Source organism: Stegostoma tigrinum, chromosome 10 (assembly GCF_030684315.1).
Source record: "Stegostoma tigrinum isolate sSteTig4 chromosome 10, sSteTig4.hap1, whole genome shotgun sequence".
NCBI classification, from domain to species: Eukaryota; Metazoa; Chordata; class Chondrichthyes; order Orectolobiformes; family Stegostomatidae; genus Stegostoma; species Stegostoma tigrinum.
Genome location: NC_081363.1, coordinates 82,745,763 through 82,808,510, shown reverse-complemented (window position 1 = coordinate 82,808,510; position 62,748 = coordinate 82,745,763). Strand labels below are relative to the sequence as shown.

The 62,748-nt window shown below is 44.8% G+C and overlaps 3 protein-coding genes across 3 annotated transcripts; 1 reads left to right on the top strand and 2 right to left on the bottom strand.

Moving 5' to 3' along the window:
• Window positions 1-2,122: 2,122 nt before the first annotated feature.
• Window positions 2,123-18,290, bottom strand: LOC132210070 (uncharacterized). Its single transcript, XM_059649313.1, has 5 exons — window positions 16,816-18,290; window positions 15,481-15,581; window positions 8,548-8,626; window positions 5,864-5,921; window positions 2,123-5,017 (listed from the first exon to the last, which is right to left on the bottom strand). Exons 2-5 carry the CDS (start codon window positions 15,560-15,562, stop codon window positions 2,123-2,125), a joined length of 3,114 nt encoding a protein of 1,037 aa, XP_059505296.1. The 5' UTR covers window positions 15,563-15,581; window positions 16,816-18,290.
• A 1,286-nt stretch (window positions 18,291-19,576) lies between these two features.
• Window positions 19,577-31,134, top strand: LOC125455866 (intelectin-1-like). The gene is given in 11 exon segments (XM_059649466.1): window positions 19,577-19,604; window positions 22,858-22,899; window positions 24,675-24,736; window positions 25,556-25,661; window positions 25,931-26,083; window positions 27,753-27,761; window positions 27,764-27,999; window positions 28,506-28,664; window positions 29,819-29,939; window positions 30,563-30,666; window positions 30,982-31,134. Coding segments are annotated over 11 exon segments (1,173 nt in total).
• A 7,161-nt stretch (window positions 31,135-38,295) lies between these two features.
• On the bottom strand, window positions 38,296-51,757 carry LOC132210069 (uncharacterized). Its single transcript, XM_059649312.1, has 4 exons — window positions 51,654-51,757; window positions 44,721-44,799; window positions 42,037-42,094; window positions 38,296-41,190 (listed from the first exon to the last, which is right to left on the bottom strand). Exons 1-4 carry the CDS (start codon window positions 51,733-51,735, stop codon window positions 38,296-38,298), a joined length of 3,114 nt encoding a protein of 1,037 aa, XP_059505295.1. The 5' UTR covers window positions 51,736-51,757.
• Between the last annotated feature and the right edge of the window lie 10,991 nt (window positions 51,758-62,748).

Below are 62,748 nucleotides of genomic sequence, written 5' to 3'. Positions count from 1 at the left end.
CGCTGAAAGTGAACCAGATCCCGTCGCTGCTTCGTGCCACCAGGTGCTGGTGCGCCTCCCCGAACAAGTACCGGGACAGGGTACAGGAGAGATCCGGGCTGTCCAGGTGCATATCTGTCCCCCTGTTCCATGCACGGATTCGGGCAAATGTCGCCGGCATCAGAATCTGATCCATGAGCAAATCCTCTGCGTAATTGTCGATGATGTAGTTGCCCTTGGTCAAGATGTAGGTGTCGCTGCCGTTGCCCCCCTCCGCATGGCAGAATCCTGAACCACAGTCAATATAATTGTTTCTCTGGTTGCCGTAGATCCAGTTCTGTTGGGAGGAGCCGATCAGTTTGACGGCTTGAGCCAGCGCTTGGCTCCGTGCATCTATAAACACTCTGTCAAGCTTGGAGTTGGACTTGTCCACTGCATAGACCTGAGGGATGAGCTGGATGACCTCAAAAGGATGGTGTAAGATCCAAGGGAGGAATTGAATTGTGTGAGGATCTGGGATTGTGAAGACCACACCGTCCTTACTCCGCAACATCAAGTGGCGATGTGCCCGACCCGTGAACCAATCTTTCAGGATGGTATAACAGCCAGGCTGTTCCTGGTACCGAAGGTGGACATCAGTTGAACTTGAGACCATTTCCAAATCCTCAAAGTCTTCAGGCAGCAAGAGGAAATCCATTGCCTCCTTTGTGTCCTCATTGTCAATGATGATGGGGCTGAGCTGAGTCCCACGGCAGTCAATCATGTAGGTATCACTGCCACCTCTCCCCTTTAGAAAGTCAGCTCCCCCCATCCCACTCAGCACGTTGCTTCTCTCATTCCCATATAACCGATCGTCATGGGGAGATCCCACCACTGCCATGATCTGCTGGTTCCCAGGAAATGTGGCCAGGTCGAATTCCACGTGGGACTCTCGGCTGCTGAAGTCTATAAGCACCGGCTGGATCTCTGGCAGGGAGGTAGTGTTTGACACTTGGAACATGACAAAGTCGCCGCTGATGAAGACAATGTGCTGCCAGGCCCACCCACCTCGCCAGTTCTGGAGAATCACACAGGCCTCTTGTTGGGAAACAGTGTCACGGATCTCCAGGTCGCCGTTGTCCCTGAGAGTCACAGCAAGGTTTTGGTGGTGGGAAGGCAGATGGACTGTGTCCGATTCAGCGTCGCTCGACCAGTTATTGATGGTGTCACAGGCCTTGTCAGCCTCGATCACATAGGTGTCCCTCCCATCACGGCCCTCCAGGTAGTTGGCACCCTGACCTCCCCGCAATACGTTGCCCAAATGATTGCCGCGGATGGTATCCCCATGCTTAGTGCCAACCACTGAGATGACAGACCTCCATCTCACTTCACTCAGGTCAACAGTTTCTGGCTTGTCTTCAATAGGAGAGAAATCGAGTGACACTGCTTGGAGTTGAATCCAGCCATTCAAGGTGGCATCGCCAATGGTGAAGGTGATGTAATCATTGCTCCTGAACTTCATGTGACGGTATTCATTGCCCAGGAACCAGTTCATGACCCGCACTTGATGCTGATTGCTGAAGAATAGTCTCAGGTCTTGCTGGGATTTCCTGGCAGAGATCTGAGCGAAAGAGACATTGAAGAAGAGCCAGTCCGTCACTCCGTCCGCTGCGTGATTATCGATATCGGTCACTCCTCCCCACTCAGGGATGAAGTACAGGTCCTGACCATTGCCCCCCTGCACGCTGCTCCTCTGGGGCCCGAGATAGAAGGCATCCTGCCCGCCTCTTCCCCGGAGATTGTAGTAATAGTCAGAGAGGGAGTAGGTGAGCTTGGCTTCTTTGGGGAGTTCCTGGACAGTGTAGAAGCGGTTCGGCTGGGAATTGCCGGTGTAGGAGCCGTGAAGTGTGCTGCGATCCTCGGTCAGGGATCCAATGACCTCGCGGGTGTGCACATGGATGAAGAACAGCAGCGTGACCGATTTCTCAATCAAGTGAATCCAGTGGGTCTCTCCAATGCCAGCGACCACGTCGTTCACGGAGCAGTGAGCGGAGAAGCAATGCACTTTTTCCACGGTTCCAGAGCCGATGGGATTGGGTATTTGGACCGTCATACAATTGGCATCGTCCAGCTCAACATCCAGTGCCCCCCCGAAGGCAGAATCCTACCCGGATAAGAAATCAACCACCCCATGGCACCCATCGGCTTGGGTGTCCCCAGTGATGGTGAAATAACTCTCGGCGCTCTTCAGCTCCTCGATGAATTTCATATCTTTGCGATGTCGCTCGTCCAGCTGTGGGATTCTGTAAGCCAGGGACCACGGGGAAAACTCAGCCGCCACATCCAAAATGCTCTGGCCAATGTCTCGTAAAGCGAGGGCGATGCCCTTGAGGACCGCAAGGCAGCGCTGACCAGTCGATGCCCTTGCGGGTAAGGATTCCAGGCTGCTCTTGATCTCTGAGTATAGCGGGTCCAGGCCGAGTCTGATGATGGTCAGGGCCAGGGTGACAGGGGCCATCTCTGGCCCGGCCAGCCCCGTCAGTAAGATGGCACCATCCAGCGCAGCGTCGGCGTAACCGAGCGGGCTCTTCCTCTCCACGTCCTCGTAAATGTTGAAGGCGGCGAAGGCGGTAGAGAGCACTGGTGCCTCTGTGATCTTCCCCAGCTTGGACATTTTCCCCAGGAGGCTCTGGGCCGCTTTCCCCTCCATCTGTGTGGCGATGCTGGTCAGGGCACGGTGGGCAGAGCGCTCGAGAAGACTCGAGACTTCCCCATTGATACCGGCCAGCTCGCCCAGCCCATGGATTCCTTGTGCCAGCATGATGCCACCCTCCACATCGCGGCCCTGTTCCAGGAACTCTCGGGCCCCCTGGAAACCCATGAGGGTGCCATAGACACCCAGGGCATAGTTAACTCTCTCCATGGCATGGCTTCCACCCTCCGAGACCTGGCCCAGACCCCGGAAATGTTCATCCAGCAACTCCTCTGATGTGAGCTTCTCCACTTTGGTTGGGACTTGAAGCTCCTTACTGATAGAAGGGCCACTTTTGCTCTGTATTTTGACAGTTAAACTTCCCTTTTCTAAGCGTGCTGAGCCATGCACAACCTCATACTCCACCCTGTCCACCTCCTCTTGGGATTTCACGCTCTGTGTCACCTCCCGCTCTAAGTACTGTATGTCGTTGGCCATTTTTAAAGCCACTCTTGGTCGGAGACTCTTCCCTAGCACCGAGTCTTCCAATCGCCGCATATGGTCAACTATATCTCGGCTCAGACTTTGGTAGGAGTAGGTCTGCATTGTTGGAATCTCTGGAAGGTTATTGAAAACCTCGCTGTTGATGTAGCGATCAAAATCATTCTGATCAGCCTTTGGTGGCAGGTTTTCGCTGTTCTGTGTCAGTGAGAAACCGAACAAAGTACTCCTCATCCATTCTTTTAAGACTGCCCGAGATAGATCCCGCACCTTGTCAGTCTCTACTGTCTGCAAGCCGATGTTGGCATGGTTGGTCCCCCACGTGCCACCCCGAGCCATGGGGTGGGACTCAATGAATTGACGGGCATTTCGGGACTGGCCACAGAGCAGAGAGTTCATCAGCACCATCCTGGGGTTCCTCGCCACCTCCGCTAAGTGGGTCGCTGCCACGATAACGGCGTCATGTTCATTGACATTATTACTGATCATATTTGCCTCCCCAGTCACCCAGGCTATAGCATTCTGCTTGAAATACGCAGCAGCATTCATGCTGCTTAAAAGCCCGTTGTAGGTCAAATCGATCTCTCTTGGTGGGGCTTCACCATTCGGGAGGATGTATGGCTCAACATAGAAGTTCTCCAGATTGATCTTCAAAGTGTACTCACCAAATTGTATGAATCGGTTTTCTTTCTTCATTCCATTCACAACACTTTCGTACACTTTATTTAGTGTTTCCTGGTCCTTTGTTCTTTTTTTCATCTTCTTGATGTTGACAATCCTGTCCCATATATCAATCAATTTCTTTTCGTCCCGTATTACAGGCATATCATTTTCATCCAGGATGTTGTCAGGTAAAGGGAGCTGCTGTTTTTGCCATGCCGTCTGTATGTTTTTTATGTTGTATTCTGATCTGAGAAGTCGGTATCTCGCTACTTGACTTTCCCGGATCAGATCGAGGACGTTCGCCAGATATTGCTGAAACGTCTCAAATACTCTCACTCGAACAGTTTCTTGTTTCTGATCGGAAATTTTTATCCTGTCAACTTCTTCCACCGTCACACCTTCGGCCATATCAAATATTTGTTTAGTTTTACTTTGAATGATATCATCCAGCTTCGTGTCCGGGACCAGGTATTCTTCTCCGTCAATGTGCCAAATTAAATGTCCTGGTTGGTCCACCAAAGGGTGGATGTCTTCATCTGGGTCATATGTGTGTGTCCAGTAGCTGTCCTCATCACTAAGGTCTTCCAGCTGGTTGTCTTCACCCAGCCTCACCTGACGCCGGTGGCTGGTTTCATGCCTGAGCCAGTCTTCACCAGGATCCGACGTGACTTTGGTGCCGTCCGGGAGGACGCTGACCTTAGCGGTCCGGGCCGACAGGGAGCCCACCTCCAGCTCATGGTCCCGTAGATCGATGAGAAGATCCCGGACAAACTGCTCGCCTTCAGGGCCTGCGCCGACATTGCAAGCCACCAGGCTGAGTGACTGCACCGATTTGCTGGGGAAGGCGAGAGGCGATTCAGCTCCACGGAGAGTGAGGATGGTCTTGGACAGCTGATGGGCGGTCATTCCTCCCAAAGTGTTCTCTTGGCTTGAGCCGTGGCCAACTACCACCAGCTTTGAGCGGCTGGTCACCTCGGGGGCATTCCCCTGGAATGTCGATTTCAAAAAGATGAATTCTTGGCCGTTCCATTTCAGCAAGGTCCTGTACTCCCCGGCATGGATTTTCTGCTTGTTGTAGATCGAGTCAGATGCATCTGTGACAATCTGATCAGGTTCCATCCTCAGGATCACCGTGTGATCCTTACCCTCTGGGAAGATGGCATCATTCTCCCCTCCAGCTTCCTGCAAATTGTTGTTGTTTACCTAAGGGGGAAACGAACAGAAAGGGAGACTCTATGAAAAAGTCCAGTGTCCAATTTCCAACAGTGTGTTGAATGGAATAGCTGACTTCCACTCTGAGTTCGACCTCATATGGGACTGGCATCATGTAATCCAAATACTTCTCCCACCCCTACACAGAAGTAACAGAATCAAGGTGTAGGGGATGAATGCTTGAGGGAAACAATACATGGGAGGTTCTCCTGATGTTTAACATATGCTTGGCTGTGGGAAGTGTTGTGGAAACCAAGGAAAGTCTGAATCTGCCTGTGCCTTGGTTATGCTGGAGTTCTAAGGCTTTCCGATGGTGAGAATTTTTAAAATCATTTTGTAGCATTTCTCATTTTCTGTCATAAAAATCAACTCACTGTATTGACAACTTTTGTTTTATTTCCACATCAGGAACATGTCTATAGTTCAGTAAAATGACCAATGTGTTGGCAAAGCTTTCGATTCTTCAGAAATGATTCATTGAATAACATGGTTTACAATGAGTTCCAAATCAAGTGACCTATGTTTAAACACTTCAAAAATGATAATATGTGTGTGTTTTATATTAAATTGTTGTTATGTCCCTCCTCTCTGTTCATGAGAGCAGATTAAATGATGTGTTGTACTAATAGACAAAGTGATATTTTCTATATTCACATGATGTCTATGTATCTCCCTTGAGCATCAATAACCTGATCACTTTAACAATTATCTAGAACAACAGTATGTGGTGACAGACTTCCTCCTCTTCCAAATCTAACATGCATCATAAGATTCATGGGGAAAAGTAATATTGGACCAATCAATGTATTAATGGCATTTGATTCAAGACCTTTGTACCTTTGATGTGCCAGTCACATCTGCATCTTTCCAGTGGTTCAATAATTGGCGTGCTTTTCTAGAAAACAAAAAGGTAAATGTAAACATTATCTGAAATGCAAATTGTATTTTGTACAAATATATGTATATATCTGAGTTCTGTGTGATTGGTTTTTTTGAGTGTTTGATATATTTCCATTGCTTTGTATGTATGTGGATGTGTGTGTGTGTCTGTGTGAACCTGTCTGTCGGTGCCTGTCTATGTGTCTGCATGTGTGTCTGTGTATGTCTACCTGTATGTGTGATTATGTGAATGTGTTGTGAGGGATTGGAGTATGCCCATGTGTATCTGAATATCTTTCCAGGAATGCCTGTGAGGCTGATTGTTCAAGTTTGTGTACTTGATTGTACCTGTTTGTCGGTGCCTGGCCTGCATGCTACATTTATTTATTTGCACTATTTCTCTCCATGTCTACTTATATGTGGATTTTTTGTGTGACTGGCAATTTTAATTGCACAGGATATTGTTCTGAAGGAATATTTTGATACGTTAGAAGTTGCCCATAGATTTCCTGTAGAGCTTTGCACTTGAATATACTGCAGTTAAAGAGACATTAGCACAGCACAGTGCCCTGTTGAGAGCAGCTGGGCCTCATTTGGGCAGAAGAAGAAATTATGCCCCTACTTAACAAATCATCTTTAAAAATTCTTAAAGAATAGGATGTCCGAAACAGAATTGATTGATTAAGTTACTGAATTGATCATCAAATCAGTTGTAGAAAGGGAAACGAAGTAGAGAAAGAAACATTGAGAGATTGAAGGTAGAATGAGAGCCAAATCAAAATAGTGTTTTTCACTTTTTCAGAAATAATTGTTGAAACAAATAAAAATCTGATAAAATGAGACTCCGAACTGTGTAAGTTAATTTTCAGTGCCAAAGGCATTGTTAAGCAGTAACTGTGGATTGACAGGGACTTAGACAGGAACAGACAAGCCCTATTCTTTAATGAGCAAGTTCAAGTTTTTTCCTTCACAGATGCTGCCAGGCTTGCTGAGCTTTTCCAGCAACTTTATTTCTTTTCCTGATTTACAGCATCCACAGTTCTGTCAGTTTTCCTTTGGCCCATCAGCTCTATGCTGAACAAAAACAATAGCCTAACTATTCTCCATTTTCCAGCACTCAGCCCATGGCCTTGTGTGCCTTTGTCTTGCAAGTGTACATTGAATACTTATAAAAGCCATCATTCCCACCACCCTCACATCCCCACTAAATCTCTTGCCCTTGCCTGAAATCTATGACCCCTGAACATTGATCACACCTCGGGGATAAGTTTCTTCCTGGGTATGCGATCTATGCCCCTCATAATTTTATTCGCCTCAGTCATGTATCTGTATGTTTCGTCACTTGAGGTACACGGACTTCCAAAATCCCCCTCGATCATGACCCTCTGCTTTTTGCTACTTAGCCGATCCTGGATCAATTTGTCACATTTCCTTGGATCCCACGGGCTCTTAAATTCGGTGTCTTGTCACGTATGCATGGCCTCGTCCAAAGATTTGTTTAAGCCCAAATCAATTACGTCAAATGTCCAAGTCATTTGCACACCTGCGTAGCTCTTCAAAAACTTCAAGCAAGTTGATCAGTACGATGACACCTTCACAAATTTACTGTCAGCTGGACTTAATCCAAGGGCAGATTAATTCTGTCCCTCAAAATTGCTTCCAACAGTTTCACCACCACTGAGGTTAGAATGACTGGCCTGACATTTCCTGGTTTATCCCACCTTCACTTCTGAATAACAGTACCACATTGGCTTTCCTCCAGTCCTTGGGTAATACTCCAGTAGCCAAAGAGTAATTGAAAATTATTTCCGATGGTCCATTTCCTCCCTCATCTCGCTCAACAGTCGGCGATATGTTTTATCTGGCCCTGTAGATGCATCTACTTTTATGCCGAAGATGTGCAGATTTGGTAAATTGGCCATGCTAAATTACCCACATTGTTCAGGGATGCTGAGGTTCAGTATGTCAGCCATGGGAAATGCAGGGTTACAGGGATAGGGTAGGGAGCAGGGTCTGGATCGGATGATTTTCAGAAGATTAGGGTGGAGTTGTTGGGCTGACTGGCCTGTTGCCAGACTGTGGGGATTCTTTGAATCTATAGATAAAAAAGCCTGCCAGATGACTCAAGACCTACTCTCTGTTTGCTAATTTCCTTCAGTGGATCACAGTCCTTCTCCCTGATTTCTATATCCACAGCATTCATTTCATTCATGAACACTGACACAAAATATTCATTTTGAACACTGCCTATGTCCTCTGGCTCCACACACGACTTATCCCTGTGGTCCTTAATGCTTCCTAGTTCTCTTTTTATCCTTAATGTATTTGTAAATGAATAGAGGATTTTCGTAAATTTCACCTGCTTTTATTCTTTTATGCTCCCTTATTTTGCTCTCCTGATTTCCCTTTTGTTCTGTTTCCGAGCTGTATGACTCTGTGACTGACATTGACTCGCAATGATAAGTTTTATTCCATTTTTTCACTGTCGCTTATCTCCATCCTGAGCAGGTAAGAACATATACACGTACGTACCCCAAGCTTTATTAGATATGTCAGCCAGCTTGTTGATATATCTTTCCATTAAGTGTGGAAATGGATTTGGAACCATATTGTGCAAGATATAATTATTGTTGTCTACTTACTTCTGTTCTTCCACCATCCATTTTGCATCTTGAATGTTGTTGCTATGCTCAGTTATGAATCGGAAATTGTCTGGAACTCCTGTTGAAGAAAATGATGTTTTAAGTGACAGGAGCATCCCACATAATAACCATTATCCTACATGCAGTGGGTATGTATTCAGTAACCTTGGTTCATCACAAGATGCTGGAATAAACGTCAAGTTTTCAGCCCAACCTGCAAGGTATACTTGTTAACAATGTCATATTAAACACATGTCACAACCCAATTGAATGGATTATGGTCATTTAGCCACATATTTTACAGACAATTTAGTCTAAAACCATTGATGTCATTCTTTGTGTATTACCCAGAGTTTGGCTGTTGGGTTGAGAATCATACAAGCAATGGTTGACAATGCGACTTGAATGTTGTAATGAGGGGCAGAGATTGGACAGTTTGGGCAGCAGGTTTGTTGGAAATGGATTCCTCCTGAAGCCTTGCACTCCAAAGTAAACTGCAACTTTGTTCTCTCAAGTAGTTGCAAAGTTGACAAGTGTGTTTGTTGGAAGGTGTGAACTGTGGGTGAACAGACTGTATTTAGAATCTGCAGCGGAGAAGCAGGCAATTCTACCTACAGGTCTATACCAATGCTTATTCACCACATATATCTTCTATCTTACTAATTACCTCTTTTCACCTTCTCCCTGTATCTCCTGTAAAGTATTCCATGTGCATCATGATCCCCCTTTAAAGGTGACTGACTTCACTCAGTTCTTAGGGCAACATGTAAGACATTCCTGAAACTCTCTGTCAAATAAACTGCTAAAATATTCTGTCAATCTTTAAGGGGCTCTTACAGGATTAGGTCTGCATTAATTTCATCAGTGTAAGTCCAGTGAATTTGGCTGAATGAGTGCCAAAGTTTGCAGAAACAAGAGAGTCGGTTAGATTGTAAATCAAATTTTCACATAAAGCTACCCACTTTCTCTTGAAGGGGTGTGTTGTACATCTGATGCCAAGAAGTACTCTCCATGGAAAGTAGAGGAAGAGGGATTATCTTTCAATTCCTCCCACTTCCTACAGACAAAGTGGGTGGCCATGGTTACCCTCATGGGCCCAATAAGTTACCTGGAACAATCTCTCTTCCATATCTACACTGGCACCTCAACCCCACCTCTTCCTCTGTTACATTGATGACTGTATCGGCGCCGCCTCGTGCTCCCACGAGGAACTCGAACGGTTCATCCACTTCACCAACACCTTCCACCCCAACCTAAAGTTCACCTGGACTATCTCTAACACCTCTCTCACCTTCGTGGACCTCTCTGTCTCTATCTCGGGCAATCACCTATCAACCGATATCCATTTCAAGTCCTCTGATTCCCACAGCTACCTAGAATACACCTCCTCCCACCCACCTTCCTGCAAAAATGCCATCCCCTCTTCTCAATTCCTTTGCCTCTGCTGCATCTGCTCCCAGAGTGTGGGATTCCACTCCTGTACATCTCAGATGTTCTTGTTTTTCAAGGACCGCAACTTCCCCCTGGCAATGGTCGAGAATGCCCTCGACCGTGTCTCCCGCATTTCCCACAACTCATTTCTCACACCCCGTCCCCACAATAACAGCCAAAAAAGAATTCCCCTCGTCCTCACATACCACCCCACAAACCTTTGGATCCAATGCATCATCCTCCAAAACTTCTGCCATCTACAATCCAACCCCACCACCAAAGACATTTTTCCCTCCCCACCCTTGTCTGCTCTCCAGAGGGACCTCTCTCTCCATAACTCCCTTGTCCACTCCACACTTGCCTCAAGCCCCACCACACCTGAACTTTTCCCTACAACCGCAGCAAGTGCTACACCTGCCCACACACCTCCTCGTTCACCCTCATCCCAGGCCCCAAGAAGACTTTCCGCATCAAGCAGATGTACATCTGCACATCTGCTAATGTGGTATACGGTATCCGCTGTGCCTGTTGTGGCTTCCTCTACATTGGGGAGACCAAGCAGAGGTATGGGCACCACTTTGCAGAACACCGATGCTCAATTCGCAATAAACAATTGTGCCTCCCAGTCGTGAACCATTTCATCTCCTCCTCCCATTCCACACACGACATGTCCATCCTGGGCCTCCTGCAGTGCCACAACGATGCTACCCGAACTCATATTCCCCTTGGGAACCCTGCAGCCCAATGGTATCAATGTGGATTTCACAAGCTTCAAAATCTGACCCCCCGCTTCCGTATCCCAAAACCAGCCCAGCTCATGTCCGCCTCCCTAACCTGTTCTTCCTCTTACCTATCCCCTCCTCCCACCTCAAGCCACACCCCCATTTCTGACCTACTAACCTCATCCCACCCCCTTGACCTGTCTGTCTTCCCTGGACTGACCTATCTCCTCCCTACGTCCCCACCTACACTCACCTTTACTGGTTCCATCCTCGCCTCTTTGACCTGTCTCTTTCCTCTCCACCAATCTTCTGCTCTATCTATCTTCGATCTACCTCCCCCTCTCTCCCTATTTATTTCAGATCCCCGTCCCCTGCCCCATTTCTGATGAACGGCCTAGGCCCGAAACGTCAGCTTTCCTGCTCCTCTGGTGCTTGTCCTGCTGTGTTCATCCAGCTCTACACCTTGTTATCTTGAATTCAGGACATGATTGGGAACATGGGACTGGGATGTCAATAGCTATTACAGAAACATGGCTCAGGGAAGGGCAGGACTGTAGCTACTGTTCCAGGCTATAGGAGATCGAGGAATGATAGAAATGGGGAGGAGGGAGGAGGGGGAGTGACATCTTTTGTTCAGGGATAACATTACAGCTGCATTTAGGGAGGATGCTCCTTCGAGTATGTCCAGTGAAGCTGTTTAGGTGGAACGTATTGGGATTATACGATAGTCTCCCCCAACAGTCTGCAGAAAATTGAGAAGCAAATTTGTGAGGCGATCTCAAAGATCTATTAGAAAGATAGGGTTGTAATAGTAAGGGATTTTAACTTTCCAAGTGTAGACTGGGACTGCCATAATGTTGAGGATTTGAATGCAGAGGAATTTGTTCAGCGTGTGCAAGAAAATTTTCTGAGTCAGTATGTGCACATACCTACTAGAGAAGGAGCAAAACCCAACATTTTCTTGGAATTACGTCAGAACAAGTGTCAGTGAGAGAGCACATTGAGGCTAGTGATCATAACTGTATTAGCTTTAAAATAGTGATGGCAAAGGATAGACCTGATCTAACAGTTAAAGTTGTAGAATAAAGTAAGGCCAATTTTGATGGTATTAGGCAAAAAACATTCAAAAGTTGATTGGGAGAGGTTAGTTACAAGTAATGTGATAGTTGGAAAGTGGGAGGCCTTCAAAAAACAGTTAACTTGGAGTCCAGAGGCAGTATATTCTTTTTAGTGTCAAGGACAAAGCTGGAAGGTGAAGAGAATGCTGGATGATGAGGGAAATTAAAGCTCTGATCAAGAAAATGAAGGAGGCCTGTGGCAAGTACAGACAGGTGGGATTGAATGAATCCCTTGCGGACTATACCAGCAGTAGGAGTGTACTCAAGAGGGAAATCAGGAGGACAAAAAGGAGACATCTGATAGCTCTGGCAAATAGGGTCAGCGAAAATCCAAAATAAATTCTACAAACACATTATGGGCAAAAAAGGAACGAGGGAGAGAATCGGGCCCTTTAAAGAACAGCAATGCCATCTATGTGTCGAACCATAGGAGATGGTTGAAATATTAAACTTGTATTGCATGTAAATATTTAATGTGGACGAGGATATGGAAGCTAGAGAACATGGAGGAATAGATTGTGGTACATTGAAAAGTGTCCATATTAAAGCAGGTGAGCTGCTGGATGTCTTAAAATGCATGAAGGTGGATAAATCCCCAGGACCTGAATAGACGTATCCCAGAATTTTGTGGGAAGCTAGAGAAGTGACTAGCAGGCCCCTTGCTGAGATATTTGTATCATCAACAGCCACGGATATGGCGTCAACAGACTGGAAGGTGCTAAAATGGTGCCATTATTTAAGAACGGTGGTAAGGAAAAGCCAGGGGACTACAGAGCAGTAAATCTGACATCAGTGACGGGTAAGATGTGAGAGAGCATTCTGTGGGACAGGATGCACATATACTTGGAAAGGCAAGGACTGATTGTGGACAGTTAACATGGATCTGTTTGTGGGAAATCGGGTCTCAAGAATTTGATTGAGATTTTTTGAAGAATTGACAAAGAATATTGATGAAGGCAGAGCAATGGACATTGACTTTATGGACTTCAGCAAGGAGTTCCATAGGGTTCCGCCTGGTGGACTGTTTAGCAAGGTTAAATCATGTGGAATCCAGGGAGAGCAATTTGGAGACAAAAATGGCCTCAAGGTAGTAGACAGAGGGTGGTGGTAGAGTGTTGTTTTTAGGACTGCAGGACTGTGAGCAGTGGTGTGCCACAAGGATCAGGGTTTGGGTACGCTGCTTTTTGTCATTTATATGAATGATTTAGATGAGAATATAAGGGGAATGGCAAGCTTGCAGATGACACCAAAATGAGTGGTGTAATAGGCAGTGAAGAAGTTTATCTTAGAGCACATCGGGACCTTAATCAGATGGCCAATGGACCAATGAGTGGGCAGATGGAGTTTATTTTGGATAAATATGAGGGGTTGCATTTTGGTCAAGCAAATCAGACCAGATCTTATACACTTATTGATAGGGCCCTGGGAAGTGTTGCTGAACAAAGGGACCTTTGGTGCAGGTTCATAGCTCCTTGAAGGTGGGGTTGCAGGTAAGCAGGGTAGTGAAGAATGTATTTGATACGCTTGCCATTGCTAGTCAGTTATTGAATATAATTGATGGGAGGTCATGTTGCAACTTTGTAGGACATTGGTTGGGCCACTTTTGGAATATAGAAATCAGTTCTGGTCTCCCTGCTGTGCGAAAGTCAGAAATAGACGAGTACAGCACGGGAACAAGCCCTTCGATCCACGATGTTGTGCCAAACATAACACCAGATTAAACTAATCCTTGCTGCCTGCCCAACGTCCATATCCTTCTATACTTTGCTTATTTATGTGCTTATTGCATCTGACTCCACCGCTACCCCAATAACGTATTTCAATCCCCTACCACTATGTGACAAAAAACATGTCCTTCACATCTCCTTTGAATTTTCTCCCCTTACAATAAATGCATGTCCTCCCGTATAAGGCATTCCAACTCTGGGAAAGAGGTTCTGACTGTCAACCTTAACTATGCCTCTCATAATTTTATAAACTTCTGTTGGGTCTTCCCTCAGCCTCTGCTGCTCCAGAGAAAACAATCTTAGTTTGTCCAGCCTCTCCTTAAAGCTCATACCCTCTAATCCAGACACCATCCTGGCAATCCTCTTCTGAACCCTGTCCAAAGCCTCCACATGCTTCCTGTAATGTGGTGACCAGAATTGAATGTCGTATTCTTAGGTGCAACCTAACGAACGTTTCATAATGCTGCAACTGAACTTCCTGTACTCAATGCCCTGACCAGTAAAGGTAAGCATGCCATATGCCTTCTTTACCACCCTACCTGTGTATGTGGCTAGTTTCATGGAACAATGAACTAAGATCCTTCTGGACATCAATGCTGTCAATGGTAGTGCCATTAACTATATATTTTCCCTTAATACATGATCTCAAAGATGTTGTTAAACTTGAAAGGGTGCCGAAAGGTTTTACAAGGGTCTTGATGCGGTTAGAGGGTTTGAGCTCTTGGGAGAGGCTATACAGGCTGAGGCTATTTTCCCTGGAGCTTTGGAGGCCAAGGGGTGTCATTGTAGAGATTTATTGTATCATGATGGGCATGGATACAGTAAATAGACAAGGTCTTTTTTTCCAGGTAGAGGTGTCCAAAATTAGAGGCAGAGGTTTAAGGTGAGAGGTGAAAGATTTGTAAGATTTGTGAACTTTTTCACACAGAGGGTGGTGTGTGTGTGGAATGAACTCTCCTGAGTAATTGGTGGAGACTGAATCAATTACAACATTTAAAAGGCATCATGATGTGCAGATAAAAAGGATTGTTGAGAAGGATAAGTACCAAATGAGGCAAATGGGACTCAATTAATTTAGGATATCTGGTCAGCATAGATGAGTTGTACCAAAGGGTCTGTTTTCATGCTGTATGACTTGATGACTCTGTATTCCTTGAGAGATTACATCTAGGAGTAATGATGCACTAATTTTCTGTCTTAGTCAAAGAGCAGGAGCTCGCAAAATTGGAATAGATGTGGGTATGTGAGCGACATTAACTGGTTGCTGATGCTCCACAAGGAGTGTACTTTACATTTTCCGTTTACGGGAAGTTATTTATTTCTATGTGAAAGCTGGTCTAGAAATTATTCCTAATACTTAGATTTAAATCGTAGGAAGTTAGAAATGTACAGTTTAGTAGGAGGCCATCAGGCCCCTCATATCCATGCTTGCTCTTTCAACAAGCAAATTCAATTACTTTTTTCTATTTCTCTGCTCTATCCTCATAGCCCTTGTTCTTTTCATGTCTATAGTCATGTCATTTTGACGATTGTCATTGAATCTGCTTCCTTCACTGTCCCAGGCAGTACATTCCAGATTATGGCCAATCGCTGCTAATAATGTTTGCAAAGCTATCTAAGTGGCTGAGGAGTTTTGATGGCATCAGCCAGATACAGTAATGCAAGAAAACAGTTGCAACAACTTTAAATACTGCTGATGTCTCTACATGCTGAAGATATGGATCAGATGTCCGACGAAGATACTTCATATCCAGGAACAACTTCATCAGCTCAAACAACAGCAGGCCAGAAAATTACTGTCAATTCTATCCATGAACCCTTCACGGTTATTCTAATGTCTAAGGTCCCATGAGTAAAACATTGACACACGTATGTGGGGGTGTTGGATCAGCCTGGATTTCAATAAAAGACAAACAAGGACGTTGTAATGATCACCTTCATTATTGTTCCCAGGAGCCTGGATCTCCCACACCAATAGAAAAGACACGAGCCAGAAGTAGCACAGCTTCCAATCCATGAGTCAGAGTCAGCGCATTCTGAGATGATGTTGAAAATATCAAGAAGGTTGAGATGGTAATCATAACATCAAGCAGAGAGCAACACTACAACTCATTAGGAGAGCTTTGTAAGTAGCTGGCACAGAATGAGTGCGCAGAATAGCCACCTGTACTCCAAGAAACAATGTTGTGAGTTTTTGTATTAAACATTGGTGACGCTGTATAATATGCACCAACCTTATAACACAGAATGTCACATCTGCACTGCATTTGTCCTGATTAATAGTGTTTTGTTTCAAAAGTTTGTTTACTTTTTGATCGACATGACCAATCGATTTGCATTTCTGTCTGTTGAACTATTTTTTGAAAGCTGGCCACATTTAGCAGCACTTTTGCCTTTCAGGCGGAAAATCATCCAGGGTCTCGTAGAAATGAGCATTTGTGGGCTTTTTCAGAGCACTGACTTAAACAGTCGGAGGCTGGCGTTCTTTGCCGTTTGAATAGTCTGTCTCTGAGCCTCCTGGAGGGTTCTTAAACCGTATCACAGCACTGGAATGCAGTGCGGGACATTGACAACTGGTGGCATACAATTAAAGTCAATGAATCATCCTGGGAGACACTTGGAAATAGAGCACCTTTCCTTCACTGAGAACATCCTGGAATTCCCTCTCTCATGGAAATATGAGTCATCTTACAGCACATGGACTACAGTGGTTCAAGAAGGGAGATCACCACCACCTTCTCCTGGGCAGCTGCAGACAGCTAATAAATACTGGCCCAGCCGTCGACATCCACATTCCACAAGTGAATTTTAAAAACGATGATTGTGGTTTGTCTCATGATGGGGAAAGTAAATGAAGCAGGTAAACTGAGTGCATGAGCATTGTGAAAAGGCACCAATTCAAACCAGCCGTCCTTACAGCTTTTAACTGCTACGTTTCCCATAGCCTGGGAACCAAGGTTGAGTTTGAAATAACTACTGAATTCTGAGGCATACAGCTCCAGCCTAACGCTTTTAAATCACCTTTAAATCACCAACCGGCCTCCCGTGAATAAATTGTTCGCCCGTCCCGACACTTTCCGTTTTAATTGGAATCAAACTATTTCAGGTTTTCGATACTTTTACGACCCACCTGGCTTAGACCCACTAGTTTGGGCAATAGAAGTGGTGCCACATAGATAATAGATTGTTTTGTCAGTAGTCATTAAGAATGAACTAAAAGCAAACCAAAATTTCGCTTCCTTCAAATGCATGTAATCACAGTGCTCTTACCTGTTTGGGCAGGAGATAGAAAATGTCCTTTTTAAGTCTGTTTTCTCCCAGTATAAAAGGTACGCTTGACTTGCGTGTCAGCAAATGTGCAATGCAAATATTTGAGAATCCCCGCGTTCATAACCTTTCCTGTAACAGCACTCGTAACTATAGAGTCCACATAACTGGTTCACCTCGATTTCGAGCAGCTCTCAGGGTAACGATAACATGTATTGCAGGAACAGTCATTCATTGAATGGGAAGGAGAGATTTTCGATTCTTCCTTTTTCGAGATTTATATTGCCTCGCACTTGTGTGGCACAAATGTTATTTGCCACTCGTCAGTCCAAACCCGGATGTTGTCAAAAACTTTTTGCATTTAAACAGGGACGACTTCAGTCACTGAGAAGTCACAAATGACGCTGAGTATTGTGCAATCATCAAAGTACAGCCCCACGTCCGATCTTATGAAGGAGGGAAAGTCATTAATGAAGTAACCGAAGATATCTTGGCCGATGACAGTATCCTAAGGAACTCCTGCAGAGATGTCCTGGGGCTAAGATGATTGACCTCCAACAACCACAACCATTTTCCGATATGCCAGGTATGAGCCAAATATCAGAAAGTTTGCCCCCTGATAGCCATTGATTGCAGTTTTGCCAGGGCTCCTTGATACCACGCACATCGAATGAATCCTTGATATCAAGGGCTGTCACTCTCACCTCCCGTATGGATTGCGGCTCTTTCGTCCATGTTAGAACCAAGGCTGTAGTGAGGTAAGGAGCTGAGTGGCGCTTCAGAACCCAAACTGGGCATCACCGAGCAGGCTCTTCCTGAACAGGTGTTGCTTGATAGCACTGTTGACACCTTCCATCACTTCACTGATGATCAAAAGTAGACTGATGGGGGCGGTAATTGGCCAGGTTAGATTTGTCCTGCTTTGTGTGTACTGGACATATTTGGGCAATTTTCCACGTTGTGAGGTTGATATCAGAGTCATAACTGTGCTGAAACAGCTTGGCCAGGGGAGTGGCAAGTTCTGGGGCACAAGTCTTTGATATTATTGCCAATATTCTGTCAGGGTCCATAGCCTTTCTAGTAACCATTGTCTCCAACAATTTCTCAATATCACATGGAGTGAATCAAGTTGGCTGAAGACTGTTATCTGTAATGCTGGGGACCACTGGAGGAGGCAGAGATGGACCATCCACTTGACACTTCTGGCTGAAGATTGCTGTGGAAGCTTTGGCCTTATGTTTTGCCCTGATGTGCTGGGCTCTTCCATCATTGAGGACAAGAATATTCGTGGAGCATCCTCCAGTAAGCTGTTTAATTGTCCACCATCATTCACGACTGGATGCGGCAGGACTGCAGAGTTTAGATCTGATTGGCTGGCTGTGGGATCGTTTAGCTCTGTCTGTCACTTGATGCTTATCTTGTTTGTTGTACAAGTAGTCCTGTTTTGTGGCTTGTACGTGGGACTGTACTTTGATGATTGCACAATACTCAGCGTCATTTGTGACTTCTCAGTGACTGAAGTCGTCCCTGTTTAAATGCAAAAAGTTTTTGACAACATCCGGGTTTGGACTGACGAGTGGCAAATAACATTTGTGCCACACAAGTGCGAGGCAATGAAAATCTCGAAAAAGGAAGAATCGAAAATCTCTCCTTCCCATTCAATGAATGACTGTTCCTGCAATACATGTTATCGTTACCCTGAGAGCTGCTCGAAATCGAGGTGAACCAGTTATGTGGACTCTATAGTTACGAGTGCTGTTACAGGAAAGGTTATGAACGCGGGGATTCTCAAATATTTGCATTGCACATTTGCTGACACGCAAGTCAAGCGTACCTTTTATACTGGGAGAAAACAGACTTAAAAAGGACATTTTCTATCTCCTGCCCAAACAGGTAAGAGCACTGTGATTACATGCATTTGAAGGAAGCGAAATTTTGGTTTGCTTTTAGTTCATTCTTAATGATTACTGACAAAACAATCTATTATCTATGTGGCACCACTTCTGTTTTGTGGCTTTACCAGATTGACACCTCATCTTCAGGTCTGCCTGGTGCTGCTCCTGGCATGCCCGCCAACACTCTCCATTGAACCAAGACTGATCCCCTGGTGTGGTGGTATGTCAGGCCCTTGAGAGTACAAATTGTGCCTGAGTACAATTGCTGCTGTTGATGGCCCACAGCACCTCATGGATGCCCAGTGCTGAGTTGCTCGATCTGTGCGAAGTCTGTCCCATTTAGCACAGTGACAGTACCACACAACATGATGGAAGTTATTCCCAATGTGAAGGTGGGACTTTGTCTCCACAAGGACTGCACATTGTTGGCATATTATGCAATCCAAACTCTGGATCTGCTGTGTAGGTGACACCTTCCTTATTATCAAATACACAAGACTAGAAGAAACCCACCGCCATTAAATAACATCTTCACCAGAATAAAATTCACAAAAGGTGAGATATAGACATAACGGTAGAACATGAGAACAATGGGGAACTCCAAACTAGCATATGCAGTGAATGACAACACATGCGCAACAGATACTTACACCAGCAACCATCCCAACACCCTTAAATGAAGCTGCATCAGGATGTTATTCAAACAAGCCACAGCACACTGCAGTGACCTTGAACTGTGCAAAGCAGAACAGGAGCATTTATGTTGTTTGTTTTAAAAGGAATGTATACCCAAAAAGCACAACCCGCTGTTACCTCTGCAACCGACCACAACATGGCCAGACACACTATAATAAACAGACACATCGGAGATGGCCACAAGTTTGCTGAGACCCCCAGGTATCAGGGTTGCCCACTAAAACTAAAATTCATCGTGCGACAGCTACTGATAAATGTGAAGGATCTTATACCTACAACCAATAAAACCAATGTAATATACAAAATACTACGCCAGGTCTGTGAGAAACATTACAGAGGCCAAACAGGAAGAAAACTGTCAATAAAGATACACAAACACCAACTGCTACCAAGACACATGATCAATTCTCACTGGTCTCAACATACATGGACAAAGAAGGCACAGGTTCTACTGGGACAATACATCCTTAATCGCACAAGCCAAACAGAGACATGTCAGGGAATTTCTGGGAGCCTGGCACTCCAACCAGAAATCCATCAATAAACACATTGAACTAGAGCCGATTTACAAACAACTGAAAAACAGAAGCAGAAGTGATGCCAATGACCCCAACAAAACAGGCCAATAAATAACAAGCTGGACAGATCACCAACGCTTCACCGGAGGTGCACTGACGATGTTATCTGGCAGGGTGACGAAACGTCTATGATCAAACACACCGGCTCAGCAAAGATCCCTCCTCGTCTGTGCCGTGCAGTGAATTTCATAATGGAGTCAGTAATTTTCCCTCAGTCCCTGTGAGCTTCAATTTTAATTAGTTGACTCACAGATGCCCTCCTGAAGTTTAAAGAAAGAACACAGATATTTCTGTCACTACTACCTCGTTCAATCAAAGTTTTCAGATGTGTCCTAGCTGTCTCTGGCTGTAATTGTTTGTGACGTTCACTCTAATCACAATCACAGACTTTAATAACCTTCTGACAACAAATATATATATATATATATATATTTGCATTTATATGTTCGTATATAACATATATTTATGAATTAGCACTCTTCCTTTCTCATATTTCATCAATTCCAGAGTGTTGTGTCGATTTAGGAGCAGAGTGTACAATCTCAGAATATAGAGATTTAACTGAGAGGAGCTTTGTATTTACACAGGCATAAAATCTCCAGTGCGATATCAATTACACCATTATTGATGTTCATTGCATTCAGTTGAACAAACAAGTGCAATCATGGGGAAACTGACGTGGTAACGATGGGGTGCAGTGTAATTAACTGTTGCCTTCTGCCTCCTAAAGTGAGATATCCCAAGAGTATTACCATTGAACTGGGTCCCATGCCATGGCCATACTGAGTCCACAAAGTGTTCAATGAACGATTGATGTGTATTGCTTTATCTGACCTCCTTGGATGTTTTAATTTAAAAATAACCAGCTATAAAGCTTTGGTATTAAACAAGATGAAGATTGGTATCTTGCACAACCATTGCTGCAAGTTATCAAAGTAAAAATGGTAAAGTTAATAAAATTTCCAGATAGGCAAAGATAAAGAGAGAGTTTTGACATGAAAGTAAATCAGTCTTCGAGACTGTGGGCTGAAGGACTGGGGGATCGGGGGAGAAACGTGGGGGGTGGGGCGGGTGGGGATACTGATGGGCTGCAGGAAATGAGACAGAGAAAGAAAGATATAGTGGGAGAGAGAGAAAATGAGAAAGGGAGGGAGAGCTAGAGAGTGTGGAGGAGATCGAATGCGTGTGTGAGAGAGTGAAGAATGGAAGAAGTTCAGAGACACTTGCAGTTGCTCTCATGTGTTTAAAGTGATAACAAAGTGTGGAGCTGGATGAACACAGAAAGCCAAGCAGCATCAGAGGAGCAAGAGTGCTGACGTTCCAGGCCGAGATCCTTCTTCAGAAATTGGGGAGGGGAAGTGGCAGGGGAATCTGAAATAAACTGGGAGAGAGGGGGAGGTGGACAGAAGATGGATAGAGGAAAAGATAGGTGGAGAGGAGCCAGACAATTCCAAGAGTCGGTGATGGAGCCAGTGAAGGTGAGTGTAATGGGGAGGTAGGGAGGAGATAAGTCAGTCCAGGGAGGACAGACGGGTCAATGGGGCTCGGTGAAATTAATCGGTGGGAGATGGGGGTTGGGCTTGAGGTGGGAGGACGGGATAGGTGGGAGGAAGGACAGGTTAGGGAGGTGGGCTGGTTTTGAGATGCGGCAGGGGGAGGGGAGATTTTGAAGCTTGTGAAATCCACATTGATTCCATTGTGTTGCAGGGTTCCCAAGCAGTATATGAGTGGCTGTTCCTGCAACCATCGGGCAACGTCATTGTGGCACTGCACGCGGCCCAGGATGGACATGTCGTCTTAGGAATTGGGGGGGGGGGGGGGAATTGAAATGGTTCGCGACTGGGAGGTGCAGCTCTTTAGTGTGAACCGCGCATAGGTGTTCTGCAAAGCGGTCCCCAAGCCTCCGCTTGGTTTCCCCGTTCCCACAACGTGAACAGCGGAAGCAGTATACCACATTGGCAGATGTGCAGGTGAACCTCTGCTTGATGTGGAAAGTCTTCTTGGGGCCTGGAATGGGGGTGAGGGAGGAGGTGTAGGGGCAGGTGTAGCACTTCCTGCGGTTGCAGGGAAAAGTGCCGTGTGTGGTGGGGCCAGAGGGGAGTGTGGAGTGGGCAAGGGAGTCACGAAGATAGTGGTTCCACCGGAAGGCAGATAAGGGTGGGGAGGGAAAAATGTCTTTGGTGGTGGGGTCGAATTGCAGGCGGTGGAAGTTTCGGAAGATGATGTTGTACGCGGAGGTTGGTGGGGTGGTACGTGAGAACGATGGGGATTCTGTTTTGGTTGTTATTGCAGGGATTGGGGGTGCGGATGAATTGCGAAAATACAATGCCACCGTCTGCTAGCCTCCACACGCCACTGCACAGGGGTGGTGGTGGGTGAAAAAAAGTCACCGAGGATTCGATTAGAGAGAGGGAGTGAGTAGCTCACAGCACCATCGACACAGAGACACAGACACACACCACAAACAGACACAGATACCCACAGGGACGCACAAAGTGGAGGGGGTGAGACCATCACTGAGCATGTTCATTTCCTTCTGCTTATATCTGAGGGGCAACATTAAGGGGAATCAGACAGATCTGCTTTGGCTCTCCAAAGACGTTCTTTGAAGAAATGCTTGCGCAACCTGAGAGTTTCACAAGAATTGATACTGCAAACCAAAGCCTGCTGCTTGTGAAGTGGCATGAGGAGGCCACTAGAGGATGGTATTGTATCACTTTGAACACAGCAGAAACAGAGATACGGAACGAGTGGGTGTTTCACCCAGTCAAAGGATTCACACTGAAGCAAGAGACCTCATTGAACTGAGATGCACACAAACATAGAAACACGCACTAATACTTTGATTTCAAATGATTTCTGTCTCGTGTACCTAGGTAAAGTGAACAGTTTCATTTTGCGAGCTGTACAGACCGATCGTACCATACAAAGTTCATTAGGGTAGTAGAGCAGAGTGAGGAATAAAATTTTATGGCTGCAGAGTAAACGCACAAAGAGCGAGATCAGCATTAATTTTAAAATTTGAGAGTTCCATTCAGAAGTCTAATAACAGCAGTGAAGAAACTATTCATGAACTGTTGGAATGTGTGTTTAAAAGCTTTTGTTACGTGCTGCCCGATGGGGGAGGTTGGAAGAGATTATAACCGGGATGGAAGTGGTCTTTGATTAAGTTGGCTGCCTAATACACACACTAACTATACCCTAACACACACACACATAGGATATAGAGATACTGGGAACTGCCGATGCTGGAGAATCTAAGATAACAAGGTGTACAACTGGATGAACACAGCAGGCCGAGCAGCAGCAGAGGAGCAGGAAAGTTGACGTTTCGGGTCAAGACCCCTTGTTATCTTTTATACACACAGATATAGTCAGGTATAGATAGACGCACAAACAGAAGCAGAACTAGAAACATTGAGACGCATATAGACACATACACAGACAGGCATGCTTCGGGAGACGCACATACATAGAGGCAGAAACACAACACACTGACGCACAAGCACAGACACATAATAAACTTTGTGTGCAGTAACTGACACCGCCCTGAGTTTAACCATCTTTAATGCAATTTGTACTGATCGGCTACTTCCCAGCTTTTACTGTTGAGAGGCTGATGAAAAAGTGGAACAATCACATGACGTGCTTCAGCCCAAAGTCAGGGAAGAGGTGAATCTGTTAAATTCATGAACATTTCTACGGTAAAAAAAGGCAATTATTTACAGCAAATCCAGATGACCTCTTGATGTTCATCTGTAAATGGGCTGATGTTCATTTTCAAACTCATTAAAAGTAAAATTTCTGACTTGCGACCTCTAAGACCTCGAGAGGTGCAGGCGATCCTTTAAGACAGAGGTGTTGAGAATCGTTTTATCCCAGAGGGGCGTAAGTCTCCAGAAAGTGGTGAAGGCAGCATCATTGCATTTATTCAAGGCAGAGTTAGATGGATTTTTGATGGACAGGAGGGTGAAGTGTTACATGGTCAGATAGGAACGTGAGGGTGAGAGTCGAATGCGGTGTGTGATACAGGAGCCTCTCAGTGTTGGGAGAGGTGAGTGATTAAAACTCTGTCAGATGGAGTACAAAATGGAAACGTTTGGCAGCGAGAGGAGAAAAACAGCATTTTATTGAATTGGAGAGAATTTGAGGACCTGAGCTACAGAGGGATTTGGGTGCCCTTGTACATGCATCACATAAAATGAGTCCTCAGGGACAGCAGGTGATGTGCAAGATCAGATCATTTGTAGGGTGCTGTATTTTACAAGGGGAATGGGACAGAAAAGTTGTGACGTTTTGCTGCAGTTTTTTGGTTTGTTGTTGGGAGCGCTTGTAGAATTCTGTGAACATTTTTGGTCTTCCTCATTTAAGGGAGGACAGAAATGTGTTGGATGCAGTTCAGAGGAGTTCACTTTCTCAGATGTGATGGAGGAATTATTTAATGAGCAACAATTCGACGAATGAGAGGTGATCTTATTGGTACGTGGAAAAGCCTGAGGGAACTCGACAGAGTCCGCTGAAAGCACGTTTCCCTTGCGGGAGAGACGAGTATGAGTGGGTATGGTCCACCTCTGAGCATTACCAATGCAGGGAGAGACAGTTTAAAGTGGAATATCAGGTGTCAATCAAGCAGGTTGCTTTCTCTTAGATGGTGTTAATTTTTTAAAGTGCTCTTCGAGCTGCATTCACTCAGATGAGCGCAACGTGTTCCATCACGATCTCGATTTGTGCATTAGATGGTGGACAGGCATTGAGGTGAGTTACTGCAGCAATGCCAGTTTGACTTCGAGGTCCGGTGTTATCCATCAGCAATTTTCGACAATAAAGCAGGAACTGACTTCATCCATCCTAATAGAAGAATTAATGTGTTCATGCAACGTTCCAAATGCCAGTTAGAGGTAATGTAGTTTCTCCCCTTCTTGCTGACAACGATCCCAAAATTACAGCCCTTGACAGAAAAGCTGTTGTGAAGAAATGAAGACCATCCTTCTTCTACTCCTTGCCATTGCCAACACTGAGCAATCCCCTCCTCATTACTAAGGTAAGTGGTGACTTTATCGTGTTTTTGTACTTGATTTTGTGAATTTAAACTGGGAGATACAATAGGCGGGAGAGTACAGATAAGCTTGGATCCTGGTCTGTACCGTTTCACCCTTTCTCAGGGGGTTTCCCCACTCCCCAGAGTTTAATGTCGGCACCAAACCCTGGATTTATATCCCTTCCCAAGAAATTCCAGGAGTTATATCTCTGTTGTTAGTTGAAGAGGGTATTGACTCCACAGGTGGTCGGTGCGGTGTTCCCATCAGGAGTGCAATCAATTCAACAGCGTGCCAGAGGGCAAGTGGTGCCTCTGAGCTGCAACCCAACATAAATCTTTCCCTTCATTCTCTCTTCCTTTTGTCCTTGTGTTGCTATGGTTTTCTCTTTGTCTGTCCTATTCTTTCTACGTGCTTCAATATGTGCTATTCTTTCTATGCGCTTCAATGTGTGACTTCATCGTTTCAGCTCCTTCTCCTGTTTCATGTTCTCGCTCTCATCTTCTAAATCGGTCTCTGGCTCTGTTCTCTTTTTCAGAATAGATACTTCGAGTTTAATCCTGCCCCGCCGCGTTTTCCTGTTGTCACCGCACCTCGCTATTTCCTTTCCATTTCATGCATCTCTGCCATCTCTGTCTCTGTTGGTATTTCCCTCTCGTTTTCCTTTTCATCCCTGTGTCCTCTGTCCAACTCTTTGTAACGATCCCTGAAGCCTCTTTTCTAAGTATCTTTGACTTTCTATCATTCTTGTTTACTGCTATATCTTCATCCTGATCTCTGTCACCTTTCTGCATCCCTCTCTGTGTTTCCTCTTGTCCGTTTCTCTGTGCCTTTACCTCCATGTTGCTATGTTTCTGTCTGTTCTGCGTCTTTCACCGGCACTGATACAGAATGTGTCTTTTCTGTCATTAAGATGAAGTTGGCATTGGAAACCATGACATTGCAATTCTCAACGTCCTGGGTGACTTCGAAGTCAACAACAATGGCTGCCCGGATAAACCCGACGAGCACCACAATTTAACCAGGAGCTGCCGGGAACTCAAAGAGAAATACCACGTGACGAAAGGTAAATGTTTTCAACAGAAGATACAATTGCCTCATTAAGCTATTGAAGAGTCAGTATGGCTACAGTTCCGTTCACTGCCGCAGAGATAAACGAAAAATAACCAGTATTCCGTGCCTCATTACCTCTTCTGCCATTAATTTCAGCCAGTATTTGTAACTCTCATTGAATTCTGGAAAAAGGGGAATCAAACTTGTATTTATGTGGCATATTTCACACCTTCAAGAGGTCCTAAAGGGTTCTGTAGCCGGTGGAGAATTTTTTTGCAGCAATAACTGCTGTTACACAGTCAAGGACGACAGCAACGGTGCGTACAATGTGCCATCAAACAGGACGTGAGATGAATGTAAGTCAGTTTTCATTCTGCGTTGTTGGGTTAAAGTTGGCGGGAGCACCAGTGATTTCTGCACTTGTTTAAATAACATTATGGGGACTGTATTTCTTGCATCTGCCTCAAGGCAAAACAGAGAGGGGAAGGAAACAATTGCTACGTGACAGACGATGTGAAGTGGTGCGACGTTCAGGTCCTTGCTTGAGATCATTAATGTTCACAATTGGGCTGTAGAAACGAAACGCAATTCTTAAATGCGCAGATGAGAGCAACAACGGGAGCAGCAATAGAGAGGAGGACCGCTGCAAAATAACAGACTAGCAAGGATGATCATCACTGAGGTGAGAAAGAAAAACTTTGTTTTTGCAAACCTGAAGATGGGACAATTATGGCAAATGAACTTTAACACAGAGAAGCATGAAAAGATGCATTTTGGTAGGAAATATGCAAGCACGATCTACGATTTAAAAGGAGGCAAGAATCACAATTAGGCATATTGCAGATTTTTTAAAAAGGGGGATGGACATTTGTGGATGTAGTGCAAATCAAGTCGGCTGCTTTGCCCTGGATGGTTTCAAGCTTCTTGAGAGTTTTTGGAGCTGCATTCATCTGGGCAAGTGTGGAGTATTCCACTCTTGACATGTAGATGGCGGACAGGTTTTGGACAGTCAGGCGATGTGTTAAATGCCACAGTGTTCCAAGCTTCTGACCTGCTGCTGTGGTCGCTGCACCCATCGACTGTAACTTTCTTAAGGAAAACTGGTGAACACAACTATGTTCCTTGCCAATGCAGCAGAGTCAGAAAAATATTTGATTGTGTGTGAACATTGGAACCTTCAATGAAGAAGGACAGAGTGGATGCTCTTGGCTCCTCTGACCAGTTCCAGAAACCATCGCTGGGAGACAGAAATTTTGTGAGAACGGGAAGGTACAAAGTAAATGAAGTCATTTTCCTGCAGGTGCACAGGGATTTATTATTTCAGCTGGGTGGGAGGTATTGAGAAAAAAAAGGACAATCACATGCTCACATACAATTGTTTCTTGTACTTATATGAATTGTGAAGTGATTGGAGACACTCCAGTCTACAGCACAAATCCAATTCATTATTATGAGATGGTTTCTTTTTTAAGCCAATATTTTAACCACATTTGACACTGTCATCTACTTTTGGTCCTGATTTTCCATTCACTCATTCAACACCTCGTTTATTTTACAGGGAAAGCATCTCCAATGCGTCCTTCCAGTTGTGATGGTAGTTCCAACCATTTGACATACGCAGCCATTGCTGGTCTGGAATGCTCTTATTCAATTGAATGGCCTATCTTATCCTCTTCATACAGATGGTGTCCATCCATTCAAACCAGTAATGGTGAAATCTACCAAGCCTTCTGTGACATGACGACGAATGGAGGAGGTTGGACCCTAATTGCAAGTGTCCATGAGAACAATATACTTGGGAAATGCACCATAGGAGATCGCTGGTCCAGCCAGCAAGGGAGCAATGCCAGTTCTCCAGCAGGAGGTAGGTCATGGTCCAACTATGCAACGTTTGGTTCACCAGAAGGAGCGACAAGTGATGACCTGAAGGTGATGAGCTTCTATGTAATCTCTTTATTTAAAACAACCGTTTGTCATACTTAGTGTGAATGGGACAGCTGACCAAAGTTGAAGCAACACAAATAAATATTGAAAGAACAAAAGATTCATTGGGAGGAGCTGAGAGTGGTTTGTTCTTAATGCCAAAATGTCTCATTTGAATTGCCAGTCAATTTTGCTGCCTTATGAATGAAGAGATTGTGGTATTTTTCATTTGAATGGTTGATTTTGGTTAGTTGCCTGCCTCAAGGGAAGAGAAAATGTGTTTCTATGACTCTGTGGGAGGACATTGGTAGGGAATATTATCCACAGGCCACTTTGCCTGTGAAATGATATCACTGCAATAGAGGTTCCTTATTCTGTAACACTGGGCTAGAATTTAACTGAACAAGAATGAGGCTCCCACTTTAATGAGTGAGGATGTGCGCAGGGGCTTAGTGATGCTCATGAACGTTGCTCAACTGTCGCTGTGACGACCTGTGTCTATTTACAAACAGAACTCAGGTTACGGTGACATAAAGGCTTCAGACATATCAATTTGGCACGTGCCCAATGACACACCGCTGAACAGCTGGAAAGATGCAGCAATCCTCTGCTATCACATTGAAACCACCTTCCTTCAACAGTATGGGGGAAACTTGTGTCAGCTGTTCCAAGTGAGTATCTCAGCAGTGCCTGCATTTCATAAATTCAGAATCACTACAGTATGAAAACAAGAGTTATGTCCTATCCCCCGACTCATTAGTCAGCACTGTTGTGATTCAGGTGAACACTGAATAACGGTGAGTTGAATTTCAAAAAAAGACTCGCATTTCAATGGTATTTTTCATCACATGTGTGTGTCAAAATAGTTTACTAACAATTACTGTATTGATGTTTAGTCGGTATCATAATGGGAAAAACGATGAGCTATTTTAACTGACTTTTCTTCCAAGCTCACTGTAATATGCAGAGACGTAAATAAATTCCGGTGTTCCAATGTTAATGGGCTTTGTCTACAAATTTAATTCGCTGAAGCCCAGCACAACATTTAAAAAAGAAAGAAAAAAAATGGGAAATTAGCACATTGCCCCTTGAAAGCACTTACAGCTGCGTGGGATAGATTGCAGTTCATGATTCCAACAAAAAAATTGCGTATCCAAAATCTTATCTTGTTCAAAATTAAAGATTATTGAGTGTTGCGTTATTTCCCTACCCTCATAAACGCCACTTTGCCAGTAATTTCCTCACAGACAATAAATTAGATCTATTTTAAATTGTTTAGGTGTGCAGAACCACAGCAATAGGGAGAAATCATAAAGGGATAAAGGATGAATTACTTCTGTCCGAGGACTTTGGAAATAAATATTGATGAGCAGACTATTGGGATTGCCGTCCTTTTATTTAATTGACTTATGGGATTACCTGTGCCAACAACATTTTATTTTCAGAAAAAAGAAATCATCTAGCAAAGGATGTCCTTCAATCAATGTGACCCCATCCCTCAATGCAACCGACCCTCTGTACCGCACAGTCTAGATTGTGTGGCCAAGCTACTACATGGAACTTGTCCCGACAACCTTCTGCCTACCAGACACCAAATTTCTATTGACCCAAGCTAATAATAGGGAAATCATGGGACATTCAACAGAGACAGCAGTAATATCTTCATGGATGATGTGAGATTGGACAGGATTGGGGAGGAAGATGATGCTTGGGGAGGATAGAACTGCAAAGTTCGGAAAATTGTGGGAGAATGAATAAGGGTCACAGAAGAGCAAGACATAAAGTCGAATATCTTTCAGCCTGAGAATAATGTTCTCAATTTGAGCAACACCCTGTCGAATACAACAAAGGGAAAGGTCCAGATGATAACGGCCCATTAAGTCGCATCACTTATGACTTCGGCAACGATGAGAAGATAAAACAGTTGTACGGGCCTTTCAGTCAACGTAAGCGCAGAATTCTTCATTTAATCTATACGAGCAACAATGGGCATCACCTTCAATTGGTTACCTAAAGCTTGGTGCAACTTTGGAAAAGAGCAAGAGAGTTTGGATTTTGGAGACTGTTGAGTTCAAATCAAGAATCAACTGCAAAGTCGCTGTGAAGGTCACATGTAGCGTAGTCCCAATCTCATTGAATGGATCAACAGGCCAAAGCATCTTTCCTGTTTCTATGATCATGCTTCAAATCATGACATTATTATGTAAGGATGAACAGTGATTAGCTAACCTTCTGTCAGGGCCACTCACCTGTAGACCTCATTATTGACCTCAGTTCAGAAGAGGTGAGGCAAGATTTTGAGCGGGGTATGGGGGGCGGGTGGGCGAGAGTGCTCCACATGGGCTTGCCAGGAATAAAGCGAAAACAACAGGTTCTGAAATGACCCAGCTAATCACCCAAGATCCTTCAACACAAAATTCTGAAAATCCTCAGCAGGCCTGGCCACAGCAGCAACGATCTGTTAATGTCTTTCTCCTTTCCAACTGTGACTGTTGAAACCGTGACATTCAAAGACCCAATGCGTTTTTTTCATACTTAAATAATCGTGCGATTTGTTGTGTGTTTGCAGGCGAATTTGAACCAGGATATGTGCAATTCAGGGTATTCAACAATGAGAAAGCAGCACTGGCGATGTGTTCTGGAGTGAAACACATTGGATGCAATTCGGAGCATGTGAGTACTAGGACTGCAAAAACGAGGGATGTTAGAGCAGTGGGTGGATGGTACGAGTGAGCGATCAGAATCACAGAATTATCACGGTTCAGTGGAGGCCCCATTTAAATAATGTTCAGCTCCTTACGGGCAAAGTGCATAACCTTACCTCTTCCCACATTATACTTCCTGTTACTTGTGTGGAATCTGCATCTGCGGCTTTCTGAATCAGTGCAATTCAGCCTGTGACTCTCAATAGTTCATTTCCTCGCGATTTTGCCCATCGAAATGCTGATGAATATGACTGTTGAAATATTCCGAATTGTTTATGTCTAGGAGTGTATCGGGGGTGGAGGACACTTTCCGGAGGCATCGCCCAGGCGGTGTGGAGATTTCACAGCCTTTGACTGGGATGGGATTGGCACACATCGGTCATGGAGTGCATCAGAGGAGATCACAGAGGCTGCAGTGTTGATCTTTTACCGTTAATGTAGGCCATATCCTCATAGGAGTACCTTGTTAGTCTACTGACAATTGACTGCAATGTGACAAAGTGCTTTTGTTTAAAAAAAATGGCTTGGTGTAATGGTGTACTTCATTCTACATTTTGAAGTTAGCATAAGTCCAAGAAGAGATTAGATGTATAACATTGAATGCTTGGTGTGCAGGATATATTATGAATCACTGATGATGTGAGGGGTTTCTGAAAATTATTTTTTTCTAAATGCTGTAATGGTTTCCATGAGATTCCTTACAGGATTTCAACAAACTGGCATTATAAATACTACCTGCGTGTGTTTGTTTCCACAACTTACCGTATCATCCAACTTATCATATTTCACAACTTAATGCAAAAATGATTGTTAGGCATGCTTTCAGGAGATTGAGTCTGATGAGTGATGAGTGTTCAGTGGTGGTTAATTAAAAAAAATGCAGGAGGAATCCTGCCCAGATTTTCATTTCCCTTATCAATGTTAAAAACCCTACATGTCTTCATTTTCTCTCATGCCTCAAAATAATCCTTCAATGTTTTGAAATGCAAGTAATCATAAGACATACCTCAATGATCAGCCTAAATCAATTTATTTGTACTTAATTTTATTTCAGTGAAAGAAGAATTTAACATGATATAATACTCTACATTTCAAACTGCTTGTCCCATGGAAGGCCAAACCTGTTCTCTCCATGTTTACCCGTGTTTTAAATCTCTGTGATGTGCCCTGCACCTGACAAAGAAACAGGGCTTCGAGAGCTACTGATTTCAAATACACCTGTTGGACTATAACCTGGTGTAGTAAAACTCTACATTACAGCATACACATGTGATTAAAGGAATGAAATTGCTCATGTAAGATGACAAAGTGTAGAGCTGGCTGAACACAGCAGGCAAAGCAGCATCAGAGGAGCAGGAAGGCTGGCATCCTTAGAAGAGGCTTTGCAGTGGGCTTAATGTAGTTGTTCCTCAAGAAATCAGTTTCTGAAAGAAGGCATAAGGCATGACATATTCCTTTTCGAGTCAAACCATGTTTTTGATATTCAGACTTGGTCTGTGTTCTATCTCCCGGGTCACCATAGATTGCTTGGACTCTCTCTCTCTCTCACACGCACACACACACACACACACACACACACACACACACACACACACACACACACACACAGATGTGTCTATCTCTGCCTGCAACAGGACACACTTTGTTGTGAAGGGAGGTATGAATGAATGAATGAAAAAGCGATGATCAAATGCTGAGTCTGTCCTACTTGTGTTTAACGTGATACAATGCCACCCTCTGGTGCCCTCCCTGCATCACTGTACAAGAGATAAATTTTCTTTGGAAAACATCAACTCTCCTCACAAAACAATTCACTTGGAGGTGCCTGGATACAGTTGCAGTAGAATTACTCAATTTAATGTGGATAATGTCAGGAATCTTGATTTAACAAAATCAAGTTTGTTGTAGAAATATGAGTAACTTCAAAAACACATTGCAGAAAGAACAAAAACATTTCTTAGCATGCGCATCTTCCACTCTGAGGGAGCTCAGTACGATTACAAGAGTCACAGGCAGAAAGAGACAGGGAGAGGGCGCGCAACAGAGTGAGAACCACAGAAACATGTAGAGAGAGGGATCCTCAAAGAGGAAAAGAGAAAAAGAAAGCCAGAAAGAGAGAGAGAGCACAGGGAGTGAGATAAAGAGAGCGAGGGAGAGGGAGAGGGAGAGAGCCAGAGAGAGTGGGGGAGCCACGGAGTGAGGGAGAGGGAGAGACAGAGCCAAACTGTTAATTATAAAATTGAACAGATGTGTATGATGGAATTGAACATCAGGTTATGAACCAAAGGTACATCATTCCTCAAAGTACATCAATGGATATTACAAGGTCATTTCATATTTTCATCCGTCAATGCTGGGAAGCAGCTGCTTGACGCAAGTTGTGTTATCGATGTTTAAAGATCACCAAGACCATCTCTCCGTGAACAGCAGGAGATGGTTGAGATATTAAACAAATGCTTCATGTCAGTGCTTACTGTGGAGAAGGATCTGGAAACGAGAGATCTTCTGGAAAAAATAGTGATATCTCATAAAGTGTTCATGTTAGAGAAGCGGAGGTTCTAGAAATCTTAAAATGCCTAACGGTGGATTAATCCCTGTGACCTGATCAGGTGTATCCCAGAACTTTATGAGAAGCTAGGGAAGACATTGTTGGGTGCCTCACTGAGACATTTGTAGCATTGATAACCACAGGTGAGGAGCTGGAAGACTGAAGCCTGGCTAATGTGGTTCTGATTTTTTTTTCTAAGAAATATAGTCAGGAAAAGACAGGGAATGAGAGACCAGTCAGCCTGACATCAGCAATGGGTACGTTGTTGGAGGGGACCCTGAGAGATAGGATTTACTTGCATTTGGTAAGGCAAAGACTGATTACTGACATTCAACATGGCTTTGTGAATGGGAAATCGTGTCTCACTAACTTGATTAAATATTTTGAAGAGGTGACAAAGAACATTGATGAAGACAGAGTAATAGACGTTGTTTGTATGGATTTCAGTGAAGCATTTGACAAAGTTCTCCATGGTAGACTGGGTGGTGACAGTTAGATCTCATGGGGTCTAGGGGGAGCTGTATATTATACGGCAATATATATGGCAGTATTCTTCATGAACTGTTTCATCAATGGACTCCTGATTATCCCAACAACACTCCAAATAAGTCCTTTACCATTGCAGAAGCATCCTAAACTGCTATCATTATCATTTCTTGGATTCGTTGTAATAGAAGCCAATCTGGCTGTTAACAGTACCAAATTAAAATAACCAGCAATTTCTCAGAAGCAGTTTTGAAGATTTATACACTTTATTTTAGTGCTGCATGGAGAGACATGTTGATGAAACGCTTTGCCCTTCACTCATCAGGATTAATACAAGAATGTAAAATTTCAAATGATTGCAGCAATTTACATGAGAGGAGAAATGTAGGTGCAGATCAGTTGGCAAGTCGATTCAATGACCAAGACATTGCCATGGAGAAAGGGCCAGGGAAATAAATGCTCTCCATGTTTCCCATTTAAGGTTTTGGGAGGTCATGTTGCAGCTGCACAGGACATTAGTTCGGCCACTTTTGGAGTATTGCATGCAATTCTGGTCTCCCTCCGAGAGGGAATATGTTGAGAAACTAGAAAAGGTTCAAAAGAGACTTTTGAGGATGTTGCCAGGGTTGGACGGTTTGAGCTATAGGAAGAGGATGAATAGGCTGGGGCTATTGTCCCTGGAGCATTGGAGGCTGAGGGTGACCTTACAGAGGTTCAAAAAAATCATGAAGGGCATAGATAGGGTAAAGAAGTAAGGTGTTATCCCTGGGGTGGGCAGGTCCAAATCTAGACGGCATTGGTTTAAGTTGACAGGGAAAACATATGAGAGGGACCGAAGGGGCAACTTTTTCACACAGAGGGTGGTGTGTGCTTGGAATGAGCTGCCAGAGGAAGTGATAGAGACTGGTACAATTACGACATTTAAAACGCATCTGGATGGGCATACAAATAGGAAGGGTTTAGAGAGATTTGGGCCAAATGCTGGCATATGGGATGAGTTTTATGTAGGATATCTGGTTGACATGGATGGGTTGGACTGAAGGTTCTGTTTTTGGGCTGTATATCTCTGTGACATTATGACTCTAATTCACGAACTGTTCTAAGTGCTGAACTCATTCCTTTTGATTGAAGCTGTGCGGTTGATTACTCAGATTTGATCATCACTATAACTCTGGTTTAGGGCAACAAATGCTTCTTTGTTTATCCAGAAATTGAACATTATTAAAAATAAAATTGCTGTTGATGTTTTGCATCTTGCTGATGTTCAAGACTGAGCCAAGAATATTAAAATTCAAAGCGTGCAATAGTTCATGCTACACGAGAAATGATGCTGAACAATCAGCAAGTCAACTGTGCTGGATCAAGATCTAAAGGAATTAGGCTGTGATTTTCTGACTCAATTTAGCCGTTAAATTAAGTTTGTTCTGGATGGTGAAGATCTAAGTCAGGTAAGTTAAAGGGCCTTACATGGGGTCTTAACACGTGTGACTCCTCATGTTTCCCACGTAAGATTCTAAGGATCAGGTGAAGACGACGATTTATCCCAGAGTGAACACTTTCTGAGATGAGATCCTCCATGTTATAGGATTTGTCAAGCTGCACAACGATGTGCCGGTTCTCTGGCAGCATGAACCAATCCCTGATTAGGAATGCGCCGGCAAAGTCACCTTCCTGGATATCTAAGAGCCTCCCAATGAGGTGCACACCCCTTCTCTCCAGGAAGAGGTTGTCCTTCGTGTGCCGACTGCCCAGGACAATGGTATCGTATTTCAGGTCTTTGGCGAAGTTGTCGATCACTTTGAGACCTCGTGAGCCGTCCAGGTTGTAGAGGTCGGCTCCGTCTCCACCCCTCAGTGTATCCCGGCCATCCAAAGGGAGGAAGAGGTCGTTTCCACCTTCCCCGCTCAGGATATTGTCGCCTCCTGAGCCGATCAGCACGTCGGCGTAACCGGTGCCGATGGCGTTCTCCACCGTGTAGTATAAATCACCGTCTGCATCCGCCCCGATGCCGAAGCCAAGCTCCAGGTTGACCAGCACTCCCTTGCTCTTCTCGGGGTCTCCCGCAAACAACAAGGTGTCCGAACCGCTTCCGCCGTGAACACGGTCTGCCCCCAGCCCAGGGTAAAGGATATCACTGCCGGCGCCGCCTAAGATCCAGTCCGTGCCTTCACCGCCGTGGATTTCATCAGCTCCTTGGCCCCCGGAGAGATAGTCCTCTCCGGCCGAACCCTGGAGAGTATCATCTCCACCACGTCCTTCCAGCACATCGGTGTCTGAGCCCCCGGCGATGGTGTTTGGCTGCGAGTTGCCGACGATGAAATTGCGCAGATGGCGTTGGCCGTAAATCGAGACGGAGTAGTTCAGGGACGGCACGGAAGAGAGGTTCAGGTGCTGGCTACCCTGCAGTGCCATGTCCACATAGAGAGGCTGGAGACCGCGCTCGCTGAAAGTGAACCAGATCCCGTCGCTGCTTCGTGCCACCAGGTGCTGGTGCGCCTCCCCGAACAAGTACCGGGACAGGGTACAGGAGAGATCCGGGCTGTCCAGGTGCATATCTGTCCCCCTGTTCCATGCACGGATTCGGGCAAATGTCGCCGGCATCAGAATCTGATCCATGAGCAAATCCTCTGCGTAATTGTCGATGATGTAGTTGCCCTTGGTCAAGATGTAGGTGTCGCTGCCGTTGCCCCCCTCCGCATGGCAGAATCCTGAACCACAGTCAATATAATTGTTTCTCTGGTTGCCGTAGATCCAGTTCTGTTGGGAGGAGCCGATCAGTTTGACGGCTTGAGCCAGCGCTTGGCTCCGTGCATCTATAAACACTCTGTCAAGCTTGGAGTTGGACTTGTCCACTGCATAGACCTGAGGGATGAGCTGGATGACCTCAAAAGGATGGTGTAAGATCCAAGGGAGGAATTGAATTGTGTGAGGATCTGGGATTGTGAAGACCACACCGTCCTTACTCCGCAACATCAAGTGGCGATGTGCCCGACCCGTGAACCAATCTTTCAGGATGGTATAACAGCCAGGCTGTTCCTGGTACCGAAGGTGGACATCAGTTGAACTTGAGACCATTTCCAAATCCTCAAAGTCTTCAGGCAGCAAGAGGAAATCCATTGCCTCCTTTGTGTCCTCATTGTCAATGATGATGGGGCTGAGCTGAGTCCCACGGCAGTCAATCATGTAGGTATCACTGCCACCTCTCCCCTTTAGAAAGTCAGCTCCCCCCATCCCACTCAGCACGTTGCTTCTCTCATTCCCATATAACCGATCGTCATGGGGAGATCCCACCACTGCCATGATCTGCTGGTTCCCAGGAAATGTGGCCAGGTCGAATTCCACGTGGGACTCTCGGCTGCTGAAGTCTATAAGCACCGGCTGGATCTCTGGCAGGGAGGTAGTGTTTGACACTTGGAACATGACAAAGTCGCCGCTGATGAAGACAATGTGCTGCCAGGCCCACCCACCTCGCCAGTTCTGGAGAATCACACAGGCCTCTTGTTGGGAAACAGTGTCACGGATCTCCAGGTCGCCGTTGTCCCTGAGAGTCACAGCAAGGTTTTGGTGGTGGGAAGGCAGATGGACTGTGTCCGATTCAGCGTCGCTCGACCAGTTATTGATGGTGTCACAGGCCTTGTCAGCCTCGATCACATAGGTGTCCCTCCCATCACGGCCCTCCAGGTAGTTGGCACCCTGACCTCCCCGCAATACGTTGCCCAAATGATTGCCGCGGATGGTATCCCCATGCTTAGTGCCAACCACTGAGATGACAGACCTCCATCTCACTTCACTCAGGTCAACAGTTTCTGGCTTGTCTTCAATAGGAGAGAAATCGAGTGACACTGCTTGGAGTTGAATCCAGCCATTCAAGGTGGCATCGCCAATGGTGAAGGTGATGTAATCATTGCTCCTGAACTTCATGTGACGGTATTCATTGCCCAGGAACCAGTTCATGACCCGCACTTGATGCTGATTGCTGAAGAATAGTCTCAGGTCTTGCTGGGATTTCCTGGCAGAGATCTGAGCGAAAGAGACATTGAAGAAGAGCCAGTCCGTCACTCCGTCCGCTGCGTGATTATCGATATCGGTCACTCCTCCCCACTCAGGGATGAAGTACAGGTCCTGACCATTGCCCCCCTGCACGCTGCTCCTCTGGGGCCCGAGATAGAAGGCATCCTGCCCGCCCCTTCCCCGGAGATTGTAGTAATAGTCAGAGAGGGAGTAGGTGAGCTTGGCTTCTTTGGGGAGTTCCTGGACAGTGTAGAAGCGGTTCGGCTGGGAATTGCCGGTGTAGGAGCCGTGAAGTGTGCTGCGATCCTCGGTCAGGGATCCAATGACCTCGCGGGTGTGCACATGGATGAAGAACAGCAGCGTGACCGATTTCTCAATCAAGTGAATCCAGTGGGTCTCTCCAATGCCAGCGACCACGTCGTTCACGGAGCAGTGAGCGGAGAAGCAATGCACTTTTTCCACGGTTCCAGAGCCGATGGGATTGGGTATTTGGACCGTCATACAATTGGCATCGTCCAGCTCAACATCCAGTGCCCCCCCGAAGGCAGAATCCTACCCGGATAAGAAATCAACCACCCCATGGCACCCATCGGCTTGGGTGTCCCCAGTGATGGTGAAATAACTCTCGGCGCTCTTCAGCTCCTCGATGAATTTCATATCTTTGCGATGTCGCTCGTCCAGCTGTGGGATTCTGTAAGCCAGGGACCACGGGGAAAACTCAGCCGCCACATCCAAAATGCTCTGGCCAATGTCTCGTAAAGCGAGGGCGATGCCCTTGAGGACCGCAAGGCAGCGCTGACCAGTCGATGCCCCTGCGGGTAAGGATTCCAGGCTGCTCTTGATCTCTGAGTATAGCGGGTCCAGGCCGAGTCTGATGATGGTCAGGGCCAGGGTGACAGGGGCCATCTCTGGCCCGGCCAGCCCCGTCAGTAAGATGGCACCATCCAGCGCAGCGTCGGCGTAACCGAGCGGGCTCTTCCTCTCCACGTCCTCGTAAATGTTGAAGGCGGCGAAGGCGGTAGAGAGCACTGGTGCCTCTGTGATCTTCCCCAGCTTGGACATTTTCCCCAGGAGGCTCTGGGCCGCTTTCCCCTCCATCTGTGTGGCGATGCTGGTCAGGGCACGGTGGGCAGAGCGCTCGAGAAGACTCGAGACTTCCCCATTGATACCGGCCAGCTCGCCCAGCCCATGGATTCCTTGTGCCAGCATGATGCCACCCTCCACATCGCGGCCCTGTTCCAGGAACTCTCGGGCCCCCTGGAAACCCATGAGGGTGCCATAGACACCCAGGGCATAGTTAACTCTCTCCATGGCATGGCTTCCACCCTCCGAGACCTGGCCCAGACCCCGGAAATGTTCATCCAGCAACTCCTCTGATGTGAGCTTCTCCACTTTGGTTGGGACTTGAAGCTCCTTACTGATAGAAGGGCCACTTTTGCTCTGTATTTTGACAGTTAAACTTCCCTTTTCTAAGCGTGCTGAGCCATGCACAACCTCATACTCCACCCTGTCCACCTCCTCTTGGGATTTCACGCTCTGTGTCACCTCCCGCTCTAAGTACTGTATGTCGTTGGCCATTTTTAAAGCCACTCTTGGTCGGAGACTCTTCCCTAGCACCGAGTCTTCCAATCGCCGCATATGGTCAACTATATCTCGGCTCAGACTTTGGTAGGAGTAGGTCTGCATTGTTGGAATCTCTGGAAGGTTATTGAAAACCTCGCTGTTGATGTAGCGATCAAAATCATTCTGATCAGCCTTTGGTGGCAGGTTTTCGCTGTTCTGTGTCAGTGAGAAACCGAACAAAGTACTCCTCATCCATTCTTTTAAGACTGCCCGAGATAGATCCCGCACCTTGTCAGTCTCTACTGTCTGCAAGCCGATGTTGGCATGGTTGGTCCCCCACGTGCCACCCCGAGCCATGGGGTGGGACTCAATGAATTGACGGGCATTTCGGGACTGGCCACAGAGCAGAGAGTTCATCAGCACCATCCTGGGGTTCCTCGCCACCTCCGCTAAGTGGGTCGCTGCCACGATAACGGCGTCATGTTCATTGACATTATTACTGATCATATTTGCCTCCCCAGTCACCCAGGCTATAGCATTCTGCTTGAAATACGCAGCAGCATTCATGCTGCTTAAAAGCCCGTTGTAGGTCAAATCGATCTCTCTTGGTGGGGCTTCACCATTCGGGAGGATGTATGGCTCAACATAGAAGTTCTCCAGATTGATCTTCAAAGTGTACTCACCAAATTGTATGAATCGGTTTTCTTTCTTCATTCCATTCACAACACTTTCGTACACTTTATTTAGTGTTTCCTGGTCCTTTGTTCTTTTTTTCATCTTCTTGATGTTGACAATCCTGTCCCATATATCAATCAATTTCTTTTCGTCCCGTATTACAGGCATATCATTTTCATCCAGGATGTTGTCAGGTAAAGGGAGCTGCTGTTTTTGCCATGCCGTCTGTATGTTTTTTATGTTGTATTCTGATCTGAGAAGTCGGTATCTCGCTACTTGACTTTCCCGGATCAGATCGAGGACGTTCGCCAGATATTGCTGAAACGTCTCAAATACTCTCACTCGAACAGTTTCTTGTTTCTGATCGGAAATTTTTATCCTGTCAACTTCTTCCACCGTCACACCTTCGGCCATATCAAATATTTGTTTAGTTTTACTTTGAATGATATCATCCAGCTTCGTGTCCGGGACCAGGTATTCTTCTCCGTCAATGTGCCAAATTAAATGTCCTGGTTGGTCCACCAAAGGGTGGATGTCTTCATCTGGGTCATATGTGTGTGTCCAGTAGCTGTCCTCATCACTAAGGTCTTCCAGCTGGTTGTCTTCACCCAGCCTCACCTGACGCCGGTGGCTGGTTTCATGCCTGAGCCAGTCTTCACCAGGATCCGACGTGACTTTGGTGCCGTCCGGGAGGACGCTGACCTTAGCGGTCCGGGCCGACAGGGAGCCCACCTCCAGCTCATGGTCCCGTAGATCGATGAGAAGATCCCGGACAAACTGCTCGCCTTCAGGGCCTGCGCCGACATTGCAAGCCACCAGGCTGAGTGACTGCACCGATTTGCTGGGGAAGGCGAGAGGCGATTCAGCTCCACGGAGAGTGAGGATGGTCTTGGACAGCTGATGGGCGGTCATTCCTCCCAAAGTGTTCTCTTGGCTTGAGCCGTGGCCAACTACCACCAGCTTTGAGCGGCTGGTCACCTCGGGGGCATTCCCCTGGAATGTCGATTTCAAAAAGTTGAATTCTTGGCCGTTCCATTTCAGCAAGGTCCTGTACTCCCCGGCATGGATTTTCTGCTTGTTGTAGATCGAGTCAGATGCATCTGTGACAATCTGATCAGGTTCCATCCTCAGGATCACCGTGTGATCCTTACCCTCTGGGAAGATGGCATCATTCTCCCCTCCAGCTTCCTGCAAATTGTTGTTGTTTACCTAAGGGGGAAACGAACAGAAAGGGAGACTCTATGAAAAAGTCCAGTGTCCAATTTCCAACAGTGTGTTGAATGGAATAGCTGACTTCCACTCTGAGTTCGACCTCATATGGGACTGGCATCATGTAATCCAAATACTTCTCCCACCCCTACACAGAAGTAACAGAATCAAGGTGTAGGGGATGAATGCTTGAGGGAAACAATACATGGGAGGTTCTCCTGATGTTTAACATATGCTTGGCTGTGGGAAGTGTTGTGGAAACCAAGGAAAGTCTGAATCTGCCTGTGCCTTGGTTATGCTGGAGTTCTAAGGCTTTCCGATGGTGAGAATTTTTAAAATCATTTTGTAGCATTTCTCATTTTCTGTCATAAAAATCAACTCACTGTATTGACAACTTTTGTTTTATTTCCACATCAGGAACATGTCTATAGTTCAGTAAAATGACCAATGTGTTGGCAAAGCTTTCGATTCTTCAGAAATGATTCATTGAATAACATGGTTTACAATGAGTTCCAAATCAAGTGACCTATGTTTAAACACTTCAAAAATGATAATATGTGTGTGTTTTATATTAAATTGTTGTTATGTCCCTCCTCTCTGTTCATGAGAGCAGATTAAATGATGTGTTGTACTAATAGACAAAGTGATATTTTCTATATTCACATGATGTCTATGTATCTCCCTTGAGCATCAATAACCTGATCACTTTAACAATTATCTAGAACAACAGTATGTGGTGACAGACTTCCTCCTCTTCCAAATCTAACATGCATCATAAGATTCATGGGGAAAAGTAATATTGGACCAATCAATGTATTAATGGCATTTGATTCAAGACCTTTGTACCTTTGATGTGCCAGTCACATCTGCATCTTTCCAGTGGTTCAATAATTGGCGTGCTTTTCTAGAAAACAAAAAGGTAAATGTAAACATTATCTGAAATGCAAATTGTATTTTGTACAAATATATGTATATATCTGAGTTCTGTGTGATTGGTTTTTTTGAGTGTTTGATATATTTCCATTGCTTTGTATGTATGTGGATGTGTGTGTGTGTCTGTGTGAACCTGTCTGTCGGTGCCTGTCTATGTGTCTGCATGTGTGTCTGTGTATGTCTACCTGTATGTGTGATTATGTGAATGTGTTGTGAGGGATTGGAGTATGCCCATGTGTATCTGAATATCTTTCCAGGAATGCCTGTGAGGCTGATTGTTCAAGTTTGTGTACTTGATTGTACCTGTTTGTCGGTGCCTGGCCTGCATGCTACATTTATTTATTTGCACTATTTCTCTCCATGTCTACTTATATGTGGATTTTTTGTGTGACTGGCAATTTTAATTGCACAGGATATTGTTCTGAAGGAATATTTTGATACGTTAGAAGTTGCCCATAGATTTCCTGTAGAGCTTTGCACTTGAATATACTGCAGTTAAAGAGACATTAGCACAGCACAGTGCCCTGTTGAGAGCAGCTGGGCCTCATTTGGGCAGAAGAAGAAATTATGCCCCTACTTAACAAATCATCTTAAAAAATTCTTAAAGAATAGGATGTCCGAAACAGAATTGATTGATTAAGTTACTGAATTGATCATCAAATCAGTTGTAGAAAGGGAAACGAAGTAGAGAAAGAAACATTGAGAGATTGAAGGTAGAATGAGAGCCAAATCAAAATAGTGTTTTTCACTTTTTCAGAAATAATTGTTGAAACAAATAAAAATCTGATAAAATGAGACTCCGAACTGTGTAAGTTAATTTTCAGTGCCAAAGGCATTGTTAAGCAGTAACTGTGGATTGACAGGGACTTAGACAGGAACAGACAAGCCCTATTCTTTAATGAGCAAGTTCAAGTTTTTTCCTTCACAGATGCTGCCAGGCTTGCTGAGCTTTTCCAGCAACTTTATTTCTTTTCCTGATTTACAGCATCCACAGTTCTGTCAGTTTTCCTTTGGCCCATCAGCTCTATGCTGAACAAAAACAATAGCCTAACTATTCTCCATTTTCCAGCACTCAGCCCATGGCCTTGTGTGCCTTTGTCTTGCAAGTGTACATTGAATACTTATAAAAGCCATCATTCCCACCACCCTCACATCCCCACTAAATCTCTTGCCCTTGCCTGAAATCTATGACCCCTGAACATTGATCACACCTCGGGGATAAGTTTCTTCCTGGGTATGCGATCTATGCCCCTCATAATTTTATTCGCCTCAGTCATGTATCTGTATGTTTCGTCACTTGAGGTACACGGACTTCCAAAATCCCCCTCGATCATGACCCTCTGCTTTTTGCTACTTAGCCGATCCTGGATCAATTTGTCACATTTCCTTGGATCCCACGGGCTCTTAAATTCGGTGTCTTGTCACGTATGCATGGCCTCGTCCAAAGATTTGTTTAAGCCCAAATCAATTACGTCAAATGTCCAAGTCATTTGCACACCTGCGTAGCTCTTCAAAAACTTCAAGCAAGTTGATCAGTACGATGACACCTTCACAAATTTACTGTCAGCTGGACTTAATCCAAGGGCAGATTAATTCTGTCCCTCAAAATTGCTTCCAACAGTTTCACCACCACTGAGGTTAGAATGACTGGCCTGACATTTCCTGGTTTATCCCACCTTCACTTCTGAATAACAGTACCACATTGGCTTTCCTCCAGTCCTTGGGTAATACTCCAGTAGCCAAAGAGTAATTGAAAATTATTTCCGATGGTCCATTTCCTCCCTCATCTCGCTCAACAGTCGGCGATATGTTTTATCTGGCCCTGTAGATGCATCTACTTTTAAGCCGAAGATGTGCAGATTTGGTAAATTGGCCATGCTAAATTACCCACATTGTTCAGGGATGCTGAGGTTCAGTATGTCAGCCATGGGAAATGCAGGGTTACAGGGATAGGGTAGGGAGCAGGGTCTGGATCGGATGATTTTCAGAAGATTAGGGTGGAGTTGTTGGGCTGACTGGCCTGTTGCCAGACTGTGGGGATTCTTTGAATCTATAGATAAAAAAGCCTGCCAGATGACTCAAGACCTACTCTCTGTTTGCTAATTTCCTTCAGTGGATCACAGTCCTTCTCCCTGATTTCTATATCCACAGCATTCATTTCATTCATGAACACTGACACAAAATATTCATTTTGAACACTGCCTATGCCCTCTGGCTCCACACACGACTTATCCTTGTGGTCCTTAATGCTTCATAGTTCTCTTTTTATCCTTAATGTATTTGTAAATGAATAGAGGATTTTCGTAAATTTCACCTGCTTTTATTCTTTTATGCTCCCTTATTTTGCTCTCCTGATTTTCCTTTTGTTCTGTTTCCGAGCTGTATGACTCTGTGACTGACATTGACTCGCAATGATAAGTTTTATTCCATTTTTTCACTGTCGCTTATCTCCATCCTGAGCAGGTAAGAACATATACACGTACGTACCCCAAGCTTTATTAGATATGTCAGCCAGCTTGTTGATATATCTTTCCATTAAGTGTGGAAATGGATTTGGAACCATATTGTGCAAGATATAATTATTGTTGTCTACTTACTTCTGTTCTTCCACCATCCATTTTGCATCTTGAATGTTGTTGCTATGCTCAGTTATGAATCGGAAATTGTCTGGAACTCCTGTTGAAGAAAATGATGTTTTAAGTGACAGGAGCATCCCACATAATAACCATTATCCTACATGCAGTGGGTATGTATTCAGTAACCTTGGTTCATCCCAAGATGCTGGAATAAACGACAAGTTTTCAGCCCAACCTGCAAGGTATACTTGTTAACAATGTCATATTAAACACATGTCACAACCCAATTGAATGGATTATGGTCATTTAGCCACATATTTTACAGACAATTTAGTCTAAAACCATTGATGTCATTCTTTGTGTATTACCCAGAGTTTGGCTGTTGGGTTGAGAATCATACAAGCAATGGTTGACAATGCGACTTGAATGTTGTAATGAGGGGCAGAGATTGGACAGTTTGGGCAGCAGGTTTGTTGGAAATGGATTCCTCCTGAAGCCTTGCACTCCAAAGTAAACTGCAACTTTGTTCTCTCAAGTAGTTGCAAAGTTGACAAGTGTGTTTGTTGGAAGGTGTGAACTGTGGGTGAACAGACTGTATTTAGAATCTGCAGCGGAGAAGCAGGCAATTCTACCTACAGGTCTATACCAATGCTTATTCACCACATATATCTTCTATCTTACTAATTACCTCTTTTCACCTTCTCCCTGTATCTCCTGTAAAGTATTCCATGTGCATCATGATCCCCCTTTAAAGGTGACTGACTTCACTCAGTTCTTAGGGCAACATGTAAGACATTCCTGAAACTCTCTGTCAAATAAACTGCTAAAATATTCTGTCAATCTTTAAGGGGCTCTTACAGGATTAGGTCTGCATTAATTTCATCAGTGTAAGTCCAGTGAATTTGGCTGAATGAGTGCCAAAGTTTGCAGAAACAAGAGAGTCGGTTAGATTGTAAATCAAATTTTCACATAAAGCTACCCACTTTCTCTTGAAGGGGTGTGTTGTACATCTGATGCCAAGAAGTACTCTCCATGGAAAGTAGAGGAAGAGGGATTATCTTTCAATTCCTCCCACTTCCTACAGACAAAGTGGGTGGCCATGGTTACCCTCATGGGCCCAATAAGTTACCTGGAACAATCTCTCTTCCATATCTACACTGGCACCTCAACCCCACCTCTTCCTCTGTTACATTGATGACTGTATCGGCGCCGCCTCGTGCTCCCACGAGGAACTCGAACGGTTCATCCACTTCACCAACACCTTCCACCCCAACCTAAAGTTCACCTGGACTATCTCTAACACCTCTCTCACCTTCGTGGACCTCTCTGTCTCTATCTCGGGCAATCACCTATCAACCGATATCCATTTCAAGTCCTCTGATTCCCACAGCTACCTAGAATACACCTCCTCCCACCCACCTTCCTGCAAAAATGCCATCCCCTCTTCTCAATTCCTTTGCCTCTGCTGCATCTGCTCCCAGAGTGTGGGATTCCACTCCTGTACATCTCAGATGTTCTTGTTTTTCAAGGACCGCAACTTCCCCCTGGCAATGGTCGAGAATGCCCTCGACCGTGTCTCCCGCATTTCCCACAACTCATTTCTCACACCCCGTCCCCACAATAACAGCCAAAAAAGAATTCCCCTCGTCCTCACATACCACCCCACAAACCTTTGGATCCAATGCATCATCCTCCAAAACTTCTGCCATCTACAATCCAACCCCACCACCAAAGACATTTTTCCCTCCCCACCCTTGTCTGCTCTCCGGAGGGACCTCTCTCTCCATAACTCCCTTGTCCACTCCACACTTGCCTCAAGCCCCACCACACCTGAACTTTTCCCTACAACCGCAGCAAGTGCTACACCTGCCCACACACCTCCTCGTTCACCCTCATCCCAGGCCCCAAGAAGACTTTCCGCATCAAGCAGATGTACATCTGCACATCTGCTAATGTGGTATACGGTATCCGCTGTGCCTGTTGTGGCTTCCTCTACATTGGGGAGACCAAGCAGAGGTATGGGCACCACTTTGCAGAACACCGATGCTCAATTCGCAATAAACAATTGTGCCTCCCAGTCGTGAACCATTTCATCTCCTCCTCCCATTCCACACACGACATGTCCATCCTGGGCCTCCTGCAGTGCCACAACGATGCTACCCGAACTCATATTCCCCTTGGGAACCCTGCAGCCCAATGGTATCAATGTGGATTTCACAAGCTTCAAAATCTGACCCCCCGCTTCCGTATCCCAAAACCAGCCCAGCTCATGTCCGCCTCCCTAACCTGTTCTTCCTCTTACCTATCCCCTCCTCCCACCTCAAGCCACACCCCCATTTCTGACCTACTAACCTCATCCCACCCCCTTGACCTGTCTGTCTTCCCTGGACTGACCTATCTCCTCCCTACGTCCCCACCTACACTCACCTTTACTGGTTCCATCCTCGCCTCTTTGACCTGTCTCTTTCCTCTCCACCAATCTTCTGCTCTATCTATCTTCGATCTACCTCCCCCTCTCTCCCTATTTATTTCAGATCCCCGTCCCCTGCCCCATTTCTGATGAACGGCCTAGGCCCGAAACGTCAGCTTTCCTGCTCCTCTGGTGCTTGTCCTGCTGTGTTCATCCAGCTCTACACCTTGTTATCTTGAATTCAGGACATGATTGGGAACATGGGACTGGGATGTCAATAGCTATTACAGAAACATGGCTCAGGGAAGGGCAGGACTGTAGCTACTGTTCCAGGCTATAGGAGATCGAGGAATGATAGAAATGGGGAGGAGGGAGGAGGGGGAGTGACATCTTTTGTTCAGGGATAACATTACAGCTGCATTTAGGGAGGATGCTCCTTCCAGTATGTCCAGTGAAGCTGTTTAGGTGGAACGTATTGGGATTATACGATAGTCTCCCCCAACAGTCTGCAGAAAATTGAGAAGCAAATTTGTGAGGCGATCTCAAAGATCTATTAGAAAGATAGGGTTGTAATAGTAAGGGATTTTAACTTTCCAAGTGTAGACTGGGACTGCCATAATGTTGAGGATTTGAATGCAGAGGAATTTGTTCAGCGTGTGCAAGAAAATTTTCTGAGTCAGTATGTGCACATACCTACTAGAGAAGGAGCAAAACCCAACATTTTCTTGGAATTACGTCAGAACAAGTGTCAGTGAGAGAGCACATTGAGGCTAGTGATCATAACTGTATTAGCTTTAAAATAGTGATGGCAAAGGATAGACCTGATCTAACAGTTAAAGTTGTAGAATAAAGTAAGGCCAATTTTGATGGTATTAGGCAAAAAACATTCAAAAGTTGATTGGGAGAGGTTAGTTACAAGTAATGTGATAGTTGGAAAGTGGGAGGCCTTCAAAAAACAGTTAACTTGGAGTCCAGAGGCAGTATATTCTTTTTAGTGTCAAGGACAAAGCTGGAAGGTGAAGAGAATGCTGGATGATGAGGGAAATTAAAGCTCTGATCAAGAAAATGAAGGAGGCCTGTGGCAAGTACAGACAGGTGGGATTGAATGAATCCCTTGCGGACTATACCAGCAGTAGGAGTGTACTCAAGAGGGAAATCAGGAGGACAAAAAGGAGACATCTGATAGCTCTGGCAAATAGGGTCAGCGAAAATCCAAAATAAATTCTACAAACACATTATGGGCAAAAAAGGAACGAGGGAGAGAATCGGGCCCTTTAAAGAACAGCAATGCCATCTATGTGTCGAACCATAGGAGATGGTTGAAATATTAAACTTGTATTGCATGTAAATATTTAATGTGGACGAGGATATGGAAGCTAGAGAACATGGAGGAATAGATTGTGGTACATTGAAAAGTGTCCATATTAAAGCAGGTGAGCTGCTGGATGTCTTAAAATGCATGAAGGTGGATAAATCCCCAGGACCTGAATAGACGTATCCCAGAATTTTGTGGGAAGCTAGAGAAGTGACTAGCAGGCCCCTTGCTGAGATATTTGTATCATCAACAGCCACGGATATGGCGTCAACAGACTGGAAGGTGCTAAAATGGTGCCATTATTTAAGAACGGTGGTAAGGAAAAGCCAGGGGACTACAGAGCAGTAAATCTGACATCAGTGACGGGTAAGATGTGAGAGAGCATTCTGTGGGACAGGATGCACATATACTTGGAAAGGCAAGGACTGATTGTGGACAGTTAACATGGATCTGTTTGTGGGAAATCGGGTCTCAAGAATTTGATTGAGATTTTTTGAAGAATTGACAAAGAATATTGATGAAGGCAGAGCAATGGACATTGACTTTATGGACTTCAGCAAGGAGTTCCATAGGGTTCCGCCTGGTGGACTGTTTAGCAAGGTTAAATCATGTGGAATCCAGGGAGAGCAATTTGGAGACAAAAATGGCCTCAAGGTAGTAGACAGAGGGTGGTGGTAGAGTGTTGTTTTTCGGACTGCAGGACTGTGAGCAGTGGTGTGCCACAAGGATCAGGGTTTGGGTACGCTGCTTTTTGTCATTTATATGAATGATTTAGATGAGAATATAAGGGGAATGGCAAGCTTGCAGATGACACCAAAATGAGTGGTGTAATAGGCAGTGAAGAAGTTTATCTTAGAGCACATCGGGACCTTAATCAGATGGCCAATGGACCAATGAGTGGGCAGATGGAGTTTATTTTGGATAAATATGAGGGGTTGCATTTTGGTCAAGCAAATCAGACCAGATCTTATACACTTATTGATAGGGCCCTGGGAAGTGTTGCTGAACAAAGGGACCTTTGGTGCAGGTTCATAGCTCCTTGAAGGTGGGGTTGCAGGTAAGCAGGGTAGTGAAGAATGTATTTGATACGCTTGCCATTGCTAGTCAGTTATTGAATATAATTGATGGGAGGTCATGTTGCAACTTTGTAGGACATTGGTTGGGCCACTTTTGGAATATAGAAATCAGTTCTGGTCTCCCTGCTGTGCGAAAGTCAGAAATAGACGAGTACAGCACGGGAACAAGCCCTTCGATCCACGATGTTGTGCCAAACATAACACCAGATTAAACTAATCCTTGCTGCCTGCCCAACGTCCATATCCTTCTATACTTTGCTTATTTATGTGCTTATTGCATCTGACTCCACCGCTACCCCAATAACGTATTTCAATCCCCTACCACTATGTGACAAAAAACATGTCCTTCACATCTCCTTTGAATTTTCTCCCCTTACAATAAATGCATGTCCTCCCGTATAAGGCATTCCAACTCTGGGAAAGAGGTTCTGACTGTCAACCTTAACTATGCCTCTCATAATTTTATAAACTTCTGTTGGGTCTTCCCTCAGCCTCTGCTGCTCCAGAGAAAACAATCTTAGTTTGTCCAGCCTCTCCTTAAAGCTCATACCCTCTAATCCAGACACCATCCTGGCAATCCTCTTCTGAACCCTGTCCAAAGCCTCCACATGCTTCCTGTAATGTGGTGACCAGAATTGAATGTCGTATTCTTAGGTGCAGCCTAACGAACGTTTCATAATGCTGCAACTGAACTTCCTGTACTCAATGCCCTGACCAGTAAAGGTAAGCATGCCATATGCCTTCTTTACCACCCTACCTGTGTATGTGGCTAGTTTCATGGAACAATGAACTAAGATCCTTCTGGACATCAATGCTGTCAATGGTAGTGCCATTAACTATATATTTTCCCTTAATACATGATCTCAAAGATGTTGTTAAACTTGAAAGGGTGCCGAAAGGTTTTACAAGGGTCTTGATGCGGTTAGAGGGTTTGAGCTCTTGGGAGAGGCTATACAGGCTGAGGCTATTTTCCCTGGAGCTTTGGAGGCCAAGGGGTGTCATTGTAGAGATTTATTGTATCATGATGGGCATGGATACAGTAAATAGACAAGGTCTTTTTTTCCAGGTAGAGGTGTCCAAAATTAGAGGCAGAGGTTTAAGGTGAGAGGTGAAAGATTTGTAAGATTTGTGAACTTTTTCACACAGAGGGTGGTGTGTGTGTGGAATGAACTCTCCTAAGTAATTGGTGGAGACTGAATCAATTACAACATTTAAAAGGCATCATGATGTGCAGATAAAAAGGATTGTTGAGAAGGATAAGTACCAAATGAGGCAAATGGGACTCAATTAATTTAGGATATCTGGTCAGCATAGATGAGTTGTACCAAAGGGTCTGTTTTCATGCTGTATGACTTGATGACTCTGTATTCCTTGAGAGATTACATCTAGGAGTAATGATGCACTAATTTTCTGTCTTAGTCAAAGAGCAGGAGCTCGCAAAATTGGAATAGATGTGGGTATGTGAGCGACATTAACTGGTTGCTGATGCTCCACAAGGAGTGTACTTTACATTTTCCGTTTACGGGAAGTTATTTATTTCTATGTGAAAGCTGGTCTAGAAATTATTCCTAATACTTAGATTTAAATCGTAGGAAGTTAGAAATGTACAGTTTAGTAGGAGGCCATCAGGCCCCTCATATCCATGCTTGCTCTTTCAACAAGCAAATTCAATTACTTTTTTCTATTTCTCTGCTCTATCCTCATAGCCCTTGTTCTTTTCATGTCTATAGTCATGTCATTTTGACGATTGTCATTGAATCTGCTTCCTTCACTGTCCCAGGCAGTACATTCCAGATTATGGCCAATCGCTGCTAATAATGTTTGCAAAGCTATCTAAGTGGCTGAGGAGTTTTGATGGCATCAGCCAGATACAGTAATGCAAGAAAACAGTTGCAACAACTTTAAATACTGCTGATGTCTCTACATGCTGAAGATATGGATCAGATGTCCGACGAAGATACTTCATATCCAGGAACAACTTCATCAGCTCAAACAACAGCAGGCCAGAAAATTACTGTCAATTCTATCCATGAACCCTTCACGGTTATTCTAATGTCTAAGGTCCCATGAGTAAAACATTGACACACGTATGTGGGGGTGTTGGATCAGCCTGGATTTCAATAAAAGACAAACAAGGACGTTGTAATGATCACCTTCATTATTGTTCCCAGGAGCCTGGATCTCCCACACCAATAGAAAAGACACGAGCCAGAAGTAGCACAGCTTCCAATCCATGAGTCAGAGTCAGCGCATTCTGAGATGATGTTGAAAATATCAAGAAGGTTGAGATGGTAATCATAACATCAAGCAGAGAGCAACACTACAACTCATTAGGAGAGCTTTGTAAGTAGCTGGCACAGAATGAGTGCGCAGAATAGCCACCTGTACTCCAAGAAACAATGTTGTGAGTTTTTGTATTAAACATTGGTGACGCTGTATAATATGCACCAACCTTATAACACAGAATGTCACATCTGCACTGCATTTGTCCTGATTAATAGTGTTTTGTTTCAAAAGTTTGTTTACTTTTTGATCGACATGACCAATCGATTTGCATTTCTGTCTGTTGAACTATTTTTTGAAACCTGGCCACATTTAGCAGCACTTTTGCCTTTCAGGCGGAAAATCATCCAGGGTCTCGTAGAAATGAGCATTTGTGGGCTTTTTCAGAGCACTGACTTAAACAGTCGGAGGCTGGCGTTCTTTGCCGTTTGAATAGTCTGTCTCTGAGCCTCCTGGAGGGTTCTTAAACCGTATCACAGCACTGGAATGCAGTGCGGGACATTGACAACTGGTGGCATACAATTAAAGTCAATGAATCATCCTGGGAGACACTTGGAAATAGAGCACCTTTCCTTCACTGAGAACATCCTGGAATTCCCTCTCTCATGGAAATATGAGTCAACTTACAGCACATGGACTACAGTGGTTCAAGAAGGGAGATCACCACCACCTTCTCCTGGGCAGCTGCAGACAGCTAATAAATACTGGCCCAGCCGTCGACATCCACATTCCACAAGTGAATTTTAAAAACGATGATTGTGGTTTGTCTCATGATGGGGAAAGTAAATGAAGCAGGTAAACTGGGTGCATGAGCATTGTGAAAAGGCACCAATTCAAACCAGCCGTCCTTACAGCTTTTAGCTGCTACGTTTCCCATAGCCTGGGAACCAAGGTTGAGTTTGAAATAACTACTGAATTCTGAGGCATACAGCTCCAGCCTAACTCTTTTAAATCACCTTTAAATCACCAACCGGCCTCCCGTGAATAAATTGTTCGCCCGTCCCGACACTTTCCGTTTTAATTGGAATCAAACTATTTCAGGCTTTCGGTAGTTTTACGACCCACCTGGCTTAGACCCACTAGTTTGGGCAATAGAAGTGGTGCCACATAGATAATAGATTGTTTTGTCAGTAGTCATTAAGAATGAACTAAAAGCAAACCAAAATTTCGCTTCCTTCAAATGCATGTAATCACAGTGCTCTTACCAGTTTGGGCAGGAGATAGAAAATGTCCTTTTTAAGTCTGTTTTCTCCCAGTATGAAAGGTACGCTTGACTTGCGTGTCAGCAAATGTGCAATGCAAGTATTGGAGAATCCCCGCGTTCATAACCTTTCCTGTAACAGCACTCGTAACTATAGAGTCCACATAACTGGTTCACCTCGATTTCGAGCAGCTCTCAGGGTAACGATAACATGTATTGCAGGAACAGTCATTCATTGAATGGGAAGGAGAGTTGTTTCGATTCTTCCTTTTTCGAGATTTTCATTGCCTCGCACTTGTGTGGCACAAATGTTGTTTGCCACTCGTCAGTCCAAACCCGGATGTTGTCAAAAACATGTTGCATTTAAACAGGAACGACTTCAGTCACTGAGATGTCACGAATGACGCTGAGTATTGTGCAATCATCAAAGTACAGCCCCACGTCTGATCTTGTGATGGAGGGAACGTCATTAATGAAGCAACTGAAGATATTTAGGCCAATGATACTACCCTAAGGAACTCCTGCAGAGATGTCCTGGAGCTGAGATGATTGACCTCCAACAACCACAACCATCTTCCGATATGTCAGGTATGAGCCAAATATCAGAGCGTTTGCCCCGATAGCCATTGATTGCAGTTTTGCAAGGGCTCCTTGATGCCATACACATCGAATGAATCCTTGATATCAAGGGCTGTCACTCTCACCTCCTGTCTGGAATTCCACTGTTTTGTCCATGTTAGAACCAAGGCTGTAGTGAGGTGACGAGCTGAGTGGCCCTGGCAGAATCTGAACTGGGCTTCACCGAGCAGTTTCTTCCTGAACAGGTGCTGCTTGATAGCACTGTTGACACCTTCCATCACTTCACTGATGATCAAAAGTAGACTGATGGGTGTGGTAGTTGGCCAGGTTAGATTTGTCCTGCTTTGTGTGTACTGGACATATTTGGGCAATTTTCCACATTGTCAGTTGATACCAGAACAGCTTGGAACAGCTTGGCCAGGGGAGTGGCAAGTTCTGGAGCACAATTCTTTGATAATATTGCCAAATTTTTGTCAGGGTCCATTGCCTTTCTAGTAACCATTGTCCCCGACTATTTCTTACTATCACATGGAGTGAATCAAATTGGCTGAAGACTGTTATCTGTAATGCTGGGGACCACTGGAGGAGGCAGAGATGGACCATCCTCTCGGCACTTCTGGCTGAAGATTGCTGTGGAAGCTTTGGCCTTATCTTTTGCACTGATGTGCTGGGCTCTTCCATCATTGATGATGAGGGCATTTGTGGAGCCTCCTCCAGTGAGTTGTTTCATTGTCCACCACCATTCACGACTGGATGCGGCAGGACTGCAGTGTTTAGATCTGATTGGCTGGCTGTGGGATCGTTTAGCTCTGTCTGTCACTTGATGCTTATCTTGTTTGTTGTACGAGTAGTCCTGTTTGGTGGCTTTACCAGATTGACACCTCATCTTCAAGTCTGCCTGGTGCTGCTCCTGGCATGCTCTCCAACACTCTCCATTGAACCAGGACTGATCCCCTGGTGTGGTGGTATGTCAGGCCCTTGAGAGTACAAATTGTGCCGGAGTAAAATTGCTGCTGTTGATGGCCCACAGCACCTCATGGATGACCAGTGCTGAGTTGCTCGATCTGTGCGAAGTCTGTCCCATTTAGCACAGTGACAGTACCACACAACATGATGGAAGTTATTCCCAATGTGAAGGTGGGACTTTGTCTCCACAAGGACTGCACAATGTTGGCATATTATACAATCCTAACTCTGGATCTGCTGTGTAGATGACGCCTTCCTGATTATCAAACGTGCAAGACTAGAAGAAACCTACCGCCATTAAACAACATCCTCACCAGAATAAAATTCACAGAAGATGAGATATAGACATAACGGTAGAACATAAGAACAATGGGGAACTCCAGACTCGTGTGTGCAGAAAGACAACACATGCGCAACAGATACTTACACCAGCGACCATCCCAACACCCTTAAGTGGAGCTGCATCAGGATGTTATTCAAACAAGCCACAGCACACTGCAGTGACCTGGAACTGTGCAAAGCAGAACAGGAACATTTATATTGGTTTTTTTTAAAAGGAATGTATACCCAAAAAGCACAATCCGCTGTTACCTCTGCAACCAACCACTACATAGCCAAACACACTAGTCACTCTACAATAAAGAGACATATCAGAGATGACCACAAGATTACTGAGACCCCCTAGGTATCAGGGTTACCCACTCAAACTAAAACCATCCTGCGACAGCTATTGATGAATGTGAAGGATCTCATACCCACAACCGATAAAACCAATGTAATATACAAAATACTACGCCAGGACTGTGAGAAACATTACAGAGGCCAAACGGGAAGAAAACTGTCAATAAAGATACACAAAAACCAATTTCTACCAAGAGACATGATCAATTCTCACTGGTCTCAACATACATGGACAAAGAGGGCACAAGTTCTACTGGGACAATACATCCTTAATCGCACAAGCCAGACAGAGACATGTTCTGGGAGCCTGGCACTCCAATGGACATCCATCAGTAAACATATTGAAATAGAGCCGATATACAAACAACTGACAAACAGAAGCAGAAGTGATGCCAATGACCTCAACAAAACAGGCCAATGAATAACAAGCTATTCAGATCACCAACACTTCACCAGAGGTGCACTGACCATGTTATCTAGCAGGGTGATGAAACATCTATGATCAAACGCGCTGGCTCAGCAAAGATCCCTCCTTGTCTGTGCCATGCAGTGAGTTTTGTAATGGGGGTCAGTAATTTTCCCTCAGTCCCTGTGAGCTTCAATTTTAATTAGTTGACTCTAAGATGCTTTCCTGAAGTTTAAAGAAAGAACACAGATATTTGTCACTACTACCTCATTCAATCAAAGTTTTCAGATGTGTCCTAGCTGTCTCTGGCTGTAATTGTTTGTCGTGTGCACTCTAATCACAATCATAGACTTTAATAACCTTCTGACAACAAATATATTTATTTGCATTTATATGCTAGTCTATATATATATTTATAAATTAGCACTGTCCCTTTCCCATATTTCATCAGTTCCAGAATGTTGTGTCGATTTTGGAGCAGAGTGTACAATCTCAGAATATTGAGTTTTAACTGAGAGGAGCTTTGTATTGACACAGGCATATAATCTCCAATGCGATATCAATTACATCATTATTAATGTTCATTTCATTCAGTTGAAAAAACAAGTGCAATCATGGGGAAACTGACGTGGTAACGATGGGGTGCAGTATAATTAACTGTTGCCTTCTGCCTTGTAAAGCGAGATATCCCAAGAGTATTACCATTGAATAGGGTCCCATGTCACGGCCGCATTGAGTCCACAGAGCATTCAACGAATGAAGAATGTGTATTGCTTGCTCAGATTGATTTCAAATGATTTTTGCCATGTGTTCCTCGGTAAAGTGAAGTGTTTCATTTTGCGGGCTGTACAGACAGATCATGCCATATAAAATGCATTAGGGTAATCGAGTAAAGTGAGGAATAAAATTTTATGGCTGCAGAGTAAATGCACAAAGCGCAAGATCAGCATTAATTTTAAAATTTGAGAGGTCCATTCAGAAGTCTAATAACAGCAGGGAAGAAACTATTCATGAATCCTTTGGAATGTGTGTTTAAAACCTTTTGTTTATGCTGCCCGATGGAAGATGTTGGAAGAGATTATACCCAGTGTGGAAAAGGTCTTTGATTAAGTTGGTTGCCTAATACACACACTAACTATACCCTAACACACACACACAGACAGGATATGGAGATACTGGGAACTGCCGATGCTGGAGAATCTGAGATAACAAGGTGTACAATTGGATGAACACAGCAGGCCGAGCAGCCTCAGATGAGCAGGAAAATTGATGTTTTGGGGCGAGACCCCTTGTTATCTTTTATACACACATATAGTCGGGCATAGATAGGCGCACAAACAGAAGCAGAACTAGAAACATTGAGACACATATGGACACATACACAGACAGGCGCACTTAGGGAGATGCACAAACACAGACGTAGAAACACACATGAATAGACATACACACGCATACACTTGCAGAAACATACTTATACGGACACACTGAAACGTACTCAGAAGCACACACTGACGCACACACACATATAAACTCTATGTCCAGTAACTGACACCGCCCTGAGTTTAACCATCTTTAATACAATTTGTATCGATCAGCTACTTCCCAGCTTTTACTGTAGAGAGGTTGATGAAAAAGTTGTACAATCACATGATGTGCTTCAGCCCATTATCAGGAAAGAGGTGAATCTGTTTGTTAAATTCATGAACATTTCTACACTAAAACAAGGTAATTATTACAACAAATCCAGATAATCACTTGATGTTCATCTGTAAATGGATTGATGTTCATTTTCAAACTCATCAAAAGTAAACTTTCCTAACTTGTGACCTCTGAGGAATTAACCTCGAGAGGTGCAGGTGGCCCTTTAAGACAGAGGTGTTGAGAATCGTTTTATCCCAGATGGGCGAAGTCTCCAGAAAGTAGTGAAGGCAGCATCATTGCATTTATTCAAGAAAGAGTAGATAGATTTTTGATGGGCAGGAGGGTGAAGTGTTACATGGACAGATAGGAACGTGAGGGTGAGAGTCTAATGCGGTGTGTGATACAGGAGCCTCTTAGTGTTGGGGGAGGTGAGTGATTAAAACTTTGTCAGATGGAGTACAATGTGGAAACGTTTGGCAGCGAGAGGAGAAAAACAACATTTTATTGAATTGGAGAGAATTTGAGGACCTGTGCTACAGAGGGATTTGGGTGTCCTTGTACATAGAACATAGAACAGTACAGCACAGAACAGGCCCTTCAGCCCACAATGTTGTGCCGACCATTGATCCTCATGTATGCACCCTCAAATTTCTGTGACCATATGCATGTCCAGCAGTCTCTTAAATGACCCCAATGACCTTGCTTCCACAACTGCTGCTGGCAACGCATTCCATGCTCTCACAACTCTCTGTGTAAAGAACCCGCCTCTGACATGCCCGCTATACTTTCCTCCAACCAGCTTAAAACTATGACCCCTCGTGCTAGCCATTTCTGCCCTGGGAAACAGTCTCTGGCTATCAACTCTATCTATGCCTCTCATTACCTTGTATACCTCAATTAGGTCCCCTCTCCTCCTCCTTTTCTCCAATGAAAAGAGACCAAGCTCAGTCAACATCTCTTCATAAGATAAGCCCTCCAGTCCAGGCAGCATCCTGGTAAACCTCCTCTGAACCCTCTCCAAAGCATCCACATCTTTCCTATAATAGGGCGACCAGAACTGGACGCAGTATTCCAAGTGCGGTCTAACCAAAGTTTTACAGAGCTGCAACAAGATCTCACGACTCTTAAACTCAATCCCCCTGTTAATGAAAGCCAAAACACCATATGCTTTCTTAACAATCCTGTGCACTTGGGTGACCATTTTAAGGGATCTATGTATCTGCACACCAAGATCCCTCTGTTCCTCCACACTGCCAAGAATCCTATCCTTAATCCTGTACTCAGCTTTCAAATTCGACCTTCCAAAATGCATCACCTCGCATTTATCCAGGTTGAACTTCATCTGCCACCTCTCAGCCCATCTCTGCATCCTGTCAATGTCCCGCTGCAGCCTACAACAGCCCTCTATACTGTCAACGACACCTCCGACCTTTGTGTCGTCTGCAAACTTGCTGCCCATCCTTCAATCCCCTCATCCAAGTCATTAATAAAAATTACAAACAGTAGAGGCCCAAGGAGAGAGCCCTGTGGAATCCCACTCACCACTGACTTCCAGGCAGAATATTTTCCTTCTACTACCACTCGCTGTCTTCTGTTGGCCAGCCAATTCTGCATCCAGGCAGCTAAGTTCCCCTGTATCCCATTCCTCCTGACCTTCTGAGTGAGCCTACCATGGGGAACCTTATCAAATGCCTTACTGAAGTCTATATACACCACATCCACAGCTCGACCCTCATCAACTTTTCTAGTCACATCCTCAAAGAATTCGATAAGGTTTGTTAGGCATGACCTGCCCCTCACAAAGCCGTGTTGACTGCATTTGATCAAGCCATGCTCTTCCAGATGGTCATAAATCCTATCCCTCAGAATCCTTTCTAACACTTTGCAGACGACAGACGTGAGACTTACTGGTCTGTAATTGCCGGGGATTTCCCTATTTCCTTTCTTGAAGAGAGGAGTTACATTTGCCTCCCTCCAGTCCTCAGGTACGACTCCAGTGGAGAGCGAGGATGCAAAGACCTTCGCAAGTGGCGAAGCAATTGCATTTCTCACTTCCCAGAGCAGCCGAGGACAAATCTTTTCCAGGCCTGGCAACTTGTCAATCTTAATGTTTGACAAAATTTTCAGCACATCAGATTCCTCTATCTCTGTCCATTCCAGCATGCACACCTGCTCTTCAAAGGTTTCATTCACTACAAAGTTCATTTCTTTCGTAAAGACAGAAGCAAAAAACTCATTTAGGGCTTCCCCTACCTCCTCAGACTCCACACACAAGTTCCCTACGCTATCCCTGATCGGCCCTACTCTTTTGACCATTCTCTTATTCCTCACATAAGTGTAAAATGCCTTTGTGTTTTCCCTAATTCGTTCTGCCAAGCCTTTCTCGTGCCCCCTCCTGGCTCTCCTCAGACCATTTTTGAGCTCCTTCCTTGCCTGCGTGTAATCCTCTCTAGCTGAACTTGACCCTAGCTTCCTCCACCTTATGTAAGCTACCTTCTTCCTTTTCACAAGAAGCTCCACCGCTCTCGTCATCCAAGGTTCCTTTATCTTACCCCTTCTTGCCTGTCTCAGAGGGACATATTTACTCATCACTCGCAACAACTGTTCCTTAAACAGTCTCCACATGTCTGTATCAGAGATAATGGGAACTGCAGATGCTGGAGAATTCCAAGATAACAAAATGTGAGGCTGGATGAACACAGCAGGCCAAGCAGCGTCTCAGGAGCACAAAAGCTGACGTTTTGGGCCTAGACCCTTCATCGATGAAGGGTCTAGGCCCGAAACGTCAGCTTTTGTGCTCCTGAGATGCTGCTTGGCCTGCTGTGTTCATCCAGCCTCACATTTTGTTATCCACATGTCTGTAGTTCCCTTACCATGAAACAATTGCTCCCAGTCCATGCTTCCTAACTCATGTCTAATCGCGTCATAGTTTCCTCTTCCCCAATTAAATATCCTCCCATTTTGCCTAATCCTCTCCTTCTCCACAGCTATGTAGAATGTGAGGCAGTTATGGTCACTATCACCGAAATGCCCTCCCACCACAAGATCTGATACCTGTCCCGGCTCGTTTCCGAGCACCAAGTCTAGAATGGCCTCTCCCCTCGTCGGCCTGTCAACGTACTGTGTTAGGAAACCCTCCTGAACACACCTTGCAAAAGCAGCTCCATTCAAATCTTCTGCTCGAAGGAGGTTCCAATCAATATTAGGGAAGTTAAAGTCATGCATTACAACAACCCTACTGCGTCCACACTTTTCCAAAATCTGTTGGCCTATGCTTTCTTCAATCTCCCTGCTGCTATTGTGGGGCCTGTAGTAAACCCCTAACGAGGTGACTACTCCCTTGCTGTTCCAAATTTCCACCCATACTGACTCGGTAGGCAGATCTTCCTCGACAATGGAAGCTTCTGTAGCTGTGATACCCTCTCTGATTAGTAGTGCTACATCCCCTCCTCTTTTTCCCCCCTCCCTATTCTTTTTAAATGTTCTAAACCCTGGAACATCCAGCAACCATTCCTGCCCATGAGAAACCCATGTCTCTGTTATGGCCACAACATCATAGCATTAGGTACTGATCCATGCTCTAAGTTCATCACTTTTATTCCTGATACTCCTTGCATTAAAGCAAACACACTTTAACCAATCCCTTGGTTCCTTCCCAGGAAAATCCTTCCCACTAGCTGGTCTACCTCTTGCTACTGCCTCACCTGCATCAACTCTCACCTCTGGTATACAGCTCAGGTTCCCAACCCCCTGCCATACTAGTTTAAACCCTCTCGAACTACTTGAGCAAACCTTCCACCCACCACATGCATCACACAAAATTAGTCCGCAGGGACAGCAGGTGATGTGCAAGATCAGATCATTTGAATGGTGCTGTATTTTACAAGGGGAATGGAACAGAAAAGTTGTGATGTTTTGCTGCAGTTTTTCGGGCCCTTGTTGGGAGCGCTTGTAGAATTCTGTGAAATTTTTTTGGTCTTCCTCATTTAAGGGAGGACAGAAATGTGTTGGATGCAGTTCAGAGGAGGTCACTGGACTAGTTTCTCAGATGTGATGGAGGAATTATTCAATGAGCAACAATTCAAAGAATGATAGGTGATCTTTTTGGTATGTATAAAATCCTGAGGGGACTCGACAGAGTCAATGCTGAAAGAACGTTTCCCTTGCGAGAGAGACTAGTATGACTGGATATGGTTTAAAGACACTGCTTTTTTTTCCTGTAATGAAAATGTGGAGAATGTTTTTCTGACAGAGGATCATGAGTATTTGCAAATCTGATCCCTGAAAAGCAGGACAGGCAGAGACATTGAATATTTTTCATGTGAAAACCTATAGATTCTTGCCTCCAGAGACGTACGTGAGGTAGAGGCCACAGTTATACCAGCAAGCAGCTTAGTGAATGATGGTGAAGACTCACAGAGCTGAATAGCCAATTTATGTGCAGGTGGTGTGTCTGTATGTCTCTCACTGTTTTGCAAACACACATCCCACTGCACCACACAACCAGCCCAGCTCTTCCCCTCCACCCACTGCATCCCAAAACCAGTCCAACCTGTCTCTGCCTCCCTAACCTGTTCTTCCTCTCACCCATCCCTTCCTCCCACCCCAAGCCGCACCCCCATCTACCTACTGACCTCATCCCACCTCCTTGACCTGTCCGTCTTCCCTGGACTGACCTAACCCCTCCCTACCTCCCCACCTATACTCTCTCCACCTATCTTCTTTTCTCTCCATCTTTGGTCCGTCTCCCTCTCTCTCCCTATTTATTCCAGAACCCTCACCCCATCCCCCTCTCTGATGAAGGGTCTAGGCCCGAAACGTCAGCTTTTGTGCTCCTGAGATGCTGCTTGGCCTGCTGTGTTAATCTTGCCTCACATTTTATTATCTTGGATTCTCCAGCATCTGTAGTTCCCATTATCTCTATGAACACTCATACTCCTCACAAACACATACACTCTCAGAGACCAACAAACCTGGGTCACACAAACACATACACTGTCAACCAAACACTCTTTGTCTCTCAGACTCATACTCACTCTCACTCCATCACACACACTCTCACTGTTACATACCTATGCTCAATCTTACACATTCACACTGACTCACACACACACTGACTCACATACACTCTTATACTGTCTTGCACACTCGCGCTCACTCTGTGACACTGACATAGACTCTTACACACTCACAGATATTCACACACTGACATGGCTGTCAGGAGCAAGGAAGTCTTGCTGTGACTGCCTTAATGATATGGCATCAAGGAATCCCATGAATGACATTCATCCTCAGACCAACTGTAAACAGCTTCTGCAAAGATAACTCATATTTTCAAAATGTAGGAATTTAGAATGGAACAGCTGATGATGTTCTTCCCCAGTACAATCCCTGTACTTTGTAGGATGAGACTTTCAGCAGGACGTTAAACTGACAGTAGCATTGAAGCTAGGAGCAGGAATAGGCTATTCGGTTCTCTAGTCTGCTTCTC

Bases quoted from the DNA above. Each gene is read 5' to 3' on its own strand.
- LOC132210070 (XM_059649313.1), bottom strand. From the start codon at position 15,562: ATGGATTGGAAGCTGTGCTACTTCTGGCTCGTGTCTTTTCTATTGGTG. The intron at 8,627-15,480 runs GTGATCATTACA...TTTCTTCAACAG, and splicing joins TCCTGGGAACAATAATGAAG to GAGTTCCAGACAATTTCCGA. The intron at 5,018-5,863 runs GTACAAAGGTCT...TTTCCCCCTTAG, and splicing joins ATGTGACTGGCACATCAAAG to GTAAACAACAACAATTTGCA.
- LOC132210069 (XM_059649312.1), bottom strand. From the start codon at position 51,735: ATGGATTGGAAGCTGTGCTACTTCTGGCTCGTGTCTTTTCTATTGGTG. The intron at 42,095-44,720 runs GTAAGTAGACAA...TTTGTTTTCTAG, and splicing joins TGGATGGTGGAAGAACAGAA to AAAAGCACGCCAATTATTGA. The intron at 41,191-42,036 runs GTACAAAGGTCT...TTTCCCCCTTAG, and splicing joins ATGTGACTGGCACATCAAAG to GTAAACAACAACAATTTGCA.